The 60,948-nt window shown below is 38.4% G+C and overlaps 2 protein-coding genes across 6 annotated transcripts; both read right to left on the bottom strand.

The window, feature by feature from the left end:
- Positions 1-254: 254 nt before the first annotated feature.
- On the bottom strand, positions 255-26,210 carry LOC110811460 (ATP-dependent caseinolytic protease/crotonase family protein). 5 transcript variants are annotated; one of them, XM_088217697.1, is made up of 8 exons: positions 25,954-26,210; positions 25,741-25,780; positions 25,339-25,619; positions 25,139-25,175; positions 24,735-24,973; positions 2,099-2,135; positions 1,243-1,475; positions 255-1,122 (listed from the first exon to the last, which is right to left on the bottom strand). In XM_088217697.1, the coding sequence occupies exons 1-8, from the start codon at positions 26,095-26,097 to the stop codon at positions 457-459; spliced, it is 1,677 nt and encodes a 558-aa protein (XP_088073823.1). In that variant the 5' UTR covers positions 26,098-26,210; the 3' UTR covers positions 255-456. The 5 variants fall into 5 exon arrangements, with proteins under 5 accessions (XP_088073823.1, XP_088073824.1, XP_088073825.1 ...); XM_088217698.1 differs by having other exon boundaries at positions 25,741-25,777; positions 25,954-26,208; XM_088217699.1 differs by having other exon boundaries at positions 25,339-25,641; positions 25,741-25,777; positions 25,954-26,021.
- Positions 26,211-57,205: 30,995 nt separating this feature from the next.
- On the bottom strand, positions 57,206-59,749 carry LOC148266241 (uncharacterized). Its single transcript, XM_088217696.1, has 2 exons — positions 57,963-59,749; positions 57,206-57,522 (listed from the first exon to the last, which is right to left on the bottom strand). The coding sequence occupies exon 1, from the start codon at positions 59,224-59,226 to the stop codon at positions 58,021-58,023; it is 1,206 nt and encodes a 401-aa protein (XP_088073822.1). The 5' UTR covers positions 59,227-59,749; the 3' UTR covers positions 57,206-57,522; positions 57,963-58,020.
- Between the last annotated feature and the right edge of the window lie 1,199 nt (positions 59,750-60,948).

Below are 60,948 nucleotides of genomic sequence, written 5' to 3'. Positions count from 1 at the left end.
AGCAGAGAATTTGATTGTGTTCACAAGTGATATAGCAATGTTTAAGTATGAAAGACTATAAGTTTATAACTTCCTTTTGTTTTCACCTATATGCCTACAAATACCTTTCCAGTTCTTTGGATGTAACATTACAAAGAAACAATTCAAAAGATTGATGTACAAAATATTATATATTATATAATAAATTAATAAAAATCAATATTATATTTTCATTTAAAATTTATTATATAATAAATTAAGTATAACAAATAAACTAATTAAAAATATTTTTTACTTCTCATAACTTAAATCATATCTCAATCTGACAGCATGATCCTTTATATATCTACTGCGATCCATTTATTAAAACTACAGGCGCTGCTTAGATTGCAAGCTTAAGCACCCATTAAAAACAAGTAATTTACACCCTGCAAATTTCAGATAAATAAAAAAACCCTTGTTTGGCCATGAACCATTTTAAATTCTATTAAGCCAATGCTCGAGTCGAAGCTGCTTCAATGGAGGACCTTTCTTCTGTTTATTCTTCTGAGGACATGTCCATTTACCAGTAACCTCTACTGCAACTGAGTCGTGAAAATTTGTGGTCTCTGCCAATGATTTTCTCTTCACTGCATTGTCTTTTACACTAACTGATCTAACCAACACATTAGTTTTGGAACCCTCAACTACCATCTCCTCTGGCCTTCTCAAGGATTTTGCATCTTTAATTCCGTCCTTTCCCCGATCTACATTTTCTTTTTTATTCTCTTTATCACTGACTTTATAATTTGATTTTCCGATTGAAAATCTGCTGACTGAACTTTTTGAAGGACTCCTTTTTGGCTTAAGACCATCTTCTGTACATACCTTACCTTCCAAGTTTTTCTCCTTTGCGAATTGCCAAGTGCTGACCAACTTCTTTGGAAGTTTTTTATCAGTACTGCCAGCAATTTCATAGGTATTGGTTGATTTAAGATCGGCTTCTTTGACATTTTGGTCTTCTTCACCTCCTGGAAACTCTTCATTCTTTGATCTTGGTTTCTCTATAGCTTTGCTTCCGAATGATTTATGTTCCAAGCTTTCCTCAAAGCAAAAATCATTTAAAGAGCAGAGTTTCTTCCTGTCCTTACTCCTATCCCTATCCTAGAAAAAGCAAATATGAAATGCAATAAAGATCGACCCTACCTTTTTAGGAAACTACTGAAAAATGAGATATCTAGCGAAAATAGTAAAAAAGAAGAGCACATATAGCAAAAATAGTACCGTCATGATGGATATGTTTTCTTTTAAAGCATACGAGCGTAGCTTGTCACCTACTGCTTCATTGTCATTTCTAGCCTTTTTTGTTATCCACAAATTCTGTTCCTTTTTCATATCCCTCTCCCCAATGGAGACCCAATCTCTATCCCCATAAGAACGTCCAAGATCATCGAGTGTACTGAGTTCAGGGCTCTCATACTCATAGCTAGAAAAATAGTTTCTGATATCAAGAGGCTCTGTATAACGAGCATGTAAAATAAGCAACTGATTATTCCAAAACTTAAACTAATAAAGAATCAATTTACTACTTATTATCTACTATATTCACTCACATGCAAGTTAATTAAAATGAAACCATCAATAAAAGAAGGTTCATTATAGTTTATGCTAAATTTTAAATTTTAAAATAGAAACGGAAAACATTGGATGAATAAGGAAATAATAAATTGGGTTATTAATCAACTAAATTATTCAACTTATTAATATATGAGGTGATCAATCTTTTTAAAAGTTAATATTAGTAAAAAGTGACTTAATCCATTATTTATTATAAATAAAAAAAAGATTCTGATATTTCCTCTTTGTTTGTAAGTCTTTGCTAAGACATGTTTGAAATAAATAATTTTTTCACAAAATTGATTTTAGAATCTTATAGTTTAATACTTGGTTTTAATATAAAATAAAACTTAATTTCAAATAAATACTAAATAGAATTAAAAAAATACATCTTGAATTTCGTATCATTTATATTTAACAACTTAAAGAAAAGTAAGTTTGTTTAGTTATTAGGAAAATAATCCATCTGTTCCAAAGATACCCTCAACACTGTTGAAAATCTCTACTCATGGCTAATACTCACCAGAAAGTAGGGACTCTGAGTGCAAAAACTCCAAATCCTGCAACATTAATAAGAAAGTATTCATTCCAAACACGTATATCTTGATTTCTTTTGATGGTCAAAATATGATAGGTAGCACAGAATTTTAGGCATAGCTACCAAATGACAGGATAAAAATCGAGGAATAAGAATATGAACGAATCAATGTAGGTATCAAGTCCTTATGAGTCATTGGCCTTGGGTAGTCTGTTTGTGATATGAGATTCAAAGGTGCTTCTCTAGTTGACCCAATTGAGAGTGTTTTCATTTTCAGTTCTTTCAAATATTAGAGACAGGTAGTTAGTGATTTGCTTGTGTATATGCTCCTAATCAGCCTAGAAGAATTTAGCAAAAGTTTCAGCTTGAAGGATGTAGCAAAATATCAGCCAGGGTGAGTCCAGATTGTCCAAACTAGCAGTGCATTTCGCATAACAATTTAGCAAAAATTTCAGCTTGAAGCACAATTTGGTAGATTGCTAGATGTCTCGCATATTTGACATGTCACTGAGAAACTTGATTTGCTTCCAGAGGACGACTGGGAAGGCCTGAAGGAGAAGAACTATTGTTGTACAAGGATTGAGAGGCACCAGGCTGCTTCTGGCGAGACTGATTAAAGTAACAGGTACAGTTAACAGTGATGGGTTTTGCATCAATTTGGAGGGGACCTCTTACGAAACCATGATACTAAACCAGTTTATCACGCAACATTTCAAATGCAATAATAGTGTCCCAAGCACAGACTGCTGCAGCAACCTCTTTGAAGTCACTGCCTACACCATTCAAGACATGCGTGATGTCGTCATCAAAAGCCTATTTCTACAACAAACAGTGCATCAGATGATATGAAGGTTGTTTTTTTTTTTTTTGAAATAAAGTGTAAGAAGTATATTAGTAGGTACTAAAGGGGTACCACTCATATAGAATTATATTTACAATGTAGTAATAGTATTTATGACATTCCTAAAACCATCCCACTTATACACGTCATGACCTAACATTACCAAATCAAAAAAGTGTAACCACCTATTCCTAATTCTTGTCATCTCACTCTCAATACCATCAAAAGCTCTACTGTTTCACTTTTTTTAAATAACGCAAAAAAAATTTAAGGGTTAAGTTTTAAATGAGTTTTGTTTTTACACTAACCCCTTCCAAGCCCATAATTCCCCCCTCACCGAGCCAGCAATCACCCGCTTAATGTCAATCAGATTATACATCATGGTCCAAAGCTCATAAACCACTTGGCACCAGAGGAGAATATGACTACAAGATTCTGTGCTTTTTTTACATAGATAGCAACTATTCACCATAGTTCTCTCCCTTCTCATGAGATTATCAATAGCCAAGATATTTGGAACTGAAAGGTATGCTCGAATTGTCTTTAAGATGCATAACATGGGACCAAGACTTCTGGCATAAAGTTTCAAGTTTTCCAGGCTTCCTTGAATGTAATGGAGGATGCGAGATATCTGACCTAGAGGTGGATGTCAGGATAGCATGAGGATGAGATAGTCTCAATATTGCCAAATTGTACAATTGTATCTACTGATGGACACAGGATGGCACCAGTTATGTAGCTGATGAGATTTTAGCCATGACATAATGCAATGAACTATATTCTCCAAGCTGAATTATTTGGAGTTGAGTTTGAGTAAGACTTGGATAGCAGTGTTAATTGTTAGGAGGACCTCTGTGCTATCAACTGGTATAAAATAGTTGGCAACTCTGGGATCTGAGGTTTGAGATTGTGAAGCAAAGGAGTTGCTAACCATGAGAGTGAGGAAGGAGTATTTAAGGTTAGAAAAAGAAAAAAGATAATTTAATGTAGAAGTAGCTGTCATACCACCAAGAATTTTAGAACCAAGAATTTCCCTTCAATTGATTGTAGAGGTACACACATGTAACAATTACAAGATAAGATAAGAATAGACAATATACATTTAGAACTCAAAAATACAATTTAAAAACATTTCAAAAGCTGGTAAGATAAGTTTGATTGAAAAGTTCCAAGTGATGTAGGACAAAGAGAGCTTGAGATGATATTTAGAGATTTATTAAGAACCAAAAGGGGAGATTTCAAATCTTAATAATCAAATCAGTAACTCGATATTTATATAATAATTATAGAACATATTCTACCAAATAACTAAATAAAGGTATCTTATTTATAGGCACCTAAACAAAATTAAAATAAAGGATCTTAAGTCTAGTTAGGAACTCTATTAAAATAAGAAAATAAGCTAACTAAACGAATATCCTATATTCCAAAGAATAACGAAATGGAATTGATTTATGACAAGGGTAAAATCTAAATTATCCAACAAAATAAAGAAATAGAAGAAAATACGGGGAAAGAAATAGAAAAATAGATAAATAGAGAAAAATAGGGAGAAAAAGTGAAGATTTTAGAGGGAGAATAAAAGAAGAGAGAAAGAGGGAGACTAAAATCCCAAGGATCAAAATAGTATCTCAATATTTAAATAATAATTATGAATATTCTAACAAAACTAAAATACTTTCTTTATAGGCATCAAAATACAATAAAAGTAAAAAAATTAAAAAATCTAAACATAGGAAAATAACTTAAATAAAAAGAATTTAAAAAATAACAAATCTCTCTATTTCTCTTTATTATAGAACTTTCAAAAATTTTCAAGTCTTTATTTTCTTTTACTAATTCTGCATCATATCTCTTATTATTGAAATATACCTACAGGATATTCCTTTTTTGCATCATTTTACCCCAATTGGTGAAAACTAAATTTCAACTTTTGAAATGTTAAAGTAAAAAGAATGTCAAAATTAGAACTTATATGAATAACAATTGAAGGCAGAGGACTTGAAATTGTAATGATAAGACAAACGCTTTCAAAATCAAAGATTCTGAAAATATAGTGAATCAATTAGAAGTAATAAAATCCAAAAAGAATCAAATTGTCCTCGTTGGAATGTGGAGTAGTACTTCAGGTGGGGCCTATTTCTTCTTAAAATCAAAAGAAAAACATCTTGCTTAACATCAACAACACCATTACTAAAGCAAGAATAACAATCTTTGTAATATCTCCTACTATCTCAATTACTTCATTTGTGTACATATTTTCGATATTATTAGTTAATTCTTGATCATTCGATTGCAACACTTAAATAAGGTTTCTCTTAATCATTAATTCATTCACATTTTCATCTTTTTCTTGTTTTTCATATCCTATTGAAGTTAAAGATATGATAGTTTCTTATATAACCGAAGAGTCAAGATTTTCTCCATGCCTTTTCATCTTCATTTCAAACATCTCAATTTTGTTACTTAAATCCTAGAGAGTTATTTTGAAATTCTCCAAAATAACTTTATAAGGATGAAAATTATCATGTTATTCTTGTAACGTCTTTTCTACGACAAATGAAACAATTGTTTCTATTATTTTAGGACTCGGAAAATAATATTGAATTTTTCTTTGATAACATTTGTTATATAAACATCCTGGAAGAGAACCTCAAGTCCAAATAACATCTTCATAAAATTTATAAGTCACAAGAGCTTGTAATATTGAACTTAGGACTAATTTTAATATTTTTCACATATCTACATTGATAAAAAAATTTATATAAATCATCTCATAGATCATGATTTGCTACTAAACTATATGTCCACTAGAATGTAATTAAAAGAACACAATTAACCCATTTCATATTTTAAATCCATTAAAGTTCCTCATAACTCCAACTATACTTTGTGCAAATTACCACATTCCCAAAAGATATATAATAGAAATGCGTCCATACTAATCCAAAAAAAATGAAAAAGAAAGGTAAAAAACGTCAAGAACCAATATGAAAATATTAAAAACCAATCAGGAAAAATGAGATCTCTTGCTTGCAGTAGTATTTATTGAGTTACTAACAAGTGAGGAGGATTCTGGCAATGGTAGAGGCCAATAGTTGGTGGTATTGAGTGTCAAAAACCTTACTCATGGTTCTAATTTAAGAAAAATATAGAAAAAGTCAAACAAGAGAGAGAAAGAAAAATCTTTTTTTGAAAGAAAAAAGAAAAAATATTATTCACAAAAATATTAAAGGGATTTCACCCAAGTACACCAACTAGTTACAAGTCAATTAAATGGTTCATGACTATCCCAAATCCTCCCAATCATTGATGTCACGACCAAACAAAATATATCCAAAAATATATATCCATCTATCTTTAACATATGTAAAGTTAGTCTCAATGTTCTCAAATGCTTTCGCGTTCCTTTCCTTTCACACAACCCAAAAAATAGTAAGTGGAATTAGTGATAAATGCATAGTCTTTTTACAAAAGCCCGCCCAAGCCAACAATTCTCTACTCACATTCTCAGCCATAATGCAATTCAACCCCAACAGCCCTAACACAGAAGTCCATAAGCTATGGGTCTTTGGGCACCGCAACAGTAAGTGGTTAGAAGTTTTCTCATCCGATTTGCACAAATAACATTTGTTAACCATTGTGATTCATCTTCTTTTAAGCATATTAATAGTCAAAATGGTCTCTTTCACAGCTTTCCATGTTAAAAAAGCCACTCTAGGCAGAGCTCTACTCTTCCAAATCTGTTTGAAGGGTGCACCATTGCTAAATCTGCAGTTATCCCTTTTACACAGTATCGTGTACATAAACCTCACTAAAAAGCCTTTCTTCTCATCAGGTTTCCACACTCTCATATCTCTGGTATCATTTAGTTTTCTGCTGTCAAGGCACTGTAACAGATTACAAAACTCATCAATTTCCCAATCCTGCAAATTTCTAATGATCTTCACATTCCAAATCCACCCCTCCCTCACCTTAACATAATTATGCCACTTTATCACAAGCTATTTCATAAATTCTAGGATAGCAAGCTTTAAGTTTGGAACAGCCCATCCACTCATCATGCCAGAAACTGATATCTCTCCCATTCCCCAGCTACCACCTGACACAATCCATAAAGGAACCACTGTCATCACAAATTTTCTTCCAAAGGCTCAGACCATGCAATTTGAATCTTCCCCTCCTACCTCTCTCCTTCTCCTAATAACCCCACCTCGCCCTCACCAGATCCCTCCACTGTCTCCCCTCTTCAACAAACGACCTCCATAACCATTTCACAGCCCCCTCTCACAAACTGGTTTCTTCACCTCCTCCCACCTAACTAGATGGTATTTTCTACTTCCCTCCTCATCACCCCAGAGAAATCTACATTGGAATTTTTCCAGCTTATTAGCAATGCTGACCGGGATAGTTAAAATAGATAGATAATAAATGGATAAATTAACTAACATGCTTTTTATCAAAATAAGTCTTCCCCTTTTCGGAAAAAAATTTCTCTTCCACCCCACCAATCTTTTATCAAACAACTCCACAATAGGCTCTCATGTTTTCACATCTTTGAATTTGGCCCAGAGGTAAACCCAAGTATTTGATAGAGTGTAGTAGTTTTACAGCCAAGTACCATAGCCAAATTCTCCTCATCCCTTCTATCGCCAATTCTAACCACCTCTGTTTTCTTTATGTTGATTTTAAGGCCAGACACCATTTGAAACCAAAGAAGAATGCATCTCAAATATAATATAGCATTTATAAAAGGTTCACAAAAAATAAGAGCATCATCCACAAAGAAAAGATGAGAAATTCTCAGCCTCTCCTTCCCTCTTCCCACCTCCACCCCTTTTAATAAGTTTAACTCCTCCGCTCTCTCCATCAATCTACTAAAGGCCTCCATAACAGTAAGGAAAAGTAAAGGTGACAAAGGATCCCCTTGGCGGAGACCTCTATAAGCATTAAAGAAAGTAGATGGACCTCCATTCATCAAAACCGCGAAAGAGGAGGTAGATATGCACATTTCCTGATCCACCCACACCATTTAACCCCAAAACTCATTCTCATCATCATGTAGTCCACAAAATTCCAACACACATTACAACATCAAGGATTTTCTACCTTCAACAAAAGCATTTTGGTTTTCACCAATTGCCACCCCTAATACCTTTGATAGTCTTCTAGTAAGCATTTTTGAAATCAATTTATACAAACTCCCTACCAAACTAATCGGTCCAAACTCTCTTATATCCTTCGCCCCCGCCACATTTGGGATAAGAACTAAAGTGTAGTTGATGGAATTGACAAAACACCCGGTTTTATGAAACTCATTAAAAACATCAAGTACATCCTTCTTTATTACATTCTAAAAAACTTGATAGAATTTCATATTGAAACCATTCGGACCCAGAGCCTTCTCCTTATTACACGCATCTAGGCATCCCTTAACTTCCTCATCCAAAAAAGGGATCTCCAAACTATTTCTGCTATTAACCCCAAGTCTCCTAAATTACAAATTATCAAGGTTGGGCCTATTGAACTCATCTTCACTGTAGAGGTGTTGGAAAAAATTTTCAACCCCACTCTTCATATCTTCATTGCCTTTCAAAAGCTCCTCCATACAATTATTTTTCCTACGAAAATTTGCAAGATGGTGAAAATACCTAGTGTTTCTATCTCCCTCCTTAAGCCACTTCTCTCTAGCCTTCTGTTTCCATGACACAACCTCTAGGTTCATCAACTTAGCCACCCTCTTCCTTACCTCCTCCCTTCTTCTCCTCCCTTGCTCCCCCAAACTACCCTCCATCTCCTTACTGTCAAGGGCGCCCAATTCCATAAGGTATTCCTCAGAAGCCATCATTAATCTGCCTTTCTCCTCCTTTGACCACCTTTTTATTTCATTTTTAAGGGTTTTCAACTTCGAGGCAAAAATGAAACTGCTGGTGCCCTCAACAACCGTGTTCTGCCAACAATTGATCACCAAGTCCTTGAACCCCTCAACAAGCAGCCACTTGTTATCCAGTCTAAACGGTGTGGAGCCCCAAATAATGCCTTCTGGGGCAAGGCGTATCGAGAAATGATTAGATATGGGTCGGTTAAGGATTTTTTGACTTAAACCTGCAAGCTACATTAGCAAACAATTAAAAATAAAGAAACGGTCAATCCTTGACCACATCGAGTACTCCCTGCCACTCAACCATGTCCACCTCCCACCCCCAAGCGAGAGATCCACAAGACCCAGCAAATCGATCTTCTCCTTGAACTCCTCGATCTCACCCATTCTAGTATTCAACCCTGACCTCTTCCTCACATGTAACACCATGTTAAAATCTCCCCCCACCACCCACCTTTCACCCCAATTAACTTTAGCCCTCCCCAACTCATCTCACAGGCACTCCCTCTGCTCATTGTTCCTTTTGCAGTAAATACCTAAAAAAATCCACCTCTCACCATCCCTACAACTCTCCAAACAGCAGGAAATGGAGACCCTGCCAATTCCACTCCCCTGCACACGAATTTGTCACTGTTCCACATCACCAAAATCCCCCCCGCGGCCCCTCTCGCTGGTAGAGCTTCTCAACCCACATTCCTCTCTTTCCATAAGCTATTAATGACAGCCCTGGTGATGTTTTCCCTTTTTGTCTCTTGAATACAGACCACCTCCGATTTTTACCTTTTCAAACAACCCTTAATCACTCCTCTTTTGCTAGCTTCGTTCAGACCCCTCACATTTTATGAAATAGACTTCCCTATCATTGATTACCAGTTATAGTCACCTCACCCTCCCCTCTCCTTTTACTTTTTTGCCCCTCATAGTTTAAAGACCACTCCAATCCTTTTAACTCTCTACATCCACCTTCTCCCTTTGTATTTCCACTTTTTTTCACTCTCCTTTTCTCCCTCTCTATTTCCAAAAATCTAATCTCCATCTCCGTCAGTAAACTTAATACCTTCTGTTCCATCCCTTCAAAACAAATCTCAAACAATTTACTCACCTTGATAAAATTTTTCTGGACCATGCCGAGTACTGCTCAGCCAAATCACCATCAAGCAAGACCAACAGTTCCTTTAAGAAGTGATCAAACTAGATAGGTAGCACATCCAGAACTCCAGCGTCATCAACCTTCAACCTTTCAACTTCAATCAATGCCCAATCATCAACGGTGTAGCCGCTACTCGCCTTAATCTCTCACCCATCTTCAACAAAAATCTCACCATATCCACTCTCATCATCCATCAGAGATGTGTTCAACGAAACACTGGACAACACAGAGCTATCCAACTCGAATCCCTCATCCCTCTCATTTCCGTCAGAGGCCACACCTATAAAGTCGTACTCTTCTTCGAAACAATTAGGTTTTTTTGATTCACTCTCGGTTTTACCCTCTGCTACAATAGAAAACTCCCTTTTATTAGATACTGGTGAGTCGGCTAGGCTTCTCTTGGGCTGCCAGGGACACCAATCTATTTTCCTTTCTCGACCCATGAATATTTCCTTTTAGCATTCAACATTGGCCCACGAAATATTTCTTCCTACCTTCCTTCCCACTTACTTGCTCCCACGTGACACCTCACATCTCCCATTTTGAAATTTGAATTGCCCCGACCTGTACCAGTTTGACCCGGGCGTGCAGCCAGCCCTACTCGAGAAACATCAGGCCGCCGCATCCTCTCGGTGAAAGGTGACTTGTTCTCGGTTCTCAACTCCCATTCCAAGTTACATCCCCAGCAAACAAATACCCCAGCCACCCTCCCAGTCGCCCCAAACCCTATGTTACCAACCGCTGGATCATTCGCTTCGAAACCTTTAAATTTCAAAGGTTTTTTGTCTTTCAACCATTCCGGGGGAATAAGCTGTACACCAACCACCTCATGCACAACTTCCATAAGCTGCCACCACCCTTCCGCCTTATTCCCTTCCGGCACAATAACACAGTTCATTCTACCATTAGAACTTTCTTTCACCTCCAAAAACACTAAAAACTTGCCACGCTTATAGTAACCCAGCGTCATGGGCAGCAACCTCCACTTGCTTCTTCGGGACCTACTCCATAGCCCATCTGACTTCTCCCATATGAATTCTTTAAAGCTCTGGAGAAACCAGTCCACATTCCCCTTTTGAAAAAAAATGGACGTTCGGAACCCCCTACCATTCTCATACACTCGAACTCCGTTCCCCTCCACCACATAGAAAGTTTTTTGCTCTACCGCTCAAACTTTTTGCCGACCCACTAGCATGGTATGCTAGTGGTCATCGTCGCAGGGCGACTCGCGTAGGAACTCAGAATAAGTTAGAGAGAGAGTCTTAGAGAAAGAGAGAGAGAGATCTGGTATGATCTTATTGAGTCGACTCGGACAATTGTTGACCTCTTGAACCTTATCACCCTTACTTAACTCGGCTTGTTTGGATCTGGGTAAAAAGTGTGGACTTGACTTACATGTACAGAGTAGAGGCACTATTGAATTACTATAGAACTCTCTTTAGACGGAGTCCTTGAATAATCTTGAAATCTAGAGTTGGCAATTCTTCTTTTTACTCCACTTATTCTTCTGTCAGGAACTCTAGACGTGAACTCTTACTTGTCTAATAGAGAAAAAGAGAAACCATTTAAACGTAATGCTCTTCGATGCCTTTATTCAACTTAAATCATGTCTATCTCTAGGCTATGATGGCAGAAAGAGGAGTGCATAACCCCAAGCGCACCTAGAGGTTGCAACAGTCTAAAAGGCCAACAATTTGATCGGGTAAGGGTCCCAATCATTAACCATTTTTGTTTCTCCAATCCCTCACTTGCATATTGTTACAATGGAAACGACTAATCTATCCTTGTACAATTTGTCTCTTTTGCCACTTTGTAGTATTTTTTCATTTTACCTCTCTTTTTACAATAAATCTTAAATGGTTTACTTATAATATACTCCTCTTGAGCATCAACCTTAACCTCAATGTTGAGATTTGAAAATTGTTGTTGGATATATTTATAATTTTCCCAAGTACATTCTTCTGGTGGAATACTTTTTCACTGTATGAGAACTTGTTTTATAGGAAGTGTTCCTCATAGGATGAGGATGACCATCATAGTATTCGATTGAGGTTGAACACTTAGTACACCTTCTCCCGCACCCTTGGCTAAGTTTTCTGTTGCCGTGTCTCTCCCCTTGATATATTTTTTTAGTTGTCATACGTGAATCACTGGGTGTATTCAAGATGAAGGGGGAAGTTGAAGCTTATAAGCTATTGCAACAATCTTCTATATTATTTGAAAGGGACCATAGAAACGGGACAACAGTTTAGATCTTCCCCTTTGTCATACTAACCCTTGCTTTAATGACTGGAGTTTGAACAATATCAATTCTTGCATTTTAAAGCTTTGTTCACTTCAATAATTGTCTGCATATTGTTTGGTCTGGATTGAGCCTTTAAGGATTATTGTTTGATCATTTGATTAGCATCTTGTTGTTCAGCAAGTAATTCTTCAACTGATAGTGAAGCTAGTAAAGGGTCGATCGTATTCGAGAAATGTGGAGGAATATACCCATAGTGTGCTAAAAAATGAGTCACATAAAGACTTATATGGTAGGTTGTGTTATAGCACCACTCAACAGCAAATAGCTATTATTCCCATGTTTTAGTTGGTTGTGGATCATGCATTAGAGATACATTTCTAGATGTTGATTAAGTCACTCTGTCTGGTCATCTATTTGAAGGTGATAGGCAGTGTTGACACGAAAATTGGTTTCTACAATTCTCATTAGTTTCTTCTAAAAAAACATTGTTGAATAAGGTCTCCGTGTTGGATACTACGACTTGTGGTACTCCATGTAAAGATGAGCTACTTCCTGTGCCGTAAAGCAACAGTATAAAGGAATGAAATGATCATACTTGGTGAACCAATCTACTAACACCAGAATGGTATCTTTGTTCTCATATTTGACCAATTGTTCGATGAAATCCATTAATATGTGAATCTATACTTGAGAAGGTACGGATATTGATTGTAAAAGTCCCTGAATGTGAACTTTTTTAACTTTGCAAGTTGGTAAGTGTCACACTATTGTACCAACTGGGTAATTTGTTTCTTCATTTTGAGACAATAGAAATATTGCTTGACTCATTCTTAGATGGCCTTGATGCCTGAGTAACCTCCTATGGCTAAGTTGTGGAATTAATAAAAGAATTGGTACCATAGCCAATGATTGTTGTCTATGACCAGCCTTCCTTTGTATCGCAAGAGCCCATTAGATAGATAAAAGGGTGATTTGCTTTGTGAAGATATTATGAGATCTGTGAACAGCTATTGCATAAAAGAGTCACCAGAGTACCTTTTAAACACCTCACATATCAAGGCAAGGGTAGTAGCAGTGATTGTGTAGAGAATTTCTGCGATGGAAGCCTCATGTTCTCTTCTAGATTAGGCATCCACGATTGTGTTAACCGTCTTTGTTTATATTAGATGATGTAATTCCGTCCCAGTAGTTTCACAATGCTTTTATGTTGAACCATAGAACATACTATTTGATCCAACAAACATTTGAGGCTACTTTGATATGTCTGCATGAGGAATGAAACTCCTAATAGTGTCGCCATTAGGAAACTACATACAACACAGCCACGAGTTATTTCTCATACACGGATGTAGTTTGACGTCTGGGACTCAATGCCTTATTTATAAAGGCTATTGGTTGACCTTCTTGCATCAAAACTGTTCTGATTCTTTTGTTATCGGCATCTGTTTTATGGTAAATAGAACCCTAATTTTTGGAGTCTCAATATGAGATTAGAAGTTATTATTCTTTTTAAATATTGGAAAGCTTGTTCGATCTCCGAGTTCCATAGGAATGCTCCTTCCTTTAACAGATCAGTGAGAGGTTTAGCAATGACCCCGTAGCTTTACGATTTTGCGATAATAACATGTTAGACATAGAAATCTCCTAAGAGTTTTGAGACTTATGGGAGCAACCAATTGACCATGACTTCAATTTTCGTGGGGTCTGTTTGTACCGTTTGTTGAGAGATGGCATGTCCCAAATATTCTAGTTCATTTTGCAAGAAGCAACATTGGATTATTTTTGCATAAAGTTTGTTTTCCTGCAGTATCTTCAGTACTTTTGGAAGTTGAAGGAAATGCTCTTGTTTCCTGGAACTATAAATAAGAATATCATATGAAGAAAAAAAGGACAAATTTCCTAGGAAAATCTTTAAAAATATAATTCATGAGAGCCTGAAAAATGGTTGGCACATTGGTGAAACTTAAAGGCATCACTCTAAATTCGTAGTGGCCTTGATGTGTTCGAAAAACTGTTTTGTGAGTGTCTTCTTCCTTAATACAAATATGATGATAACCTACTTTAAGATCTAGTTTAGAAAAAATGGAAATAAATCATCAATAATGAGAATAGGGATCTTATCTCTGATAGTTAGCAAATTGAGTTTTCTGTAATCCCCACAAAATCTCTGGGTTCCAGCCTTCTTTTTGACTAACAAGACTAGTGATGAGAATGAAATATGACTGGAGTGAATAACTGATTCCTGTAGCACTTTTTGAACTAACTTTTCTATTTCATTTTTCTAAAGGAAGGAGTACCTATAAAGGATGTATGTTAACGGTTGCCTCTTCTTTGATTAAATGATATGGCATGGTCGAATTCTGGGTGGAGATAATCCTCGAGATTCCTTGAACACATCCTTATATTTGTCCAATAAAAGACTCTAAGGGCTCACATGATTATTAGTAGCTCGAATTTTGGGTCAACCTCCATGACCAGAAAAAAAAGTCCCTCCTTCCATCCTGTCTTTTGTTTTCCATTTATTGGCAATAGGCTTTTTCATGTTGGTAGCTAATTTAACACCAATATCACTCCCTTTAAACACTATGAGTGAGTCACTATAATGGAACGTGACAGTGGCTTCGACAAAAACAAATATCATGGGGCTAAACTGCTTCATCCAATCAATTTTTGACATTATGTATATCCGCCAAGTTGAATTACATGGAAGTCGTAACCAAACTTTTACCCCTTATATTATCCAGATAACCTCAAGGCATTCAATATTGCTAGTAACTCGTTGTCCGTTTGTTACCGTCACTATAAATAGTTTGTTGTTGTCCACTCGATTTTTACTTCCTCTAATAGCACCTTCATCCAAGAAGGTGAACTTCCTCTAACAGTTTGTAGAGTGTGAACTTCTACTGTCCAATAAGACCAGCATGTCACATCCGACCAGCATTCCTCTAATTTTAAGGGAGTTATTTGCTGTGGCTCCTATTGCCTAAATGGATAACTGTCTGCTGGATTTTCTTCTTCATCGGTGGCCTCCTCTACAAGGACTTGTTCTACCATGTCTTCTTGGCTGAGAACTTCCAATACTGTAGTCATGATTTTATCTTAGCAACAGTGACATGGGAAATAACAACCATCGCATTTGTTGCATAATATTGTTGATTTTCTAATCTCTGTTTCTCTCCTCATGTCTTTAGAAGCACACCTCGATTTGCAAATAGTCATTATCTTCATACCTCCAGTTGGATAGGAAGTTCTTCCAATGAAATATGAACTTTTGGACATTTTGATTATAGGTTGCTCTTGAAGCAGAGCTTGCTCAAAGGCTTAACTGTATTTGCACAGTTTAAGCAATCTTATCATTGGTTGTCCGGTTCGAGAGAGTGGGATTGTCTGCGTTTATTAAAGCGTATAAATGTTTGAAACGTTCTTAATATTCTAGAACAGTTCCGGTTTGCATCAATTTGTTAAATTCTTCTATAAAATTCTTTCTCGAAGACCCTTGAGATTATCTATAAAGCTCCTCCATAAAATATTCTCACTCTAACTCATCATTTTTTGTGAACCACCCTGGGTATCACAGATCCACAACTTCTCATAAGAAGAGGGATGCAACTCCCACTATTTGCTCATCAAGAGTCGTGCATCAGAAAATATTTACAGCACCTACTTACAAATGCCTAAGTATTTACACCTTCAGATAGTGGAATTTCCAGCTTTCAAAGAGTAGTTACGGAGTGTGAACCAGTTCGATTTAGAGAAACAAGTGAACCGGGTCGGTCCAGGGTATCTAGTGGACTGGTTCGGTTCAAGGTCCCAAGTGAATCATTCCTCATATTATGATAGGAACCAGATCGGATCTGTCTTTTTCCTGCCTTTTCGTCTGGATTGAATGTATTTCTTTCAACTGGTTCACACAAAGGCAATGAGGAAATGGTTCCTCTTCATCCAAAAGTGTCCTAAATTGAGGGTTTTGGCACATCATTGAAGGGGGCTTCACTGCAAAGCATTTCCACAATCGAATCCACTTATTGTTGGGATTGTCGTTGCGTCTTGTAGACTTCCCTCATGAAGTAAGTCAAGCGCTGGTTTAAGTTCTTCGCAGTGGATTTGTCAACCACTGTTTTTGCAGATCCCCCACCATAGCCTTTCCTTTGGACCTTGTACGCAAGGCGACCAATGCATAGGTTTTGGTCAGTTCCTATGGCTCCAATACCATCTTGTCAAAAGCCGTACTTATTTTTTTTAAAATAAAAAAGTATGAAGAATATATATTAACATGATATTATGAAACCGGGGAGACCATTCTCATTTTACAAAAGCTTTACAATGTAGTTCTTTCAATCCCATAATAATTATCATGTCCTAACAAAATATCACCCGAAATAATGCATCCATCTTTCTCTCAATCTATACATATATCTCTTTTTACTCTTAAAAGTTCTAAAATTCCTCTCTTTCCAAAGAACCCAAAAAATGGTCAATGGAATAAGTTTAATCAATCTACTATTTAAATGCACACATTCTCAAGCCCACAATTCCTCCCTTATAGACACCGGCATCATCCAACTAATACCAATTAGGCTGTAAATTAGACTCCAAATACCAAAAGCCCCAGAACACCACAACAATACATGATTGCAAGATTCTTCATTTTTCACATACATATAGCACCAGTTAGGAACGAACAACCCTCTTGATTTTAATTTGTCTATCGTCAATATGCATTCCCCACAGGCTTCCCAAGCAAAAAACGTGACTCTCGGAGGTACTTTTCTTTTTCAAATCTGTCTCATCGTAAAATCTGGACTCAAAACATTGTCCCTTCTTGTTAAGTGCTTAAAATAAGATTTAACATAATAGTTTCCACTTTTTTCCAGTTTCCACTGCATCTTATCTTCCCCAGAAAACACTTGTGCTGCCAAACGGTGTACCAAGCTCTCAAATTCTCTAACTTCTCAATCCTGCAGATTTCTTATGACATTAATTAACCATTCAACGTTACCGTTGTTGTTTCTGTATGCTTCCTGTACCAACATATTTTGTGCCTGTGCTATTGCAAAAATTCTATGGAATCTCCTCATCAAACAATCATTTTCAATCCAAACATCCTTCTAAAATCTAATTTTGTTTCCTCTACCGAATTTCCACTGCAGATTATTTAAAAATTGGGGCCACTGCATCAAAATTTTCCTCCATAAGCTCATGCCCTGCAGTCTCTCAATCCTCATCCCGCCTCTGTTATCCCGAGCCAGATCACCCCAATGGGACCACACAATCTTCCTCCACAACCTGTTACATTAAAAAATCCACAAAGCCATTTGCCTTGCAATCCCACATTTAAATCAACTATAGATCTGATTCCCAACCCACCATGTTGGAGAGGTTTTCTGATTTCCTCCCATTTTACAATATTCACCAAAACCGTAAGAGTGGACAAATAAGAAATTTACATTGAATAGTTTCCAATTTTTTTACAATATTCACCAAAACCGTAAGAGTGGACAAATAATAGATAGGTAGGTTGGTCATGGTGCTTTTGATTAAGGTAAGTCTACTGCTTTTAGATAATAATTTTCTCTTCCAACTAGTTAATTTCCTCTCATACATTTCCACCACCAGTTCCCAAGAAACACTGTCTTTGTATTTGGCGCCCAATGATAAACCGAGATATTTGATTGGTAATGAGGCTTCTTTACATTCCAACACATCTGCATACTTTCTTCCATCCCCATCACCTCCCACTCTAACCAATTCTGATTTTTGGATATTAATCTTCAACCCCGATACCCCTTGAAAACACAATAAAACAAATATCAAATAAAGGAATTCCTCACATCTAGATGGCAAAAAATTAAAGTATTATCCGCAAAAAGAAGATGAGAAACTTCAAATGTCAAATTGTCTCTACCCACTCCCACTCCCTTAAAGAGTTGAAGCTCCTTCGCCATATTCATTAGCCCATCCAAAGCTCTCATAATGAGAATAAACAGCATAGAAGAAAGGGGGTCCCCTTGCCTTACTCCCCTAGATGCCTTAAAGAAATTCGACGGTCCTCCATTGATAAGAAACGCAAAAGGAGTTGTTTTTATACATCTGTGCATCCGTAGTCTCCATTTCGGCCCAAAACCAAACCTACCAAGCATGTCATCTACAAAACTCCAATTAACGTGGTCATATGCCTTCTCCATATCAAGTTTACAAATCAGACCCTCCTTTTTATCAGCCACCAAGTCATCAAACACCTCGTTTGCCGCCATAATAGCATCTAGTATTTGTTGTCCCTCCACAAAGGCATGTTGGCTTTCTCCAATGATCTCCCCAAGAATCCTAGAAAGTCTTCTGTCTAACACTTTAGCAATAAGTTTTTATATATAACCCACCAAACTTATTGGTCTAAAGTCGCCAAATACCTTGACATCTTTCTTTTTGGGAATGAGGGCAATAAAAGTTGTGTTGAGGACTCTCACAAATTTGCCAGTTTTATGCAGCTCCCTAAACAATTTCACTATCTCATCTTTGATCACATATCAAAACTTTTGCAAAAATTTCATGTTGAATCCATCCGGCCCCGACGCCTTGTCTCCATTACACATATTCAAACTCTTTAATTTCTTTTTCGGAAAATTCATCCTCCAGCATAATTCTGTTACCCTCGGACAGCCTTTGAAGTTTAGACTGCCCAGAATGGGTCTTCTCTCATACTCTTTCTCATACAACTTGGCAAAATATTTACTGGCAGCCTCTCTCAATTCTCGATTACCACTTACCTTCACGCATTCAAACCAGATGTCTGCAATGTAATTGCTTCTCCTCTTATTACTAGCCATTGCATGGAAATACTTTGTATTTTTGTCTCCTTCCTGCAGCCATCTCTCCCTAAACTTTTGCTTCCAGGAGATCTCTTTTGCCATGCACATCTTAGCAAGATTCCACTTCAACCCGTTTCTGTTACTCAGCACAGCCTCATCCAACTCACCCACCCCTCCATCTAATCTATCTCATTGATTTCATTCATAATATTGAAAAAATCTTTCCTTCTCCCTTCCTTTCATCTTTTGTCCACTCCTTAATCACATCTTTTAACACTTTCAATTTTCTGACCAATCTGAAACTTGCATTGCCTTGTACCACTGTGTTTTTCCAACTTTCTTCAACAAAAGCACCGAAATTCTGGTCCTCCAGCCACTTATTGTCGAGCCAGAAAGGTATAGGACCCTATTGGATACCTTCCGCTTGTAAACAAATAGGATAGTGGTCCGAAATGGGTTGTTGGAGGATTCTTTGATAAACACCAGGGAGCTGTAATAGAAATACATGAGGAACAAGGAATCTATCTATCCTTGAGCAAGCCGGTTGGTTTCTCATATTTGTCCATGTCCATTGACCCCCTGATAACAACAAATCAACTAATAATTTCAGCTTATCAATCATCTCTCTAAACACATTAGCATCCGACACCATAACATTCCTGCCATTCCTCTCCTCACTACTCAAAGTTATATTACACCCCCCCCCCCCCCCCCAATCCAATCCTCACCTCATTTCCTCCTACATGCCTCTAGCTCTCTCCCAAGTCCTCTCCTGATTGTTTCTCCTGCAGTAAACGCCAGTTAATGCCCACACAAGGCCCCCCCTGTGACTCTTGAATAAACAGGATAAAGTAGTCTCTCCTTTCACCACCTCAATGCATTTTACACTGTCTTCTCTCCACATTAAGACAATCCCTCTAGTAGTGCCAACTGCCGGAATGCTATGCCACCTTCTCACTTTCATCCGCCACAAACTGCTAATAGTCTCATCCGAACACAACCCCATTTTAGATTCTTGCAAACACATAATCTCCGGTTTCCATTTAGACAGGCAGCCCCAAATGATAAGCCACTTGCTTTGGTTGTTGAGTCCCCTCACATTTCAAGATATTAATTTACCAATCATCTACAACAACAACCCCCCCCCCCCCCCCCCCCAATCTTTCCTCCTCTCCTCCTTTCCTTGTAGTTAACCGATGACTCCGATCTTTCCATCTCTCTTGGAGTACCATCAATATATTTTTTCCTTCCATTTGACAGAACAATCCCATTTTTCTTTTTTGCTATTCTTCTCTTTTCTATTTTAGTAAAAAATAGATAAGCTTGAGTTTTAACACCTTCCATGGAAATCCCCATTAGTTTACTAAATTTCTGATTGTTTTGAGTGACCAATTGTGAGCATCCAACAGGGTATCTGTCGACAACGTTGATTCCTTCCAAACTCAAAGCAAGAATGTCTTCTATTTCCAAGTTAACCAAAGAGACAAGCGCCTGTGTCTGCACCTCGCCATCCAACATGATCATTGCTAAGTTGTTCTCTTCAACCCTGTCTTCCTTCTCCATCTTTGTTCTAGAATATAGCTCCTCATCATATGATTCATCTTCTCACTCGATCTCATATTGCATTTCTCTGAGTTTTGCTCTTTTCCATCCTCTTTACTAACCAACGACAGCAATTCTAGGGTTTCCTCTCATTTCTCTTCATTTTGAGCCTCTTTGGCCGCTAAAAAAGCAGCCCCGACCCTATTTAAACTCGATGATCGCCCAGGGTTGGGTTAAATCTACCCGGCATCAATTTAATATTGTAGCCTGCACCTGGCCTGTTTCTATGTTTCGTACTAGACTCAGCAGCCCACTTCTCTTTTTTAGCCCATGTATACCGTCTTTTCTCCGTAGGACCACCTCTTCTATTCTGTACTCAGCCCACCCAACCTTTATCCCCCTCCTTCCTTAAATCAAAACGACGGGTACAAACTGCATCTTGAGCCAAATGTTTATTGGGTCTACTGGAAACAAACCGGTTCGTTTGCCCTGTATTACGCTCCTACCCCTAACCTACCCGATTCGACTTACCATCCTTGATTTGCAGTGTCGCCGCATAGGACCATGAGCCGCCGACCTCCACCATAAAATGGATGGGCACAGCACAATGGGGACAATTGAAAGACGCATTCTATGGAGTTGTCCAAATTTTAAGTCACTCAGAATCCGTTGCCTTCTTCCCTACCTCCTTCACTCGAGATTTAGGCTCGCTAACAGGCTTATTTGCGATTTCAAACGCCGAAACTATAAACTTCCACCATCCTTTCCCCTAGTCCCCTCTTAGGAAGAAAATCCTTTTTGCATATCTGTCCCACTGTATTGAGAGCACAAGATACTCATCACGACTATTTCTACCGAAAGAAATCCAAAGCTTGTAATTTCTTCGCACCAAATGCTTTTGCCCATTTTCCTCCATTTCTTCTCTAGCAAAAATCTTCTGGAGCATCCAACAGCCAATCGAACTCCTTTATTTAGGAAAATCAATCTTCTAAACCCCTACCATTCTCACTGATTCTCATACCATCCAATCTCTTTCCCTCACACACTAAATCGAATGACTTGTTTTCAATAATCAGAAATCTTCGCCTGTTTAACATCTTATTTCCCCCCAACATGGTCGGCCGCATCGGCCGGCTAGAGGTTGTTAGGGATTTGTGTGTCTCTCTCTCTATCGCTCTCTCTTTATATATCATGGCTATAATATAAGGAAAATAGAGAGAAAGTCAAACGAGAGAGAGAGAGAGAGAAATCACCTAGAGGTAATGTTTTTCGATGCCTTTGTTCAACGAAAGTCATGCATATTTATTGGCCACAAAGGCAGGAGAATGAGCATATAACCTCATGTTGATTTTTGAAGAAAAATATAATTTTATTTCTCACCGTTTAGAATGTTACACTTAAGCTATTTATATAATTCCTAACCTACTAATAAAGAAATTCTTATTCTACTATAATTTTAATAATATGAGATATTATTCTCATAAAATTTTAATTATACAATATCAGATAATTTACTAATGAAATAATAAAATATGATATTCAATACTCCCCCTCAAGTTAGTGCAGGGATAGCGCACATGTCCAATTTACAGAACAAGTTCTGAAGAGTTAGCAATCTACCAAAGGCGTACGTGTACTCGACTCTAGCTCAAAACGGCTCCACCCAGCTCAAAACAACTTGTCCCGACTCAACACTGCTCGACCCGCCTCAAAACGGCTTGGCTCGGCTCGGCTCGGCTCTAAAACGACTCGGGTTCGACTCTAAAACAGCTCAGACTCAGTTCTAAAACGATTTGAAGTTGGCTCAAAAAACAGCTTGAAGTCAACTTAGCTCGAAAGCAGCTCAAGTCGGCTTGGGCTACTTCTTCGAACAGATCTGGTTGCCTTTGTCACGTGCATAGCTCTTCTTCACCCCGTATGTTGCGCACGGCGCTGAAACCGGTCAGATCTGGTTACTTCCTCCGCGTGCAGATCTGGTTGCGCCGCTCGAAGCCGAAACTGGTCAGATATGGTTTCTTCCTCCGCACGCAGATCTGGTTGCGCCACACAAAGCCAAAACCGGTTAGATATGGATTCTTCTGTCGCGCACTGCACACCAAGCTCACACGATTATGTGCCTTCTTCCATGCGAAGCAGATAAGTCTGTCTTTCTGTTGACTTCAACCTGGTTGTGTACAGATTGGTTGCCTCCTCTCTTTCTTCGATCTGGCATCTCTTCCTCTCAGCTCATTTTTGGTATTTTAGGGTTTGAAAAAAACCCTAAAATACTTTTTTTTTTACTCTGATACCATGATCAATTTTAGAGAAAAAATAATAATTTTATTTCTCACTTTTTAAGTTATTACATTTAGGATATTTATATAATTCCTAACCTACTAATAAGGAAATTCTTATTCTACTAGAATTCTAATAATATGAGATTATCATTCTTCTATAATCCTAATTACATAATACTAAATAATTAAATAATTAACTAATAAAATATGATATTCAACACCTTCAAGTGCGCAACAATATGAACTTAAATAATTAACTAATAAAATATGATATTCAACAGCTTCAAGTGCACAACAACATGAACGACCAGTGACTTGATCAGGTAAGGATCTCGATCATCAACCATTTCCGCTTCTCTGATCCCCCACTTGCTTGTTGCTACAATGAAAAAAACTAATTTATCCCTATAAAGTTTGTCTCTTTTGTCCCTATGTAATCTTTTCCTATTTACCCCTCCTACAATAAATCCAAAGTGGTTTGCTTACACTAAGCCAATCAGTAGCTTTTGAAATCAACATACGGAGCAAGATTGACCACCTCTGGATGGTGATCGAGGATCGCGTTGCACCAACGGTTGTAATCTTTTCTGTATCTAATATTGTCAGCTACTAATTTAAGGTCTTAGGAATTTTTTATTGGCAGTAAGATTGTGGAGAGAAAATTTGGAAAGTGTGATGTATTGATTTTAGGTTCTTAAGCCAACTGATGTAGGATAAGTAATGATAGAATTAGACTTTTCCTACATAACAAATAAAGAGAGCAAAATATAGGAAAGAGAATAGAAGAATAGATATATAGAGAGAAATAGGAGATAAAGCTAAAGAATTAGAGGGAGCATAGAAGGACAAGAGAAAAAGAGAAGAGCTCAAACCTTAAAAATCAAAACAATATTTTAATATTTAAATAATAGTCACGAATAGTCTATTGATGGCTAAGGTACCTCATTTATAGGCACCAAAATATAAAAAAAAAAAATCTAAAAAATCAAAGAATAGGAAAATAAGTTAAACAGAAAAAATTGGGAACATAGGAAATATTCTAATTTCCATTTATTATGAAACTTCCCAAAACTATTATCTCTACTAGAAAAAGAAATTAAAATTTTATATTTTTCAACGTATTTTCTAGAAATGTTTATTTTTCTTTATTGGTTATGTATCATATCTCATGTTACTGAAATATGTCTACATTACAATATTTTTGTTATTTATTAAGGATATTAATTAAATATAAAATAATAAACTAACACCAATAGCAAGTCTATAGGCGTAAGTTCTTAAACAAGCTAAATAATTGAATAATACATAAATATCACAATTACATGAATATATCTTTGTATAGAAAACATTATTCTATTCCATTTGGTGAAATTTAGCTTTTCATAAGATTTAGTTCTTACCAATTTGTTCACGTTTTCGCCCTTTCTCTGCTCGTCTTGTTCTATTAAGCTTTTAAATATGTTAGGTTTTTGTGTAACAAAAGAATCAAGCTTTTTTTTATCTAAGCACTTTGATCTTCATCTAAAATATATCTATCTTATTACTTAGATACATCTATTAGACTACTTCCACAAAACAGGAAGATGGTCAAGAATATTTTATTATAACTACTCCTTACATTTGGTAAACCCTCTTTCATTAAAATTATACAGAGTTTAAAGATTCTCAAAACTCTCTTGTTAAGTTAGAAATAATAAGGAGTAACTATGAATCGATAAGTTCTACTTCATGTAGACTTAAAATCTTCAAGTTTTTGAAAGTGTAAGAACTGAGACTTGAGAAACATACACAACCTAAATCAATGTCTCACTAATTTTATCTTTAAGTTTCAAGACGAAGAAATAAAATATAATTTATTAAAATTTGGCTTTCATGCTTACCATCTTTGGAAGAACTGTAGCATTTGGCGGATCCACCTGACCACTACCTTCTTCATGGCAATCACTACATTTCCTTAGGTCCCCCAAGTTTTTTTCTTTATTCCCTTGGCACTTTCCAACAACTCCCTCTTTCTCAGAAATACTTTTGTTGGAAGCAGAGCAGTTGAAACAATCCACAGTATCCAGCACAGGAGATTGATATTCATAGCTTGAGAGCCAGTTTCTGATGTCAGGAGGCTCTAGATAGCAAACAACAACAAGAACAATGATTAAACACACTACTAATATTTTCTTGGAATTGATTATTGAAAGTTCCAACCTTTATCCTTTTTCTTTCATCAAACAACTAATGACTGGGCTACCTATTATAAATATCTTAAAACACAAGAAAAAATTATACCAACCAGAAAGTATTGAGGAGGAAAGCAAAGCATCAGGAACCTAAAATGTAACAGATTGTCATGTTTAATTGCGGTATAACCAAAACAAGCATACGAAAAGAGCCATAAGTGACTGCCTGAGTGAAAATTAGAACAGAATCATGTAAACTATTAAAAACAGGACAAGATACAAAAAAGGGGCAATAGAGATCAAGAAACTTTACCTTGCTCAAATTCAGGTCCTCATGTTTATTGATTTCACAAAAGCTGTTACCTTTAATAAACTTATATGAAGAAACATCATCATTAACATTCATTTCATCCCTTTTTCTTAGTTCTCCAGGTTTCATCCAGTCATACCCCTTTCTTCTGTTAGTCTTCTCATTAACAAATCTATCTTTATCGTCCTCACATTCCACAGAAGTATCCGCATAGATATCATTTGTATCCAACATAAAAGACTCATACTCATAACTCGAAAACCAGTTCCTGATATCAGGAGGTTCTGTAATAACCCCGAAAAGATTCTAGATAAAGTTATAATGAGGTGGTTGGTAGCTGAATCTGAAGTAAAAATTATCGTGCCAAAACCCAAAAGAAAATTGAGTAAATGAAAAAAGACTGACCAGAAGGGAAAGATGGCGAGCAGGAGGAAACGGAGATCTGCTAGAAACAGAGAAAAAATTATAATAAAAAATAGGGTTGAAGAAATTCTATCGGAAACGATGAGAATTTGGAAATTCAATAATCCGCCTATTGCAAAATAGAAAAAAATACGGCGTTCGGGAAAATGGGAAAATTAAAAGCTGAAACTGAAGGCGGAGCGACAGGATTCATACCTGAGAACCGAAATGCTTCATTAAATCTCTCCCGTCCTGAACAGAAACATGACCTTCAAAAGTAATGGAACTAAAGCCTTCTATTCTACATTTATTTCCTACAGAAAAATGAAGAACAAAAATCCCGGTCAATATTGCCGCCATAATTTCATTTGAACAGTATAATTTTCTCGTAAGCCGTGAAAAAATATAAATTTTAAAACTTGTTATTGGTTGTCTTGAATCTTGCTTGTTTTGTATTTGTAACCAATCTAAAATTTTAATAAATTTATGTTTTTCAACTAGATTTGAGTACTCAATTTTTTTCAATTTTATTTAATTAAGTGTCAAAAACTTTTATTTTAAATAAATAAAAGTTGAATACCCAACTTATAGACATGTTAATTAAAGGTGCAAGCAACTCAACATTTTAAACTTTTTTCCTAACTTTGAGGGAGAGTGTTAAAGAAGAAAAAAAATTATTATTCTAAATTAAAAAAAATTAATGTATTAGAAAAATAAATCAAAGTACTATAGAAAATATAAATCACGTTGTTAAAAATAAAATAAATCAATGTGTTAAAGGTAAAATAAATCATGATATTAAGAGAAAATAATCAGGATATTAAAGATGCAACAAATGAAGTTAAAGAGAAAAATTATATGTAATTAATTGTTTATTTTTTTATTTATAAACCCAGAACCTTGGATAAAATAAATTCATAATTTAAATATGTAAACGTATAATAACGTTAGCGTTTACATTTCTTACACATAAATTAGCATGCCCAATAGAATTACATAAATGTCTATTTTACAGTAGGTCATAAAAAAACGTAATAACATATGAAAATAATAAATAAATGTTGTATAGAAGTTAACCTCCACTAACTCTTGATAAGATCCGGGAGGACACCTACTCATAGTCCTCTTACTAATTAGGATTCAGGGAGACACTTACTGTTACGAGAGTTTCAAAATCGACTTATAGAGACAATAGCTCAAATAATATTATCATCTCATATTCAAGTGAGTAAGAACAATTTTTTTTTTTATATGCTTACTAGTATCTTTAAGGATCTATAGGGATGTCCCACTACGCGTGAATTCAATATCTAAAATTGTCAACTAACTGGTCGTCCCCATACTCCGTTCAATATGAGTGCCAAAAATACCATATCTCGATACCTCGTTCTGTATGAGGGTGAATTGGGTCGTCCCCATACCCCGTTCGGTATGAGCGACAAAATATCATCCCTCGATACCCCGTCCGAAATGAGGGTGAATCGGACTGTCCCCATACCCCGTCCACTATGAGTGCAAAAAATACCCTTCATCGATACCCCATCCAGTATGAGGTAACGTTCACGATAGGGTTCCCTATGTACCCGATCCGTCCATCATCTCCTATAATATCTAATAAGACGATCATTTATTAATTCATATAATCAAGCAATTTTTCATTTGCATATTAATTTCATATTTCACAAATCAACCGTAAATCATGCAAGACAAGTGATATATGCATGAAGGAAGTACAATTGAATCATTTAACTATTCCACTATATTATCATTTATTTAAAGCTGTAAAATTAAATAATCAGTTAAACATGACAAATAAATAACTAACTAGTTCCGGCTTTATTAGTAATCTTTAATTATTCTCAATTTTTTTTTTAAATTTCACAAAATACTATATTATTGATTATTAAGCTTCAATTCTATAATAAAAAATATGACGAAAGATTTTTACCCGAATCAGTGTCTGAAATACTGAACTTTCTATTGCACCTACTAGCGGTCCCCAAGTTTTCTAAATTTTCTTGTGGAGATTAAACACACTTCACATACCTAAAAATACCCTAAAAATCTAAAATTGGTGTTAAAAATCCTTTCCGACCAATTTTAGAATTCCATCACGGCGGCACCACCGTGCTCCGACGACGGCACCACTGCTTGCAGTGGCGGTTTGCCTCAGTCTGGCTGTTTTCGGTCGATTTTGGCCATTTTCGGTCGATTTTGGCCAGTTTCGGCCGACTTTATACGTATCCCTGCGAAAAAACACGTTACGGAGCCTCGGTTGGCTAAAAAAAATCAGAAAATAGAAACCTACCAGTGGTGGTTTTTCTAGGTGCAGTGGCTCCGCCGGCTCACCTTCACAGCTGGGTTCCTTCTTCAGTCAACCTGCAAAAAACAGAATGGTGAACACAACGGTGGAAAAATCACACGAAACGGGAAATGAGAAGGGGCTCATCGGATGAGGTTGCGAGTTTTGCCTGCAATGACTCCGTCGAGCTTTGTCCGCAGTTTTCAGTTCCCCTGCCATTCGTTTTGCTCTAATATGGCCACAGGGGTGCTCGAAATCGAATTCCGAGTAAGTAAAAGAATTTTTTACTTGTTTGGCGGTCGGAGGTGGCTCCAGTGTGACAGTAGTCGATGGTCGGCTCCCTTCTCCAGCGTCTGGTTCTTCTTCTCCAATGGGGGGCTGGTGGCTAGAATTCTGGTTCTTCTTTTTCCTTATTTGTAGTCTGATCCCCCTTTGGGGGGGGGGGGTACTAGGCCCTGAAGCTTGATTCCAGTTCCCAAGTGGCATCTTCCTACGTATGGTTATGCCATAAGACCTTGATGAATGAAATTTCTCGGCTGCGGAGTACCCTACTCTTTCAGTCTACAATGCTTACAGGTACCTCCTCATAAGATAGATCTTCCTGGAGTAAAAAAGGCTCATGGGATAGGATGCGTGAGGGGTCCGGGTTGTACTTGCGTAGCATAGATATGTGGAACACATTATGAACCCTGGATAACTTCAGAGGTAGTGCTAGTCTGTAGGTATTCATACCAATCCGGTCTAAGATCTCAAATGGTTCAATAAACTGGAGATCTAATTTTTTTTCTCTTGCCAAAACTATTGCTCTCTTTGAAAGAAGTGACTTTAAGAAACACTCGGTCATCTTTCTCAAATTCTAAATCCCTCCTCCAAGAGTCTGCATAACTTTTCTGTCTGCTCTGAGCTGTTTGGATGCTCTTTCTGATCTTAACTATCTTAGTCGTAGTTTCCTCCATAAAATCTGGGTCGAATAATTTCTTATCACTCACCTCTTCCCAACAGATCTATGATTTGCATGGGCGACCATACAATGCCTCATACAGAGTCATGTTGATACTTGTTTGATAACTGTTATTGTAGATGAACTCTATTAGGGGTAGGTGATCATCTCAATGACCTCCGAAGTCTAGAACACAAGCTCGAAGCATATCTTCCAGTATGCGAATTGTCTTCTCAAATTGTCCATCGGTTTGAGGATGGAATGTGGTGCTAAGGGACAGTCTCATTCCCATGGCTTGCTGAAAAGAAAACTAGACCAAAATCGAGAAGTGAACCTGGGGTCTCAGTTGGATACCACTGACACTAGAACTCCATGTAACATAACTATATCTTAGATATACATTTTTACTAACTTGTCTAATGGGTTGGTCATCTTGATAGCCAAGAAGTGAGAAGACTTGGTCAGGCAGTCGACAATTACACGAATGACATTACGTCCTGAGCGTGCCTTAAGCAACCCTATTACAAAACCCGTTGTGATATGTTCCCGCTTCCACTTCGGGATCGGTAATGGCTGAAGTAACCCGCCTGGGTGCTGATACTCTGTCTTAACCTGTTGACATACTAGATACTTGAAAACGAAGTCGGCTACCTCCCTTTTCATCCTGCTCCACTAGAACTGGGGTCGCATACTTTGATATATTTTAGTACTTTCGGGATGTATGACGAACTTAGAGCGGTAAGCCTCTGTCATGATGTCCCTTTTTAGTTAACTATCATTTGAAACATACACTCTGTCCTGAAACCTGAGCAATCCATCAACAGAGACTCAAAATTCTTGATGTAATCCCTGTTCTACATCTTTTTTTAGGGCGGCTATGGTGGAATCGGTTAATTGAGCTTCTCTTATTCTCTACATCAATTCGAGTTGGACAGTTAGGTGGGTTAAGCATGCAACTCTCCTTAAGTCCTGAAGTCGTATCTGTTGTGCGGCCCTTATTTTCTTACATTTAGAAACTATTAGGTGAGCTAAGATACCTGCACTTTTTCTGTTGAGCACGTCAGCTACTACGTTGCCCTTACCTGAGTGATATAAGATATTATAATCATAATCCTTGAAGAACTCTATCCAACGCCTCTGATATATGTTCAGATCCTTCTGAGTGAATATGTGATTCAAGCTCTTATGGTCAGTAAAAATCTCAAAAGTCTCCCCATACAAGTAATGACGCCAAGTCTTCAAAACGTAGATAATCGTGGCAAGTTCTAACTCATGGATGGGGTAGTTTTTCTTATGACCCTTCAACTGCTTGAATCCATAAGCTATGACCTTTCTATACTACATTAGAACACAATCCAGTCCCAGGTAGGAGGCATCACTATAAACTGTATATTCACCTCTTCCACTCGACAAGGCTAACACAAGTGCAATAGTCAACTACTTCTTTAGTTCTGAAAAGCTCCTTTCACAGTTCTCGTTCCACTCAAACTTGACATTTTTCTTTGTGAGTCAGGTCAAAGGAGCAGTTAGGCTAAAAAATCATTCTACAAACCTGCGGTAATAAACTACCATTCTCAGAAAGTTATGAATATCCTTAACTGAGGTCAATTTCTCCTAACCAAGCATTGTCTCAACTTTTTTGGGATTCACTGACACTCTATCCTTTAATATGATGTGCCATAGGAAGGTAGTAAGCTTGAGCCAGAACCCACACTTACTCAACTTTGCATATAATTTTTTCTCTCTGAGAACTTGAAAAACCTGAGTCAGATAATGAGCATGTTCCTCTTTGCTTTTTGAATAGATCAGGATATCATCGATGAATACAATGACGAATTGATACAGACATTATTTGAAAACCCTGTTCATCAAATCCATAAAGATGGTTGGTGCGTTGGTTAGTTCAAATGACATGACCAAGAACTCATAGTGTCCGTACCTAGTTCGTAATGTTGTCTTGAGAATGTTCTCTGCCTTAATTTTTACCTGATGGTAACTTGAACTCAGGTATATTTTAGAGAAGACCTACACATCCTGCAACTAATAAAAAAGATCATCGATCCTAGGGAGGGAGTACTTGTTCTTGATCGTGACCCTGTTCAATCCCCTGTAATCAATACATAACCTTAATGCTTCATCCTCCTTCCTTGCAAATGTGACTTTAGCACCCAAGGGGACACACTATGTCGGATGAACCCACTATCTTGCAATTCATTGATCTATTTCCTCAGTTTTTCTATATTAAAACGGCTTATGCGGTAAAAGGCAACTGAGATAGGCTGGATGCCTAGTTAAAGATCTATGGTGAATTCAACTTCTCTATCCACTGGTAGTCTGGGTAGTTCATCAAGAAACACATATGAGAAGTCTTGGACTACCGGAATCTCTTGAATATAAATTTTTTTCTTAGGTTTGCCTAGTTATAGAAAACAATCGAGTTAAACCACTTTGTAATAGGAAAATTTTCATGAGGGAATAATGTTTAAAATTTTTATTAATTTGTAAATGACTCTTTGTTATGAGACTTAAATACAAGTTTCTTGTGAAAATAATTCACGGTGATGTGATACGCCGCTAACCAATTCATTTATAGGATTATATTAAAGTCCCATATGTCAACCTTTATCAGGTCCATCATGGATGAAACCGAGTCCCTCGGAAGAGGGACCGGATATTGCTGGGGAGGGACCATATGGCCCTATAGTGGTACTGGATGATACGGTGGAGGCTCCGAATTGTATTGTTGGAGTGCCAGATAATACGGTGGACGCACCGGATTGTACTGTGACGGCTCAAATTGTGACTGCGGGGGAGGGTCAGACAGCTCCCTCTTTTTCGCACAGGCCTGCTGGGCAGGGATGAGTCCCTCAAGCATCTCAAAGGTCAGTCAGCATCCTCTCGAAACGAACCATCCTAGGCTGTTCGGTTTAGTGGGGGGCCTTCCTCTCCTTATATTCTTTTTCTTGCATTGCACAAGGATGGGTTGTACGATAGTTTGTGTTTAGTTTTTGTGTAAAGAATGGTTTCGAGGAACGTGGCCCTGATACCAACAATAAAGACCCAGAATCTTGGATAAAATAAATTCATAATTTAAGTACGAAAGTGTATAATAACGTTAGGGTTTACATTCCATACACATAAATTAGCATGCCCAATAGGGCTACAAAAATATTTATTTCACAACGGTTCATAAAAAAAAAACGTAATAACATATAAAAATAATAAATAAATATTGTAGGGAGGTTAAACTCCACTAGCTCTTGATAGGATCCGGGAGGACACCTACTTATAGCCCTCTTGCTAATTAGGATCCGGGGAGACACTTACTGTTACGAGAGTTTCAAAATCGACTTATAGAGACAATAACTCAAATAATATTATCATCTCATATTCAAGTGAGTAAGAACAACAACTTTCCTTTTTATCTGCTTACTGGTATCTTTAATGATCTATAGGGATGTCCCACTACGCGTGAACTCAATATCTAAAATTGTCAACTAACTGGCCATCCTCATACTCTGTTCAATATGAGTGCCAAAAATACCATATCTCGATACCCCGTTCTGTATGAGGGTGAATTGGGTCGTCGCCATAACCCGTTTGGTATAAGAGCCAAAAATACTATCCTTCGATATCTCGTCCGGTATGAGGGTGAATCGGGTCGTCCCCATACTCTATCCGGTATGAGCGCTAAAAATACTCTCCCTCGATGCCCCATCCGGTATAAGGTAACGTTCACTGTAGGATTCTCTATGTACCTAGTCCGTCCACCATCTTCTAGGATATCCAGTAAGACAACCATTTATTAATTCACATAATCACGCAATTTTTCATTTGCATATTAATTTCATATTTCACAAATCAACCGTAAATCATGCAAGACAAGTGATATATGCATTAAAGAAGCACAATTAAATTATTTAACTATTATAATATATTATCATGTACTTAAAGTTATAAAATTAAATAATCAGTTAAATATGACAAATAAATAACTAACTGATTCCAACTCCATTAGTGACCTGTAATTATTCTCAAATTTTTTATAAATTTCACAAAATATCATATTATTAATTATTAGGTTTCAATCCATAACAGGAAATAGAGTGAGAGATTCTTAGCCGAATCGGTACCCGAAACATTGAACTTTCTATTGCACCTACTGGCAGTCCCTAGGTTTTCTAAATTTTTCTATGGAGATTAAACACGCTTCACGTACTTACAAACACCATAAAAACTCAAAATCGGTGTTAAAAATCATTTCCAGCCAATTTTGGGATTTCGGCACAGCAGCATCGTCGTGCTCCGGCAAGGGCACCACCACCCTCGGTGGCAGTTTGCCTCAGCCTGGCTATTTTTGGACGATTTTGGCCGGTTTCGATCGACTTTATACGTATCCTTATGAAAAAATATGTTAGGGGACCTCGGTTGGCTGAAAAAATCAGAAAACAGAAACCTATTGGTGGTGGGGTTTTCGGGTGCGGTGGCTCCACTGGCTCACCCTCGCGGCTGCGATACCTTCTTCGGTCAACCTGTAAAAAACAGAACGGTGAACAGAACAGTGAAAAAATTGCATGAAATAGGAAACGGGAAGGGGCTCATTGGAAGAGGTTGTGAATTTTTCCCACGGCAGCTCCGCCAGGCTTTACCCGCAGTTTTCAGCTCATCTGTTGTTTTTTTCCTCTGATATGGCTACGAGGGTGCTCAGAATCGAATTCCGAGCTGGTAGGAGAATTTTTTACTTTTTTTACGGTCGGAGGTAGCTCCGATGTGGCGGCGGTCGACTCCCTTCTCCGGCGTCTGGTTCTTCTTCTCTAGCGTGGAGCTAGCGGTTAGAGTTCGGGTTCAGTGTAATGCAAAATATTTTTACCTATATCGCGTTAATATAGACAATCTATTGCGATTGATCTCGTCCGTTCGATCGCGATTGATCTCGTTCGTCTGATCGCGCCTAAGCAGAAAACAAATCTGAGCTATTTATTACGTTTGATCTCGACCGTTCGATCGCACCTAAGAGGGAAACATATCCCGACCGTCCACGCGCGTGGGATTGCTCTTGGGTCATCCGATTGTTGGGCATGTGGATCACTAGCGTGGCCTCCCATGTCGCATGGAATCAACATGTCTTACCACGCGGTGCGCTCCGATTCGTCGAGGCTGCTGACTGGGCAGTCCTATGTGGCTAAATTTTCTTTATTTGCATTCTGACCCTCCTGTTCTAATTTTTCTTTCAAAAACACCTATAGAACCTAAATTTCTACCTTTTTTTACCAAAATTATTTTCAATCTCATCCGTAATTTATTTTTTTTTCCAAATATAACAAAAATTACATTAAATTAATTTATAAAATGTATTTTTTATACATCTCTAAATTAATAAAATTTATCTCGGTCAATTTTCCAGGCCCGTGTATTACATTATTTGTCATAGAAAATTTGTTTATGTAGGATTCTAATATTCAATTGAATATACATGAATCAAAAATTATTTTTAACATCTAAAGTGTAGGTAGCTTATCAAAATCTAACTTAAAATTTGTCAAACTTATTAAGATTTAATACAAAATCTATTTATCCCAAAATTCACAACTCTTTTTATACAAGTCACAACTCTAATATTTAATATATAAAAACCATCTACATTTATATAATTTTCAATTATAATATTATCCAAGTTATATATTTTAGTATCCTAAATTGGTCAACAAAAATTGTGACACAAATTTTTATGGTTTTGTAATGCATATTCACATTTAAAAATTCGATTATCCTAGCACATACCAAATTAAAAAATGAATTTTACATTCATATTTTTATTTATTATAAAATAGCCTCATTATTTAACAAAAAAATAAAATTAGTACCTTAAATAGCCATAGCATTATCTATCTATTTTTTCAAATAAGATATTATAAATTATATATTTAAATTCATAAACAATAAATTGGTTCTAATTCAACTAAATCTTCTATTTAAATATAACTTAAAACATTATATTTAGATTCAATTTGGACGAACACCTCTTTCTCAATCCACATAAAACAGTCAACAAGTCAAAGCCAAAGTTAGTGGCGATCACCTCTCCGTTTTGGTAATCATGATATTTATCTTATGTGGCTTGAAGATTCCTTAAGAAAAGATTTGATCTCATCTCCACCTAGATTTACCACTATAAATAGTAAAAATTATAAATAAAAAAATAAATTAATCCCCTATTTGGCAGGAATTAGGGAAAATTGAATTATTTTTTAGGAAACAATTTTACTAGTTTGAAAAAACTAAAACAAAAGATCTCTTTACTGAATTTTCTTTTTTATTTTGATTTTGCTCACATTTGGGAGATTATAATGCCTTACAGATTTTTTTTCTCTATAAAGAGATTTAATTAACACTAAATTATCAAGATAGTATTTATACAAATATATAAAAATAATTTTATTTTTTTGGAAAACATAATCTCTATTTTTGGAAGATAGTCCTCATTATATATATATATATATATATATATATATTTAGAATTACATATATATATACACGTACTAAACTTCATTTATTGGCAAATAGTTAATTTTTGAATTAAACAATCAATATAATATTTTTGAAAAACAGTTAAAAAGGTCTTTTAAAATTTTTAACATAGTCCATTAATTTAATTGCACAAGCATATACTTTTAAGTGAAAAAAATATGTAGATTCAACTATATTTTTAGGAGGTTATTACAAAATTTCTCATTAAAAAGAATTTTTAGGTAGTAGCTGTTTTTGCTTATGAAAAACTGCTAAGAAGAATAGCTTTTCTTTTTTCTAAATTGAATGCGACCTAGAAAGATTCAACTTCTCCCATAGGGAAATCAAGCCTTATTAGTTTAGTTAGTCCATTAATTAGATCACTTGTGCATACATTATCTATAATAAGGAAACACCTGGCTCCGGGTAGCAAAAGGGAGACGCAACGGAGAAATTCATTAGGAAAGAAAACTAGGCGTCCAACTTAGCAACCATTGAACTAGCTGCCACCAAAAGTGAATGGGAGTCCCAATAGATCACAGAACAAAGAGAGTTAGAGTAGACTAAATCATCGAGTGAAAGTAGTCATATCCGGAGTTAGCTATGTAGATGAAGTAAGTGAAGAACTTTGATTCAAGACAAGGTAATATTTTATACAACTTGGTCATATTATTATCTATATATTTTCATTTCAAAATAATTGTTCGTACATCATCTTTTACTTGTAAAAAAAAATTATATTAATTTAATTATTCATTTTAAATAGAGTATATGCTCAGTTCTATTTAATTTATTTTTTTATCTAATTTTTGTCTAATTGTCAGTAAAAAAATTTAAATAATATTTTAGTATATTTACCATCACTTTATAAACTGAACACTTTACCATTCTCATTTTACTGAGATATTCACTCTTTCATCTCATCCTTTTTTCCTCTCAATTTTCTCTGTATATGAGAAACTTCTCTACTTTCAGGATTTGATCTCTATAAAAAATTTTATTTCTAGTCTACCAAATACCACTTCTCCATAAAATCCTTTTATTATAAACAAATTCGATGTAATCTGTAAAGTAGTTTTTGTATTTTGTGTACATCGATTTTTCACATATGCTGAAATATGATTCTGACATATTTTTTTAGGTTTGATTCTCTTCTATATATAATACTTGTATATTAATTACCAACATATATTTTTATTTATGAATCTATAATAAGAATTTTTGGTTTTGATTTTCTCAACAATTACTAGGTTACAAGTATAAAATAAGAACTTATAATTTTTTATCGTTGACTGATAATATCTGAATAATAGCACATGCAGACTGAAAACTTCGAGTAAGAGTACTTTTCTAAATAGTTGAAGGTAATTTCTTTTCTCCGATCATAAAAATTTTCTATTTCGATCAATGAAAAAGGATTCCTTCAATTTGCTTTTAGATCTTTGTGGATGTGGATATGTGGATCTAATGGCTATAGCTTTTGTATATTTTATTTTATCAAATTTAAAGTAGCTTTGTAACGACCCCGGAAATTCAAAAGGAAATATATAATAATTTAAGTGCGAAAGCGAAATAAAAGGTTAACGTTTACATTCCTTACACAATAACTTAAAAGTACTGAACAATATTATAGAATTAATTCTTTGAAAGAAATACGAGAAATAAGGAAACAAATAGAAAATAGAAAATATCTAGCATCTACTCACAATCTTTTTGCAGATCGGGCTCTGGAACTTGGTCCTCTTGATATGAAATGGTTAAATAAAGGATGAACTACAATAACCCAGTAAGGATATCGCACTATATTACCGACACAGAAGTAAATGTTCGTATAAAATTGAAAACCACTAATAGAGTATTAAATTTAATAAATTCATTTATCAATCATAAAATCATTCCTCGTTCACTTACCATAGTGGAATTTATGAAAACAACTATAAAACAATAATACCATACAGATCATAATTTCATGAACATATCCATTAACAATAAACCAAAACATAATCGTTTCTCTTTTTACCAGCCTATTGTATCCATGGGGGTTCATAAGGATGTTTCCGCTACACGTGAACTCTTTTTCTTTAACAATCTCAATTACAAGGTCGTCCCCATACCCCGTCCAGTATGAATGCCAAATCATTAAACCTCAATACTCCGTCTGGTATGAGGGTGAAGCAGGCCGTCCCCATATCCTGTCCGGTATGGGCGCCAAATTATCAAGTCTTTATACCCCATCCGGTATGAGACAACGTTCACGGTAGGATTCCCTATGTACCCAGTCTGTCTGCCATCTCTGATGATATCCGGTAAGACTATCGTTTCACCTATTCATTTAAATCACACAATTTTCTTGCCGTTAAACATTCATTTTTTTCGATTCAGCAGTAAACACATCAATTAAACCATACATGCGTTCAAGGCCATAAAATAAATCAGATACCATCATGCATATAAACTGCAAAATTAATCAACAAACAGCAGTGGATAATTTCTGGTTCTGGCTCCATTAGCAATCCATAATTAATTATGCATGTTTACTAAAATCGCACAAAATACATATTTTTATTTATTTAAACTTTAGTTCTATGATAGATAATAGGGTGAGGGATCCCTACTCGATTTGATGTCCGAAAAGGTAAACTGTTTATTGCGCTTACAGACGATCCCTAGGATCCTTGAATTTTTTTTTTTCGGGAACTGAAATGCACTAATAGTACCTACAAATATTCTAAATAAATCTAAAATCAGTCTCAGGGCCCACTCAGCCAATTTTAAAAATCTGACATGGTGGCTCTGCCGTGCTCCGGCGACGACGCCACTGCTTGCGACGGCGGTCCACCTTGGGCTGGCTGTTTTCGGCCGTTTTTGGCCGAATTCAGCCAATTTTGCATCAATCCCTGCAAGAAAACACAATTAGGGGCCTCGGTTGGCAAAAAAAAATACATAAAACTGAAACTCACCAGCGGCGGCTCCTCGGACTCATGTTGCAGTTGGGTGTTTTGCTCTGGTCAATGTGTAGAAAAAAGAACAGTGATTACAATGGTGAAAAAATTATACCAAATGAGAATCAGGAAGGGTCTCATCGGAGGCATTTTGTGAAATTCTCTGCGGCGGCGCCGTCGAGCTTCGCCGATATTTTTTGGTTAATTGGCCAATCTTCTCCAGTGAGGGGTTTTGGCGGCTAGGTTAGGGTTTGGTGCAGATTGGGGTTATTTATATCCATCCACTTTTGATTTGGGCCGTCTATCATGTTTGATCTGGACCGTCCGATCGCGATTAAATAGGGAGTGAATCTGGACTGTTCATCGCGATCCAATCTGGGCTGTCCATTGCGATTCACTCTGAGCCGTCCGATCGCATTTGATCTGACCGTTTGATCGCGTTTGCAAGGGAGCGCATCTAGGCCATCCATGCGCGTAGGAACGGACCTCAATCGTTCGATCGCAGTCACACGGATTGCCTACGTGGCCTCTCGCATCAGCATCTCTGCCACGTGGCGTGTTCTGGTTGGTCGGAACTGCTGACCAGGCGTCTGACGTGGTAAATTTTCTTTAAATTGTGTTTTGACACCCGGTTTCTGATTTTTCTTTCAAAAATACCATCATAACCTAATTTTTCATCCATTTTTCCTAAAATTATTTTCAATTTAATCCTCCATCAATTTTACTCCATTTTTACATTAAATTAAAATAATAATAATAATAATAAGCTACAAAATTATTTCTACAATTTAATTCAAATTATATTGAAATAAATTTGGGTGTTACAAGCTTATTAAGAATTTACATTTTCTCTCTCTCTTTTCAAGCATGAAATATTTAATATAAGGAACTTTTGTGAGTCAATGTATATTTTTTCAAGCATCTGTTTGTGGATTTATAATACATATGTATGTGAGTCTATGTATATTCTCATATGTTATTATTATTTTTAATTTTTATTAATAGTTATTTTTATTTTTATAACTGAAATTTTATATGAGTAGAGAAAATATTCAAATTATTAAATAATATATATTTTTATTTGACGGCATAAGTGCTGCCATTCACACACTTTGTGTAACGGCCCCGGAAATTAAAAGAAAATATATATATTTATTCTGAGTGCGGAAGCGAAATAAAATAGATTATAATTAACATCCCTTACACAATAACCAAAAAGAATTAAACGTATGAAAGAATCAATTAACTTAAAGAAAATACTATGAAAGAATGCTATAAGGAAAACTAATAAATTCCTTGGCTTCTACTCGCCGTCTTCCTGCAGAACAGGCTCGGGAACCAAGTCCTTCTGATATGAAATGGTTAAGTAAGGAATGAGCTACACTAGCCTAGTAAAGACATCACACTATCTCACTGTCACAGAAGTAAAGGTTGGTAGAAAATAAAAACGACCAATGGAGCATAATTTATAACAAACTCATTTATCAATAATAAAAACCTTTACTAGCCACTTACCTAAGTGAGATTCATGAAAACAATTTATGAGAAACAATAACATCATAAACATCATAAGATCATGCACACTCTGTAACATAACACATATCATACTTTTATATTTCAATCATCAAGCAACAAATTTCCTCTTTTATCAGCCTACTAGTATCCATGGGGATCCGTAGGGGGTCCCCGCTACATGTGAACAATTCACATTAATAACTTAATTCCAGGCCGTTCCCATATCCCGTCCGGTATGGGTGCCAAAATCATAAACCTCAATACCCCGTCCGGTATAGGCGCCAAAACACATAAATTCTCCATTACCCGTTCGATATGAGAGACCACGTTCCCGGTAGGGTCTTCTATGGACCCGGTCCGTCCACCATCTCCCAGAATATCTAGTGAGACTGTCAACTTATCCGTTCATAAATTCACATACCATCCTTATTTTTCTTAGTCTCAATTACCCAATCAACATGAATACGTAAACCAGTAACGTACACCAAACAAGGCAATACAACATCGGGTTCACAATAATTCAAACCATAATAGATTAAATGAAACCATGATTCATGCATTCAAAACCAGAAAATAAATAGATCAGATACCATAATGCATTTAAAATTGTAAAATAAATCAAACAAGAATAGACCGACAAATACATCAGGTACAGGCCCCATTAGCAATCTTAATTAATTATACATATCTATTAATTCATTAAATACCATTTTATCATTTATTAAGCTTTAATGCTGTGATAGGAAATAGAGTGAGAGATCCTTACTTGTTTCAGAGTCTGAAATCGGGTTCTCACTACACTATGGGCAGTCCCTAGATTCCCTGAATTTTTCTCTGGAAACTGAAACACATTTTCGGTACCTGCACATGTCCCCAAAAAATCCCAAATCAGACCCACGGCCCTTTTGGCCAATTTCGAAATTCCAGCACGGCGGCTCCGCTGTGCTTCGGCGTCGGCGCCGCCGCCACGACTGCAATCTGCCTCGGGTTGGCCGTTTCCGGCCATTTTCGGCTGTATTCGGCCAAACTTGCATTGGTTCCTGTGATAAAACACCCCTAGGGCCCTCGGTGGGCCAAAAAATTTCAGAAAATCGAGACTTATCGGAGGCGAAGCTCTCGGGTACGGCGGCTCCTCCTGTGCGAGTTTTGATTTGGTGTTTTGCTCTGGTCAACATGTAGAGAAAAGGATGATGGTCACAGTGGTATAAAAATTACATCGAACAGGAACCGGGAAGGGCCTCATCGGAGGCAAAAACTGAGGAAATCCGCTGCAGTGCTGGTGGACTTCGGCCGTTTTTTTCGACCAATCGGCCGGTGGTTTGGCTCTGATTTGGCAACAGGGAGGTTCAACATCAAAAAACGAGCCAACGGGAGAAATTTTACCTCGTTTGGCGGCTGAAAAATCCTCCGGTGCGGCGACAGGTGGCGGCGGCAGGTGGCGGCGGCCGGTTCCTCCAGTGGTTAGGTCGTCTTCTCCGGCGAGGGTTCTGGCGGCTAGGGTTTGGAGTTGGGTGTGGATGCGATTATTTATAACATTTTCCTTTTAATCTGAGCCGTCCATCATGATTTAATTTGGGCCGTCCAATCGCGATAAAATTAGAAATGAATCTGGGCCGTCAATTGCGATGCGATCTGTGCCGTCCGTGCGTGATCAAATCTGGGCCGTCCGCACGCGTGAGATCTGGGTCATCCATGTGCGCTTTTGATCTGGACCATCCGTGCGCGCGGGAACGGATTTGGGCCGTCCGATCGCGCGCACGCGGATCGCCCACGTGTCTCCGTCCCGCGTGACTTCCCGCGTTAGCGTCCCTGCCACATGGCGTGTCCTGGTTGGCCGGGGCTGCTGACGTGGCACTATTATTCTAAATTATGTTTTGACCCCCGTTTTTGTATTTTTTTTTTCATAACATCGCCAGAATTCAAAATTTTACCCCTTTTTTCCAAAATCAATTTCAATTAAATCTCAAAAATAATTTTACCCTATTTTATTATTATTATTATTTTTATTTCTATTAAATTAAATTAAATTAAATTAAAACCTTATAAATTAAATATTAAAATAGAATAAAATTAAACAAAATTGTAATAAAAATTATAAAAATAAAAATAAAATAAAATAAAGGAAAATTTTGGGTGTTACACTTTGTGCTCCTCGTCTTCTGAAAAAAGATATACTTTGTTATTATTATTATTATTATTTAAAAAATTACTTACGTTGTTATTTGTATAATGATTTATTTCAATAAAAAATTTTCAAAAAATTTCTTTCAATTATATAATGATTTGTTGATTATTGTTTAAAAAATTATTCTTCCTTAATATTTATTTAAAACCAAGGCTTATTTTGTTACATTTTATTTAAATTTTATTTTATTGATATTTAGGCTCTATTTTTAAAATAATTAAGTTTTATTTATAGAATTTGTTAAACAAATTTACACATACTTTAACAGTAAGAAAATATACAACTCTTATAGATAAACAATTTTTAGATAACTTTGTAAAAGATTTCTATAATTTTATAGTTGAAGTACACCTCAATGAATAAAACTAAATTGCTAGGTGTGTTTTTGCCTCTTTTAAAATTCAAGTAATTTTTCTACCAGATTTGTTCGCGGAAAATTATATAACTAAATCTCAGTTACAATCAAGAATACAAAATCATTATGAAAATGAGAATGGAAAGAAATTAATTAGAATGGGTTTGATGAGAATGGTCACTTGATTTGTTCCTTTTTCTTCATTCAAGAAGGAAAGATAGTTAATACCCTTCAGTCGATTTACATTTTTATCTCTGCAACTCTCAATTTCAAGCAAGATCCTATTTACCAAAAATAGTTCTCAAAAGCTTCTTCAATCATGACAACAATGTTCAACTTGAACTATTGTTCGAGGAACAAGGACAACATTAGAGCTCTTAATAACAATCAATGGCCATTCTCTGATGATGACGGGGAGGAAACTGATTACAGCAGTGATTTTGATCTTGACTATGATAGTAGCAGACCTAGAAGAATAAGACAAAGATCGCGGCCAAGAAATGGAGTTGAAATAACCGATATGGAAGTAGAGAATTCTGATAAGCCTGTACTAATAAGGGTAGGTGGAATGTGCAACAGTTGGCCTAGAAGGCAAAGTATTCTCTAGAGTTATGCAGAGATGGTACAGCCCATTAAACAACAACACGAACATTGAGCTTACAAGTGAAATAGCAATTCTCTCATGAATGAAAGATATGAAAGTTGTCAAACAGAATGAAGTGGTGTGGTGCATGAGTGGAATTCATGATCAGGAAATTATTGGAGGTAAGATAAAGAGGGAAGGTATACTTTATGATGTTGTTCTAGTATAGAAGTTTGAAGCTCATGCAGGAGGTGAGAACAAGATGACTTATGGTAATGTTTACTTATCAGGAACATGTTTTTTCCTCTGGTATTTACAGAGTCAAGTCGGGAATAAAGACAAAGAGTTGATTCCTCACGAGTTCAAGTATGTTGGGCCTCAATCGCAGGCCTCAGATGTAATGCCCAATAAATTTTGAATTTTATTATTATTATTATTAATTTTATTTTTATTTATTTTATTTATTTAAGTTAATAAAAATAAAAATAACAATAATTGTAAAATTAGGTAAAAATATTATTTGGATTTAATTGAAATTGATTTTGGAAAAAAGGGGTGAAAATTAGGATTCTGGGGGTATTTTTGAAAAGAAAATCGAAAACCGGGGGTCAAAACGTAATTTAAAAAAATTGTGCCCCGTCAGCGCACGTCAACAGCCACGTCAGCGGCCCAGTCAGCAGCCCTGGCCAACCAGGACCTGCCGCGTGGCAAGACCACGTCGACCCGGGAACGGGCCACGTGGGCGATCCTCGTGCGCGCGATCGGACGGCCCAGATGCGTCCCCGCGCGCACGGACGGCCCAGATTAAGCGTGCGCACGGACGACCCAGATGCAAGCGCACGGACGGCCCAGATGCACGCGCACGGACGGCCCAGATTCAATCGCGCACGGACGACCCAGATTTAATCAAAATGGACGATTGTGATCAAAAGGCAAAAGGGTATAAATAGAACCCCCACACTTGACCACAAAAACCCTAGCTGCCTGCCCTCGCTGGAGAAGACGAACCAGACGCCAGAGAAGCCGGCTGCCGCCACCCGCCGCCGCACCGGGGAGTTTTTCGACCGCCGATCGAGGTAAATTTCATACCCCGACTCGTTTTTCCACACTGAGTTCTCCTGTGGCCAAATCGGAGCCAAAATCCCGGCCAAACGGCTGGAAAACACGGCCGAAACCCAACACCGCCGCCGCGCCCCTCCTCGGTTTTTGCCTCCAATGAGGTCCTTCCCGGCCTCCGTTTGATACAATTTTTATATGACCGTGATCACCATTCTTTTCTCTATAGGTTGATCGGAGCCAAATCACCAAAACACAAACCTTGCCGGAGAGCCGCCGCCGGTAAGCTTCGGTTTTTCGTAATTTTTTGGCCCCCTGAGGGCCCTAGGGTTGTTTTATCGCAGGGACCGATGCAAGTGTGGCCGAATCGCCAACGCAAGCGGCGGCACCGTCGCCGGAGCACGGCGGAGCCGCCGTGCCAGAATTGCGATATTGGCCGAAAGGGGCCCTGGGTCTAATTTGGAATTTTTTGGGACACGTGCAGGTACCAGTAGTGCGTTTCAGTTCCCCGGGAAGAATTCAGGGAAAATTAGGGACAGCCTGTAGGCGCACTGTAGAGCCGTATTCGGACCCCGAAACAAGTAAGGATTCCTCACCCTTTTTCCTATCACAGTATTAAAGTTCAATAAATGATAAAACGGTATTTCATGAATCAATAGATGTGTGAAATTGTTTAAGGTCGCTAATGGAGCCCGAGTCTGGTGTGTTTGTCGGTCAGTTGTTGTTTGTTCTATTTTACAGTTTTAAATGCAGTATGATGTCTGATGTTCTCATTTCATAGTTTCGTGTGCATAAACTATTGTTTTATTGATTATGGGTTGAATGACTGAGAACCCGATGTTGTATGTTGACTTGTTTGGCATGAATTACTGGTTGCTTGTTTGTGTGTGATTTGATGATGCTGACTGAGGAACAGGGGAATGAAAGGTTATGTAATTTGATAATTGTATAATGTGGTCAGTCTGACTAGATATTCTGGGAGATGGTGGACGGACTGGGTCCGTAGGGAACCCTACCGGGATTGTGGTCTCTCATACCGGACGGGGTATGGAGACCTTATGTATTTTGGCGCCCATACCGGACGGGGTATGGGGACGGCCCGTTTCACCCTCATACCGGATGGGGTATTGAGGTTTATAGTTTTGGCGCCCATACCGGATGGGGTATGGGAATGACCCTGGAATCTGATTACAAGTATTAAAGGTTCACGGGTAGCGGGACCCCTATGGATCCCCATGGATACTAGTAGGCTGGTAAATAAGGAAAAATATGTTGTGTCATGATTGAGATGCAAAAGACGTGATAAGTATTATGTTATACAGTTCCTATGATTTCTTGATGATGATAATGTTATTGCTTTCGTATATTGTTTTATGAATTTCACCGAGGTAAGTGGATAGCAAGGATTTTATTATTGATAAAAGAATTTGTTGTAAACTATGCTCCATTGGTCTTTTGCATTTTCTACCCACCTTTACCTCCGTGACTGTGAGATAGTGTGATGTCTTTACTGGGCTGGTGTAGCTCATTCCTTATTTAATCATTTCAGATCAAGAAGACATTGTTCCCGAGCCCGTTCCGCAGGAAGACAGCGAAGGGGACGCCTGAAGACTCCGTTGTCATATTTATAGCTTTTATTTTCGAGTTTCTCTTTTAGTTAGTTTGTTCTTTTATACTTTGAGCACGTTTTTGGTTTTAGTGTAAGAGATGTTTAATCAAAAATTTTATTTCGCTTCCGCATTTGACCTTTTTAATACACATGTTTCATTTCAAATTTCCGGGGCCGTTACATTAGATGCACATGATGATGTCTGTTTCATATGTGCTGATGGAGGATATTGTTAGAAATAATAATTTACAAAGAAGACTCTTTGTCTTTTAAAAAGTTAAAAATAATAATTAAAAAGACTTAATTAAGGAGTTAAGGATATAAATGTGTCTTTTGATTTTTATAGATTATAGTTTATGAATTAGAATTCAATATGTCTTTTGAGTTTCCCTAGGTGATTATGGTTCATAATTATCATTCATGTATTTAGAATTTTAAGAGTTGTATTAGTACTTATAAATACTCATATACTTCAAGGCTTTTAGCATCAACCATAAATCAAAGCTTGAGTTTCTCAATTAGTCTCTCTTACTTATTCTTCTCATATTTCAACAAAGTATTATAACGTGGGAGGGTATGGGGAGGATCGAATCTACTCCTGAAACCCACTAACCTATGCAATACCGAAACAATAACCACCTATAACTAAACCCATCCCTTATTGAATCTACAATCCTAAAAGACAAGTAAAAATAAGGACTAGGAAAATAAAACAAGGAAAGGAAAAACCTCACAGACTTACCGATAAATTAATTCCCGTTCCTTGGCTCAACAAGACTTCTAAAGACCCTACTTCTTGAAAAACTTAAAAAAGCTAATTTTAGCAAAAGTGCTAAAAGAAGAAAAGCTGAAACTCTCAAGAATTTTCTCAAAATTCATTCTCAAAAAATGTGTTTACATCCTAGGGGCAAAGGTCTATTTATACCATTTCTCGGGTAATTTAAATGAGTACAAAATCTTGAGATAATTAATAAAATAACAGCCTAGATAAAATTATATCCTAATCTAGGATAAAAACATAATAAAAATAATTATTCTATCACAAATAAATTAATTAAATAATCTTAAGGGATAGAGTTATATTAAAATATTAATTAAAATAAATCCATATTTATCTCATGTGAAATCCATTTTAAACACATGTGGAAATTAATTTTAAAATATGGATATTTTGAAAAGTGGGTCCCAAGCCTTTCTAACAAAATTTTAAAATAATAAAATAAATATTAAATAATCTAAAAAGGAGAAAAGGAGGCTGGCCAGTTTGGGCTACCTAGATGGGCCGGGTTGGCCGGTCTGCGTGGGTTGCGCAGGAGAAGGCACGCAAGAGTAGTGACGTCTCAGACCACACCCTGTCTTATAGAGAAATAACTGGAGCATACTTTCTTAAATTATATAGACTCGAGTTAAATAACTTAACTTTATTAATAATAAAAGAGTCACAGAAGGATTACATCCCTTAAATATAAAATATAAACATATGTACGAGACTCTAAATTTCATTGCATTGCTAAACAAAAAGTACGAAATAGTAACCTTAACATCAGAGTCTAGGCTTCAGAAATTTTCTTCATATCACCGCTCACTCTGAAGTGGTATCTTTCGTATATGAAGGGTGATAGGGGAGTGAGATAAAATATATTAATAAACTATGTTATGAAATCACAGCGTAGTACATGCAATATGTAGTTTCTTTACACACAACAAAATATATATTATATATGTTTTCTAAAACAGATACGAATCGGAAGACGAAAGCACAAATTAGAAAATAGATTTATGTTGTATACTTCATCATCATTATGAAATATCAATCAGTTACCATATATTATGCGTAGACACAAATGCTTATCACTGGTTCCCCATATGCTTGAATATGAAACGACATACATGAGTACCATGAAATACTGTTACCCCCCAAACATGGAACGGTTAGGGCGTGAAAATTACATTGTTTTCCCATACGCCCGAACACGAAACGGTTATGTATGGGTACGCACTTATCACTTCGCCAATACACCCGAACATAGAATAATTATGTACGACTAGATTGAAACGTAGCATAATGCAAGTGCTTTCAAAATTTTTTTAGAGAAAAAAGTCATAAATAAAGTCAGACCCCTACCGAAATTAAGACTATGACTATTAAGGACCTAAGCTAAGTGGATATTATACATTCATAGCCTACGTAGTTTTAAAATATTTTATGTATTTTCAGTATAAAAATATGTACGTGTTTAATTTGTCTTCCATATTTTCTAAAGAAGTATTTGTTAAAGTTTTACTTTGATGTAAGTATTATTTTGCTTTATATTTGAAATGTAATTTTGATATGTGTGCATCACTCATTATGGAAAGAAGATATTTTGAAAGTACCTGCATTATGTTAGGCTTCAATCTGGCCGTACATAACCGTTCCGTGTTTGGGTGTATGAAAAAACAGTCTGATCTGCATGCCCTAACCGTTTTGTGTTCAGGGGATAGCAGTGTTTCAAGGTACTCATGTATGCTGTTCCGTGTTCGGGTACATGGGGAACCAGTGATAAACATCTATGCCTACGCATAATGTATGGTAACTGATTGATCTTCTATAATAGTGATAAAATATACAACATGAATTTGTTTTCTGATTTGTGCTTTTATCTTCTGATTCGTATCTATTTTGAAAAAAATATATGATATATGTTTTGTTGTGTGTAAAGAAACTATACATTACATATACTATGCTGTGATTTCATAATATTATTTATTGAGATATTTTATCTCACCTCCCTATCATCCTGCAGATACTAAAGATACCGCTACAGAGTGAGCAGTGATACGAAAGAAATTTCTAAAGCCTAGACTCTGATATTAAGGTTATTGTTTCGTATTTTTTGTTTAGCAATGTAAATAAGGAAATTTAGAGAGTCGTACATATGTTTATGTTTTATATTTAAGGGAAGTAACACTTCTGCGACTCTTTTATAATTAATAAAATTAAGTTATTTTACTTAACTCGAGTCTATATGATATAAGGAAGTATGCTCCAGTTATTATCCTATAAGACAAGGTATGGTCCATGACAAGCGGGCTGGGCTTGGGCCGTTTGGGCTATCCGCGGGCTTGTGGCACTAGAACGAGGGCTTTGCTTTGGCTCTCCATACCCTCCCGTGTCATCTGGTATCATAGCTCTGGCTCTTGGAAACCCAAATATATCTTTATTTGCTTTAGCATTCTGTTCATTAAAAATTCAAATTAATTTTTGATTTTTTCGTATTGCATTATGCTTGAATTCATATATATCCCTTCAATTCAAGTAGTTCATGTTATCATTCAAAAAAAAATTATATATAAAAAAGACAAAAATACCCTACTGTCACCATAAGGCAATTGGCATATTTTTTGCATTTTGCATCACAAAAGCAGAATAGTCACCTAATTGGTGACAAGAAATCCTTTGAGAAATTGAAGGCAAAGTACATTGCTTAACTGGTGTGAGCAAAAACTTTTGATTTCATTCCGCACACTATCCATATTGAATTTTTAATTGCATTTCTGTAATCTGCATCAACGTTGCATTAAAAAACTTGGCCGGTTGTTGAGCGTAGCCAACAAATATTGGTGTAGTATAGGAAGATACACCTACCGATTATATCCATCAGGATTTGATTAGATCCCTACGCATTAGTCCGAATTGTCATTCTTTGTGATCTATGTTTCTATGGTCTTTATTTTACGATTGTTCCGTTGTATAGTTAAGTGACTAATTGTTACTAGTTACTTAACACACAAAGAGCACATCATTTCTTTTTTTTGTGCTTGTTTCTGAGCTTCAGTAGAAATCAGAATCCTTCAAGGGTCCTTGCTATGTCATAAGAACTAATGTGCATACTTGATTCAAATGATTCTGATTCCGAATACTCAACTCGATAGAAGAAGCTGTCAATCAAGGTATTCTGAGGTAAACACAAACGAAGGTAAGAGAGAGTTTTTATCTTCACTAAAGTCTTTTTGCAGGCACTTCAACATGTTTCAGCTCGTCGGAGAAACTCCTAATTAGAACAGTAACCTTATTCTATGGAGGAGCCTCAACTTGCACGTCAAGGACGGGGACCATGAACAATGGGAGAATATATTCCACACTTGCTGCCTGGTCAATGGTAAGGTATATAGTATGACCATCGATGGAGGAAGCTGCACCAATGTGGTAAACACCCTGTTTGTGGAAAGATTGGGACTAGCATGCCCTACCCATCCCAACCCCCTATCAGTTGTAGTGGTTGAATGAGAGCAGCAAACTAAATATAACCCAGCAGTTCATGATACCATTCTCCATCGGTAAGTATAAAGATGAAATTTGTTGTGATGTTGTTCCTATGCACGCTAGCCATGTGATACTTGGCCGACCTTGGCAATTTGATAGACGAGTCCAACAATATGGTCGAGCCAATAATTATTCTTTGTGGAAGGACAACCTCACACATATCTTCATACCCCTCTCACCCCAAAAGGTGTACGAGGATCAAGTGAAGGTCAAAAGGGCTTTCGAGGAATACTTGGGGAGAGAAAGGGAGAAAAGAGGTCAAGAGTCCCTGAAAATGAGTAAACCTAGCCCAGTAAAGACCCGATAGAAAGAAAACGAGAAAGTGAGTCTTTACATTAGGGGATAACAGATGAGACAAATAGTTTATGAGAGAAAAACCCTCGTAGTATTGCAGTATAAGGAAGTCTACCTAGATCAATTTGACCTAAAATCAGCCCTACCTCGGGATATAGCTTCCTTCCTCCAAGAATTCAAAGATGTCCTACCATAGGAAATCCTAAACAGACTTCCACCATTATGGGGAATTGAACATCAAATTGATTTTGTCCCCAGAGCCACCATTCCTAATCGCCCTGCCTATAGGAGTAATCTAGAAGAAACTAAAGAACTCCTGGGCCAAGTAGAAGAGCTACTGACTACGGGGTATGTTAGGGAAAGTTTGAGCCTCTGTGCTGTACCTGTCCTGTTAGTACCCAAAAAGGACGATTCTTAAAGAATGTGTGTCGACTGCTGGGCAGTCAATAAAATTATTGTAAAATATAAACACCATATTCCCCAGTTAGATGACATGCTAGATGAACTTAGTGGGGCAGCTATCTTCATTAAAATCAATCTCAAAAGTGGGCGCACCAAATTAGGATGAACCTCAGAGACGAGTGGAAAAAAACCTTTAAAACTAAGTACGACCTTTATGAATGGCGCGTAATGCCTTTCGACCTTTTGAATGCCTTTAGTACCTTCATGAGACTTATGAACCATGTCCTACGTCATTTTTTAGGTTCTGTTCTTGAGGTTCTACAAAGGGAACGATTATATGCTAATGCGAAGAAATATACCTTCTGTAGCAATAAACTAATCTTCCTAGGATTCGTGGTAAGTGCCCATGGTATTGAGGTTGATGAAGAGAAGATAAAAGCCATTAAAGAGTGGCCCACACTGATTACTGCGAGTGAGGTGAGAAGTTTTCATGGGTTAGTTAGTTTCTATCGCAGGTTTATCAAAGACTTCAGTTCCATCGCAACACCCTTAAACGAGTTGGTTAAAGAGGATGTCAAATTCATATGTATTGACAAGCAAGAATCCACCTTTACCTTATTAAAGGAAAAATTATGCTTTGCCCCTATACTTGTTTTACCTGACTTAAAAAAAATCTTTGAGCTTGAATGTGATGCTTTAGGAATAGGTATAAGAGCCATCCTGATACAAGAAGGGCGCCCAATAGCTTACTTCAGTGAGAAACTTAGTGACGCACTGGTTAATTACTCGACCTACGATAAGGAGCTATATGCCTTGGTACGATCCTTGGAAGTGTGGCAACACTATTTACTGCCAAAGAAATTTGTAATATACACTGATCACGAGTTCTTTAAGCATTTGAAGGGCCAAAGTAAGCTCAACCACTTATACAGTAAGTGGGTAGAGTTCATAGAAATGTTCCCCTATATGATCAAGTATAAGCAAAGGAAAGACAACATCATTACGGATGCGTTATCTCGAAGGTATGTGCTCCTCTCCACTTTAAGCTCCAAATTCTTAGGGTTTGAGCACATAAAAGAGATGTACGTCAATGACAAAGATTTTTCTTCTGTCTACCAAGCTAGGGAGCACTGTGCTTTCCCAAAATATCACTAAATCAATGGATTACTCCTAAGGGAAAACAAACTTTGTATACCAAGTTGTTCTATTAGAGAGCTATTAATGCAAGAAGCACATAGTGGGGAACTCATGGGATATTTTTGGGGTAGCAAAAACCCTAGACATATTACAAGAGCATTTTTATTGACCAAATATAAAGAGGGATTGTTGAGTGTATATGTAGCAAGTGTATCACTTGTAGGCAAGCCAAATCTAGAGTGATGCCTCATGGTTTGTACACCCTGCTACTTGTACCCACTACCTCATGGGTAGATATCTTTATGGACTTTGTACTAGGGGTGCCTAGGATAAAGAGAGGTCATGATAATGTATTTGTTATGGTAGATCGTTTTAGCAAGATGAGCCATTTTATTGCATGCCACAAAGCAAATAATGCCATAAATATTGCCAATATGTTCTTTAGGGACGCCGTCAAACTTCATGGTATACCTAAAATGTAACGGCCCCGGAAGTATTAAAATGAAATGAGTATTTAAATATATCAAATGCGGAAGCGAGATCAAAATTTCAGTTAACATCCCTTACACGAAAACCAAAAACGTACTTAAATTATAAAAGGTTAAACTAACTAAAAGAGAAACTCGAAAACAAAGCTATGAGCATGACTGCAGAGTCTATAGGCATCCCCTTCGTCGTCCTCCTGCGGAACGGGCTCGGGAACCATGTCTTCCTGATCTGAAATGGTTAAATAAGGAGTGAGCTACACTAGCCCAGTAAGAACATCACGATATCTCACCGTCACGGAGGTAAAGGTGGGTAGAAAATACAAAAAGACCAATGGAGCATAATTTTCAACAAACTCGTTTATTAACATGAAAACCTTTACCATCCACTTACCTCGGTGGAATTTATGAAAACAATATAAGAAAAACAATACATTTTCATAATCATGGAATAATATGAGCTATAAAACATAACACTTATCACGCCTCTTGTAATTCAATCATTATACAACATATCTTTTTTCTCATTTACCAGCCTACTAGTATCCGTGGGGGTCCATAGGGGTCCCGCTACCCGTTAACCTTTAACATTCACAATCAGTTTCCAGGGCCGTCCCCATACCCCGTCCGGTATGGGCGTCAAAACCATAAACCTCAATACCCCGTCCGGTCTGAGGGTGAAACGGGCCGTCCCCATACCCCGTCCGGTATGGGCACCAAAACCATAAGATCTCCATACCCCGTTCGGCATGTGAGACCACAATCCCGGTAGGGTTCCCTACGGACCCGGTCTGTCCACCATCTCCCAGGATATCTAGTCAGGCTGACCCCCATAATACAATTATCAGTCTACACAATCTTTCATTTTCCTTTTCCTCAGTCAGCATCATCAATTCACATTTAAACAGGCAAATCGTAATTCATGCCAAAAGACAACATACAGTATCAGTTTTTCAGTCATTCAACCCATAATTAATAAAAACGTAGTATATGCGCACAAATCTGTAAAATGAACACATCAAACCTCATTTTGCATTTAAAGCTGTAAACAGGCCAAATAACAGTAAATCACCAATCACACTAGACTCGGGCTCCATTAGCCACCTTAAGCAATTTCACACATTCGTTAATTCAAGAAATACCGTTTTATCATTTTGAACTTTAATACCGTGATAGGAAATAGGGTGAGGGGTCCTTATTCGTTTCGGGGTCCGAACACGGCTTCACAGTGCGCTTGCAGGCTGTTCCTAATTTTCCCTGAATTTTCCTCGGGGAACTGAAACGCACTACTGGTACCTGCATGTATTCCAAAAAAAAACCCAAATTAGGCCCAGGGCCTCTTTCGACCCAAATCGCAACTCCGGCACGGCGGCTCCGCCGTGCTCCGGCGACAGCGCCGCCGCTGGTGGCGACGAGTCACCTCGGGTTGGCTGTTTTCGGCCGTTTTCGGCCGAATTCGGCCACACTCGCATCGGTTCCTGTGAGAAAACAACCCTAGGGCCCTCGGGGGGCCAAAAAATCACGGAAAAACAGAGCTTACCGGTGGCGGCGCTCTCGGGTGCGGCGGCTCTCCGGTGAAGTTCGTGTTTTGGTGATTCGGCTCCGGTCAACCTGTAGAGAAAAGAATGGTGATCACGGTGATATAAAAATTGCATCAAACGGAGGTCGGGAAGGGCCTCGTCGGAGGCAAAAACCGAGAGGGGGCGCGGCGGAGCCACTGGTCTTCGGCCGCCTATTTCAGCCGTTTGGCCAGGATTTCGGCTTTGATTTGGCCACAGGAGGAATCAGCGTGGAAAAACGAGTCGGGGGTATGAAATTTACCTCGATCGGCGGTCAGAAATTTCCCCGGTGCGGCGGCGGGTGGCGGCTGTTGGCCTCTGGTTCGTCGTCTCCGGCGAGCGGCAGGCGGCTAGGGTTTGTGGTCTGGTGTGGGGGTTCTATTTATAACCCCTTGCCTTTTGATCTCAGCCGTCCATTTCGTTTTAATCTGGACCGTCCGATCGCGCGATTGATCTGGGCCGTCGGATTTCACCCACGCGGATCGCCAACGTGGCTACTTTTCGGAGTGACGTGGTCTTGCCACGTGGCAGGCCCCGGTTGGCCGGGACTGCTGACCGGGCCTGCTGACATGGCTGCTGACGTGGCCCTTTTTTTTTTTTTTTTTTTTTTTCCCTCCTCCTTTCCGGGTGCTACAACTCTCCCCCCCATAAAGAAATTTGGTCCCCAAATTTGCCTCATTACTCTTGATCAAACAGATGAGGATATTTGGCCGTAAATTCTGATTCCAGTTCCCAAGTCGCCTCCCTAGGCGTGTGGTTCTGCCACAAGACTTTTACAAATGATATTTCCCGGTTGCAGATTATTCTGCTTTCTCGGTCCGTGATACTGACCGGGACTTCTTCATAAGACAAGTCCTCTCGGAGTGAAAGCGGTTCATGAGCCACGACATGAGAAGGGTCCGGATTGTACTTGCGCAGCATAGATACATGAAACACATTGTGAACCCGGGAGAGCTTAGGGAGCAGTGCAAGTCTGTAGGCAGTGGTACCAATCTTGTCTAAGATTTCAAAGGGTCCAATGTATCTGGGGTTTAATTTTCCCCTCCTGCCGAACCTACTAATTCCCTTGAAGGGGGTGACTTTAAGAAACACCCGGTCACCTTTCTCAAAGGCCAGGTCTCTCCTCCAGGTATCAGCATAGCTCTTCTGCCTACTCTGAGCTGTCTGGATGTTCTTCTTGATCTTAACTATCTTGGACGTGGTTTCTTCCACCAAATCCGGGCCAAACAATCTTCTATCGCCCACTTCCTCCCAACAAATCGGTGACCTGCACGGACGCCCGTATAACGCCTCGTATGGGGCCATGCCGATGCTTGCTTGGTAACTGTTGTTGTAGGCAAACTCTATCAGGGGTAGATGGTCGTCCCAATGGCCTCCGGAGTCAAGGACACAAGCTCGGAGCATATCCTCCAGCGTACGGATTGTCCTCTCTGATTGTCCATCGGTTTGGGGGTGGAAGGCAGTACTAAGGGACAACTTTGTTCCCATAGCTTGCTGGAAACTATTCCAAAATCGAGAAGTGAATCTGGGATCCCTGTCGGATACCACTGTTATTGGGACTTCATGCAGTCTGATTATTTCCCGGACATACATTCTTGCCAACTTGTCCAAAGAATCAGTCATTCTGATGGCCAGGAAGTGGGAAGACTTAGTGAGTCGGTCAACAATTACCCATATGGCATCGTGTCCCGATCGTGCCTTGGGTAGTCCCGATACGAAGTCCATGGTGATGTGTTCCCACTTCCACTCTGGAATCGGTAAAGGCTGAAGCAACCCCCCTGGGCGTTGATGTTCTGCTTTGACCTGCTGACATACCAAGCACTTAGATACAAAGTCGGCTATATCTCTCTTCATCCCATTCCACCAGAATCGGGGTCGCATAGTTTGGTACATTTTTGTACTTCCTGGATGCATGGCGAACCTTGAACTATGGGACTCTGTCATGATGTCTCTTTTTAATTCACTGTCGTCTGGGACACACATTCTGTCCTTGAAACGAATCAATCCGTCGGCAGAGATCTGAAATTCTGAGTTCACTCCCTGTCCTGCATCCTTCTTGCGGGTTACTAGGGCGGGGTCGATTGACTGGGCTTCCTTTATTCTTTGGATTAACTCGGGTTGGACTGCTAGGTGGCTCAAACATGTGGCCCTCTTCAGATCTCGCAGTCGAACCTGCTGCGTAGCCCCAATGGACCTGCATTCTGAAACCATCAGATGGGCTAGGGTGCCTGCACTCTTCCTGCTGAGGGCATCGGCTACTACATTGCCCTTACCTGGATGGTATAGGATGTCACAATCATAGTCCTTGAGGAGTTCCATCCACCTTCTCTGACGCATGTTGAGATCATTCTGAGTGAAGATGTGCTTCAAGCTCTTATGATCGGTGTAGATCTGAAAGGTCTCTCCATACAAATAATGGCGCCAGATTTTCAAGGCGTGTATGATTGCGGCAAGCTCCAAGTCATAGGTAAGATAGTTCTTCTCATGATTCTTTAGCTGTCTAGACCCATATGCTATAACCTTTCCATGCTGCATCAGGACACAACCCAGGCCCAGATAGGAGGCATCACTATAAACTGTATACCCTCCTGATCCACTCGGTAGAGCCAGCATGGGTGCAGTAGTCAGTCGCTTCTTCAATTCTGAAAAACTCCTTTCGCAGTTCTCATTCCAATCAAACTTTGCATTCTTCTTTGTGAGTCGGGTTAGAGGGGCCGCTAGACTGGAGAACCCTTCGACAAACTGGCGGTAATAACCAGCCATCCCTAGGAAACTGCGAATTTCCTTAACTGTTGTCAGCCTTTCCCAACCAAGTACCGCTTCAACCTTTTCGAGGTTCACCGACACCCCTTCCTTCAATATAACATGTCCTAGGAAGGCGGTTTGCTCGAGCCAAAATCCACACTTGCTCAACTTTGCATACAACTTCTTTTCCCTGAGTACCTGGAGGACTTGGGCAAGATGATGAACATGTTCTTCTCTACTCTTTGAGTAGACTAAGATATCATCGATGAACACGATGACAAATTTATCCAAAAACTCTCTGAAGATTCTGTTCATTAGATCCATAAAGATGGTCGGGGCGTTGGTTAGCCCAAACGGCATAACCAGGAACTCATAGTGTCCGTACCTGGTTCGGAATGCCGTCTTGGGGATGTCTTCTGCTCTCACTTTTACCTGATGGTAACCTGATCGTAGATCTATTTTAGAAAAGACCTGTGCACCCTGCAACTGATCAAAAAGGTCATCAATCCGGGGAAGAGGGTACTTGTTTTTAATTGTTACCTTGTTTATCATTCTATAATCAATACACAGCCTCAACGTTCCATCCCCTTTCTTTGCAAAAGTAACCCCGGCACCCCATGGGGAAATGCTGTGTCTAATGAAGCCACTGTTTTGTAGCTCAGTGATTTGTTTCCTTAGCTCCTCTATCTCGATGCGGCTCATTCGGTAAGGAGCTACCGAGATGGGTTGGGTTCCTGGCTGTAAGTCTATGGTGAACTCGACCTCTCTGTCCCCTGGTAGACCGGGCAGTTCATCCGGGAATACGTCTGGAAAGTCTCGGACTACTGGAATCTCTTGGATACAAACTTCCTTCTTGGGTTTACCTAGTTAGGGAAAATACAATATCAACGCACTGGGAATTAAGAAGAAAAGAATTTGTCATTAGGGAGAATCAGTACCGAATAATTTTATTAACTTGTAAATGGCTCCTCGTTGGGAGGATTAAATACAATCTTTTTATTAAAGCAGTCTATGGTGGCGTGATACGCCGCTAGCCAATCCATTCCTAGGATTACATCAAAATCCCCTGTGTCTAACCCTATCAGGTCTACCCTCAATTTCCTATCTGCTATCTCCACGGCACATGCCCTGTAGACAACCTCTCCTAGCAATGTCTCCCCCCCAGCGGTGGATACAAATAATAATGAATCAAGTCTATCAGGTGATACACAAATTTTGGAAGCAAGAACATGTGAAATAAAGGAATGTGATGCACCAGTATCAAACAAAATATGAGCAATGTGACCAGAGATAGTATACATACCATGTACCACGTCCGGGTCTGCGTCGGCATCCTTCTGGGTAAGGTTGTAAACTCTGCCCTAGATTGGAGGCCTCCCTTGATTCTGGTTCCTAGGGCACTCCCTCGCATAGTGCTGGGCACTGCCGCATATGCGACAGGTGTTGTTGAGGCGGTAGCAGGGTCGGTCCCCATGATCCCTGCCGCAGTACTGGCGGATCTTCCCACGTGCTGCCCCCATAGCCTGAGGAGGGCCCTGAACGGCAGGCCTGGGTCTCTTACTGGGTTGGACAGGCATGGTAGGCGCTGGCCTGCGGAGCGGGGCTGAAGGTCGGGAACTTCCCGCTAGCTGAGGGCGGGTGTCGAAGCTCCTTTCTATGATCTGCGCCTTTGCCAGGACTGCCGAATATGTCTCGAGCTCCATCACCAACAAGTGCTGTCTGATCGCCGGGCGGAGGCCCCACTGGAATTTCCTGGCCTTTCGGCCCTCATCCAACAATGTCTCCGGGGCATGTCGGCCCAGCTCCAGGAACTTACGGGCATACTCCGACACTGTCATATTACCCTGGACCAATTGAGCAAATTCCATTTCCTTTAAATGTTGGATGTGTTTAGGGAGATACTCCGCATGGAAAGCCGCTAGGAACTGCTCCCAAGTAACTGGTACAGGCAGGGTGGCCCGCTTGAGCTCCCACCAGCGTACCGCTTCCCCTACCAGCATGTAGGAGGCAATGGCAGCTCTCTGCTCAGGAATTACCCCCAAGGTCTTAAAGGCTCTCTCAGTCTCTGCCAGCCAGTATTGGGCCTCTTCGAAAGAGGATCCCCCTGAAAAAGTAGAAGGGTTCAGTCTCCTGTACCTCTCTATGAAGCCGGGGTCGATCAAGGAGGGAGTGGGGTCCCGAGGTAGAGGGACTGGGACCGGCTGAGGGTGAACTGGGGGACCCTGTGGTGGCGCCTGCTGATGTGGTGGGGGCACTGGAATGTGCTGTGGCGGCACCTGTTGGTACTGTGGCTGTGGTACCGGGTCGTACCGCGGCTGTGGTGCCGGGTGGTACTGTGGAGGAATAGGCTCCTGCCGGGGTGGCTCGGGATCAGCCTGCTGTAGCGGGGGCTCAACCTGCGCTAGCGGAGGAGGTCCGGGTAACTCCCTTCTCTCCTCTTGCCTTCGCTGGGCAGCTACGAGAGCTTCCACCATCTCATATAATCTGTCCAAATCCTCCCGAAGCGAATTATCTTGGGCCGCTCGGTTTAGTGGGGGCTTCCTCTCCTCATTTCTGTGTACCTGCATTTACAAGGAATGGTTGAGTAACGACCAATCGGTGAGTATTTCTTTAAAGGACTATAGTGTAAGGGATGGGTCCGAGGAAACGCGGCTCTGATACCAACTGTAACGGCCCCAGAAGTATTAAAATGAAATGAGTATTTAAATATATCAAATGCGGAAGCGAGATCAAAATTTCAGTTAACATCCCTTACACGAAAACCAAAAACGTACTTAAATTATAAAAGGTTAAACTAACTAAAAGAGAAACTCGAAAACAAAGCTATGAGCATGACTGCAGAGTCTCTAGGCATCCCCTTCGTCGTCCTCCTGCGGAACGGGCTCGGGAACCATGTCTTCCTGATCTGAAATGGTTAAATAAGGAGTGAGCTACACTAGCCCAGTAAGAACATCACGATATCTCACCGTCACGGAGGTAAAGGTGGGTAGAAAACACAAAAAGACCAATGGAGCATAATTTTCAACAAACTCGTTTATTAACATGAAAACCTTTACCATCCACTTACCTCGGTGGAATTTATGAAAACAATATAAGAAAAACAATAACATTTTCATAATCATGGAATAATATGAGCTGTAAAACATAACACTTATCATGCCTCTTGTAATTCAATCATTATACAACATATATTTTTTCTCATTTACCAGCCTACTAGTATCCGTGGGGGTCCATAGGGGTCCTGCTACCCGTTAACCTTTAACATTCACAATCAGTTTTTAGGGCCGTCCCCATACCCCGTCCGGTATGGGCACCAAAACCATAAACCTCAATACCCCATCCGGTATGAGGGTGAAACGGGCCGTCCCCATACCCCGTCCGGTATGGGCACCAAAACCATAAGATCTCCATACCCCGTCCGGCATGTGAGACCACAATCCCGGTAGGGTTCCCTACGGACCCGGTCCGTCCACCATCTCCCAGGATATCTAGTCAGGCTGACCCCCATAATACAATTATCAGTCTACACAATCTTTCATTTTCCTTTTCCTCAGTCAGCATCATCAATTCACATTTAAACAGGCAAATCGTAATTCATGCCAAACAGACAACATACAGTATCAGTTTTTCAGTCATTCAACCCATAATTAATAAAAACGTAGTATATGCGCACAAATCTGTAAAATGAACACATCAAACCTCATTTTGCATTTAAAGCTGTAAACAGGCCAAGTAACAGTAAATCACCAATCACACTAGACTCGGGCTCCATTAGCCACCTTAAGCAATTTCACACATTCGTTAATTTAAGAAATACCGTTTTATCATTTTGAACTTTAATACCGTGATAGGAAATAGGGTGAGGGGTCCTTACTCGTTTCGGGGTCCGAACACGGCTTCACAGTGCGCTTGCAGGCTGTTCCTAATTTTCCCTGAATTTTCTTCGGGGAACTGAAACGCACTACTGGTACCTGCACGTGTTCCAAAAAAAAACCCAAATTAGGCCCAGGGCCTCTTTCGACCCAAATCGCAACTCCGGCACGGCGGCTCCACCGTGCTCCGGCTACGGCGCCGCCGCTGGCGGCGGCGAGTCGCCTCGGGTTGGCTATTTTCGGCCATTTTTGGCCGAATTCGGCCACACTCGCATCGGTTCCTGTGAGAAAACAACCCTAGGGCCCTCGGGGGGCCAAAAAATCACGGAAAAACGGAGCTTACCGGTGGCGGCGCTCTCGGGTGCGGCGGCTCTCCGGCGAAGTTCGTGTTTTGGTGATTCGGCTCCCGTCAACCTG

This window comes from Carica papaya, chromosome 4 (assembly GCF_054855325.1).
Source record: "Carica papaya isolate Zhongbai chromosome 4, ASM5485532v1, whole genome shotgun sequence".
NCBI classification, from domain to species: Eukaryota; Viridiplantae; Streptophyta; class Magnoliopsida; order Brassicales; family Caricaceae; genus Carica; species Carica papaya.
Note: the sequence above shows the minus strand (reverse complement) of the source record. Positions and strands in the feature narration are given on the sequence as shown.

What these genes read in the sequence shown, in the direction of transcription:
- LOC148266241 (XM_088217696.1), bottom strand. Translation starts at nt 59,226, where the DNA reads ATGCAGGTACACAGAAATGAGGAGAGGAAGCCCCCACTAAACCGAGCG.
- LOC110811460 (XM_088217697.1), bottom strand. Translation starts at nt 26,097, where the DNA reads ATGGCGGCAATATTGACCGGGATTTTTGTTCTTCATTTTTCTGTAGGA. An exon ending in CTACAGTTCTTCCAAAGATG is followed by an intron (nt 2,136 to 24,734) that starts GTAAGCATGAAA and finishes TTAATGTTGCAG; the next exon opens with GATTTGGAGTTTTTGCACTC. An exon ending in AAAACATATCCATCATGACG is followed by an intron (nt 1,123 to 1,242) that starts GTACTATTTTTG and finishes TGCTTTTTCTAG; the next exon opens with GATAGGGATAGGAGTAAGGA.